Source organism: Cyrtonyx montezumae, unplaced genomic scaffold (assembly GCF_038088225.1).
Source record: "Cyrtonyx montezumae isolate F1298 unplaced genomic scaffold, pur_monq_1.0 scaffold_24, whole genome shotgun sequence".
Classification (NCBI taxonomy): domain Eukaryota; kingdom Metazoa; phylum Chordata; class Aves; order Galliformes; family Odontophoridae; genus Cyrtonyx; species Cyrtonyx montezumae.
The window spans coordinates 381,694-453,782 of record NW_027071981.1 but is presented as its reverse complement, the minus strand read 5'-3'; positions in this window follow the sequence as shown (position 1 = coordinate 453,782).

Here is a 72,089-nt window from a genome sequence, read left to right as displayed (position 1 = left end):
TCTGGGACAGGTCTTGCCCAGATTTATCCTGTGTACTCATTAGATTGCTGTAAGTGTTCTTCTAGAACCCATGGATACTTTTACTGCCCTATTAAATCTGAATTAAATGCTTTTTTAAGTCACTTATACTGCTACCGTTTTCCCCAGCAGGGAATATACAAAGGAACTGTTTTAAAAGAAATCAGGGAACATTTCAACAAAGGCAAGGAAAAGCCAGTACCATGCTGGGCATCACTGCGTGTGTTCCTGGGCTTTGCTATTAGATTTTGGCTTTGCTGATTAAAAAGCCTTGCTAAATTTGGATGGGAGCCACGAGCAGGTCTTTGCAACAGCCCTGGGAAACAGTGCTCATGCTGTGGCTGGCTGGCATGTGCCAGGCATGGGCCACTTTCCACAGGCCTGTCCTTGTTGGGTCCTGGTTTCGCCCCATGCCTCTCCCTCCCACAGGCTTGAGTTGCTTTCCCTGGTGGGACCAGGTGTTAGCTGTTGTGCCAGTTCTTATCTTACATTGGCTTAAGAAAGTACCTAGGTTTCAAGACATGATGCAAAGTTTTGAGCATGTCTCTTGGGATCCCTATTCTGCTGTTTCCCTGTGCTGCTAATACCAGGTGATCTAGTAAGTTCCTTGTTGGGTCTGCTACTGCTATCCACAACAATGAATTTTGGATGCGCTCACCTTTGGGATTATAAGTGTGACATCCATCCCTCTCTTAGAATTACATTCCAAGTTGAAGGTATAGGAAGTTGGCACTGCTGGAAATGTCTTTCTTTTTTACAGCATATTCCTGACTGGAACAGGCTGCCCGGAGAGGTGGTGGAGTCTCCTTCTCTGAAGATGTTTGAGACCCATCTGGACACCTACCTGTGCAACCTGGGCTAGGGAGCTGCTTTGGCAGAGACTTTGGGCTCGGTGATCTCTAGAGGTCCCTTCCAACCCCTACAGTTCTGTGATTCTGTGATTCTGTGATTTTATCCAGAGATAAAGTCTACAGCTGCCCAGAAAGTCTCCTAGGTGCACTCTCCAAGCTGCAGACCAAGTCCTGCCTGTGCTGAAATCACTGAAAGATGCACTGTTGACAACAGCAGGACTTGGATATCACAGGGGCTTTCTGGTGTCTTTGCCTGAATTCTTTCTTTTCTTTTTTTTCCAATAAAACAAAATGCTGCAACACAGAATGTCACAACCTGGTCATTTTATTGCCAGCTGAGGTTGTGTTGGTCTTTGGACGTACTTGCTTTTGCAACACAGGAGGTAGCATGTTGCACCCACCTTCACTACTTCAGTGCTGATGTTTCAATTTAAAAATGCTTCTTTTTGAGTGGATGTGAGCAGTTCTCCCTAATAACAGCATCAGTGTTACTATGGCTACAGCTTTCTATTGTTGGGCTTCACAGTGTGGAAAAGAGAAAAATTTGTCCCACACTGACAGTTAAGTATTATTAATAAAACCAGAAAGCAATGAATATATACATTAGCTAACGTATGTATCTTAGAAGACTGCCTGCAAATTCCTTTAGACTTTTAGTCTTTTGTTCCTCCATTGATATCTAACCTACTTCACACCATCAGGAATCAGAAATGCATGGTGTATTTGACATTTTCTCTCAACTCAGAGCAGAACTATTCTGTTGCTGTCACTAAGATTAATGTGTTAAATTCTTCAGCACCTTTTCACCTTTTCTCTGTCCCTCTTTTGGACTTCATTAGAGACTGGGGTATGAGGAATGCTGAGTGCCTTTGACTTAGACATTTTTAACTCATTTGCTGAATTAAGGGTGATGTGCATTCTTGTGGCCAGAATATAAGGGTTAGGGCTTGAGAGTTTATTTAATCAATATTTATGTAATATTTTGTTTCTGGAAAGAAATGGGTTTTTTATGTTGTTTTTTGTTTGTTTGTTTGTTTGTTTTCAATATGTCTGTTACTGTGCTATTTAATAATGAACACAAAACTGTTAAATGAACATCTTTCACTGATTTCATCCCTGGAGATGCTCAAGAAATATTTAGATGTTGCACTAAGGTATGTGGTTAGTGGGGGAATACTGGTGATAGGTGAAAGGTTGGACTAGATGACCCTGGAGGTCTTTTCCAACCTTGGTGATTCTATGATCCAGTCATACCATGATCCTTCTCGTGAGTTTCACAGTATTTGAAATAACAGCTTAAATTCTTTCTGAAAGTTCAGAGTATATGGATTTTGGCATATGTTAAATATTCTTATTTTGCTGGATGTCTGTGGAGTCAGGTTTTTGTGCAAGTACTGATGATTTCAGGTCTGTGAAGAGCACGCCAACCAGTAAACATAGATGCTGGGATATCCAACACAGCTGCAGCAAAGTGGCCTGAAGTTTGAACAGTGCATTGTTCACAGAGGATTCTGTGCAGAGTTGGCCAAGGTCTCACAGTAGCTATGAATTATTCATTTGATACATAATAAATTACACAGTCTGAACAGGGGAAGTAGAATAATTTGGAAACAGGGGATGTTACTTTTACCATCCTAATTAACAAGGTCTGAAGTCTTATACTTTGAAAGGGTTTTCCAATATTTTCAATATTTAATAGGGGAATCTTTCAAGTTATTTAAGAGCTTAAATCAGTTCTGAATACTTGACCTTTAACACTCAGTTACTAACAAGTTGATTGTTAAATATATTTATTGTCAACTCTGAAAGAATTTAACTTACACTACAATTATTTAATATTCAGAAAATGTTGTAGCATTTGCAGATGTTTGTTGAATTTTTTAGTTCACCCTAAGGAAAAGAATGATTTGCTGAGATTGTGATAGCAGTACATTTAACCCATGAGACCATATGATTCCTTTAAAATCTTCATGACACTGTTTGATCCCAGAAGAAACTCTAAATTCACTCAGAAAGAAAGATCTTATGCACAGCTTCTCTGTAATGCCTGGTAGATGGTGATCAGTGTTCAATGAGACATGGTATCTTGGTTGGGTGATTCAGAGACACGTGCCTACTAAAACATGAATGCTGAAATTCCTAACTGTGTAGACAGCAAATTAATTTAAAGTTTATGCATATTCAAGCACTAGAAGTAAATATAGTTATCCTTAAACAGCATTTGAGAATATCTGATGTCCACTAACTCAACTTTCAGCAAAATTTCAGAAGGAATAACAGTAGTTTTGTTGAATATATTGAAGGGTGCAAGAAGAAACAATACCTGTCATCTGGTTATATTAGACTGTTTTAACCAGTGTCCTTGTCTCTGTACTGGTGCTTTCCTCCTACCAGATCAGGTTGCCCAGGGACCCATCCAACCTGGCCTTGAACACCTCCAGCAATGGGGCACCCGCAGCTCTCTGGGCAGCCTGTGCAAGTGCCTCACCACTATCTGAGTTAAAAAGTTTTCCTAACATCTCTCCAAAATTTCCCCTCTTAGTTTTAAACCATTCCCCCTTGTATAACTATTGAACCATGTAAAAAGTTCTTCTCCCTCTGCCAGTAGCAGGGAACCTGGTAGTCCTTGAGGTCCCTTCCAACCCAAGCTATTCTATGATTCAGAGATCCCCTTGAAGCACTGGAAGGCCACAGTGAGGTCTCTCCAGGGTCTTCTCTTCTCCAAGCTAAAGAAAGCCCCATAAATATGTCACAGAGGGGCAAAGGTGCCTTTAACTAACTAAATCACTAACTACTCAAAAGTGGAGCATTTATCAAAGTTTAAATTGCTGCATTCCTTTGCATAGGTCGAAATAGCTATGTTGTAGATGGTTGCATTTGCCTCTTGAGTGTGTGCAGTAGGAGCTCTGCCTGCTTGTATTGAGGAGCTAGTCCTATTGGTACTGCAGGTGTTACATACTGAATCTGTGCTAATACTATACCAATGATTATCTGAATCCAGAAACAGATTTGAAGAAATATCTTTCCTATATTCTAATCACCTCTGCTTGTTTATGTTGGTGTAAATGGTATTTCAGAGGTCATTATTTACATGTTTACAGAAAAATTGTATTCCTCCCTTTCCCTTCAAACCACTTTGAATAAGTAGAAAAAGTTTAAAAAAAAACAAACAACAACAAACACTTAGTTTTAGTCTTAAAATTCTGATTAGTTTTGTAGGGAACATTTAGGATATATCCACTGTGTCACTGGTATTTATTTTTACTGAAGAGTATCTGAGTAGAATTACACAATTCTGGAGTTAAGAGCTGTATTTGGTACTGGAGTACTTGTACTTAGATTCCTGAGATGCTCTTAAAACCTAATTTTTGAATATACTTCGTTATTTAGTGAAAGAAAATTGAGTATTTATCCACTAGGAAAATTTCTGTCTTGTTTATCAGACCACAGCTTTGAATGTTTTGTTCAGTCAATTGAGAAGAGGATTCCAGTGAACACTCCTAGTGTCTGTGTTGTGCTGAGTTTGAAGTACATGTTGTATTACCTGGGTCATGTTTACCAGAGTGATATGAATACATCTGTGGTATATGAAATTCTGGACTACACAGCCCTGAAGAAGTAAAAGTGGATTCATATACTACAACCATCAGACCAGGGTCATTTATAAGCAGGAGATTTTTCACGTGTACACTTACATTTGTACACTTACCTTTACTGCTTTAAAACTTTGAGCATAACTTTATTGGGAAAATAGCATAAGCAAATGGCTTATGAATTGTCAAACATATGAAAACATGCAAAACATGAAAGATGCAGTGCTAAGTGATTAGAAGCTGAAATTTTAATGACTTTGAGAAAAGGAACCACCTCATCTTTGATTCATAAAGCATTGCATTCAAAATGATCATTTATCTGGCATACATAATAGTAGAAGAAATGGATAACAAAATTATTTTCTTTTCAGTCAGTTTATCATGTTTGCAGATTAATTGAGCCATGTAAGAGTGCGTTTGCTTTATAACAGAAAAGAGAGGACATCTGTTCAGATAGAAACACTTCAATATACTCAGGAGATATTTTATCCACTTAGCTTCCACTCCTTGACTCTCTGGCTAAGGCAGTATTTTGAGCAATGCATTAATAACAAAACCAATTGCTGCAAGTATTTGTTTGTCCTTTAAAATATTTTCAGAGCTTGTCTTGAGGGCTGGAATTTTGCACCTGCTGTAGGGGCTAATTGCATTCTTTCTTTCTTCCTTCCTCCCTCCCTTCCTTCCTAGTTATAAGATGCAGAGATGTACTTTGTTTTGTTCAAACTCCTTGCGGAACCATAAATCTCATATTCCTTCTTCCACATCAGCCCAGCTTCATCGAGGGAGTTGGAGCATTCTTTAACCTATGTGGCAGACCTTGCCTGACTCCTGAGCAGCAGAGATGTGATAGTATGTATTTTACCAAAACTTTGTCCTGACATTTTCATTTTGAAAAGAAATTGCTGCCTTTTTGCACAGATAGCTATACATGTAAAGGACATCTCTTCCATCAGGCTCTGGGAGCCCGAGACAAAGGAACACCCCATTCCTGGATCATCTCCCTGAAAGCAAAGAGTAACTGCTCACAGAGGTCTATAAGCACCAGCAAAAGCAGGAGAAGAGTCCTTGAAAAGGAAGCGTCTCAGAAACAGGCACCAAGCAGCACAAGACTTTTGACGGTCTCATTTTTGTGGGCAGTGCTCCTGTGTTCACACATTCTCATTACGAGTAGCTGTTGAACACCTACCCATCTGCACTTGACTGTGCAGAAGAGAACTGCACTGCATTTTATGATGTTCTTGTATTAAATGCTGTAATCATTTCTGTATTATGATGTATTATTTACATATCCAGACCAGACTGATATTGCTATAAACAGAGAAATCTCATTGCTAAATTTACTATAGCTCGAGTGTCAAATGCTATATGAGAAACATATATGGAAGACTGAAGTAAGAAACGGGATAATTTGATTTTCATTTTGATTTTATTTGTGTGTTTGGCTGAAGCTCTTCATTGTGGCTGATGCCAGAAACTTTTTTGGTTCCCAGGCTTTATTGGCTTTTCCCCCAACCTTTCTACTCCTCTGCTGATTCACTTCTCCATCAGGAGAGCTGATGGGATCTGTCCAGTTCACTGCTGCTGCTCAGCCTGTCAGAGCACAAACAAACTGAAAGCAGTTTCCAGCCTTATTTTGTTTATTAGCTTTGTTATTTGCCTTCATTGCCAAAAATCAGTATTGGTTAAATTCTCCAAAGTCTTCATTCTTGAGAGCGCTTTGCTGAGTTGGACACAGTCTTCTCTCTCTTCTGCTTATCTGTCCCAGCACTTCTGAGTTGCCACTTTCTGCTTTGAAATCTGTGCTCGTCAGCTGTTTGGCCTTGCCATGTTTTCCCAACACTGCCTTGTCAGTGGAGGTAGTGTACAGACAGCCCCACTGGGATCTACAGTTTCTGTAGCACTCCTGGGCTCTCTACTCATTCTACTGTACTGTGCTGATGCTCCATAGCAGCTCACTTAACCACTCTAACATCACCATACAATTGGAATGGGATTAAGAAGCAGCAGAAGGATGAATGGATACCACGGGTATTTCCTCTGGGTGTATTGAAGACGTAGAAGCAGCAGTGTGGGGCATTTAGCTGCAGCTGACACACAACTCTGTGGGTCAAGATTGATTTGAAAAGTTGTGGGGACGGGTCCTCAGGTAGTACACTTGCCACAGCTCTGCCAGTGCTGATTAATTCCTTTATGTTTATGGCAGGGAAAGTCCAAGGAGGAATTGAGGAATCAATTCTGACCTCTCTGTAATTGCCTGAAAAAATGTTTTCTCCGTGCTTACGTTACTTTTCCCTGTGCACTGCAATGTACATTTGCACAAGTTTATATTTTAAAAAGGGCTTGAAAGTTTGCATTGTTGGGTTGCTTGTTTGGTTTTTTTACATAAAGCCTCTGAGACGCTGATAGAAAATTCTTATGCACAGTGTTTATAGGACATTTTGCAAAGGAAATCCCAAACATTTTTTGTTCTGATAGGATTATAGTAGTTGATTGTACTCTCTCTTAGAAGTTTGACAATAGGATATACATAGAGCTAGCGGGCATTAGTTGGCAAAGTGTATAATTACAAACTGAAAAGCTAAAGTAAAAATAACAGAAGAAAGCCACTGAACAATTCCATCGTATCTCACATCTTAGAAATAACTCTTGGGATTTAATTGTCGAAATAATTTCAGAACACCAGTGGAACACAAAGAATTTAGAATATTCTTCGTGCTGATTAAACAACCATAACAATTCCTGAAATTTAACCCTGGGAAATATTAATATTAAAGTGCTTAAATGGATGAAGTTGTTAGCAGAAGTCAAATAACTGTAAATGTGCTTCGAATATCACTTAATCGTTTATACTTGAAAGACACCAAGGAATTTGGCAGCTGGAACCCAAATCAAGCAGAGGACAAAGTAAAGGGTAACGCCTGATAAAAATGGGTATGAATAATGAATGCTCACTCAAAAGTTGGCTTGGCCAACTGCCAAGCAAGGCAGCCTCGAGCACAGCTCTCCCCGGCGCTGCTCAGCACGTGCGAGAAGCTTCCACCATCAGCTCCCTGCAGCACTGCATCTGCACCCCAGGGACACCGCAGCCACTTCCACAATTTGCATTCTAGCTCTTCAGTTGCATTAGGTGCTTTTCATAATGGGGTGTGACAAATGTGCTTTGTGTCTTGCTTCCAAAAGGGAAGGGGACATCAAACACGTGGCGCTCCCTCATACATTCACCAAAGCTATGAACCTCACCCTTCATCCCTGTGGTACAGTGAGGGAGACTGTAAACTCTTTATAGTTATTCTCCCATATTTACTTCTCCTACACCCCACACTTAATCTTATTTTCTTAATGAAAAAAAAAAAGATTACCTACTGTACAGGTACAGTTCTTTTGACATGAGTAAGGGTAGAAATAAGACTTGAATAGACAAGGTGTGATAGATGTTAGGCTAACCTATGAGCAGACAACAGACATGATGTGGATTAGTGGATGATAGCTATCAAGGGTCATGAATCATTTTATCTTTTGAGTTCTGAAATTCCTGATTTCCAACAGTAAGCTCAGAGCAGTGACTGAAGATAAGCAAATTGCTAAAATGAGATGTCGAATCATGGCACAGTTTAGACCTGGGGGATAGGAGCTGAATAAATGAGTGGACACAGCCTTTGCTTACCTTTCCTTACTTAAAGAAACTTCTTACTCAGCTAACAGTGGTGGTTTCGTGCATTTCTTTGATTGGAAATAGAAAATGCAAATTTGAAATGTTGAGCTTTCCAAAGTTTTGACAAATGAGAGGAGATAAAATCTTGCTACAGGCTATTGTTCTCTCATTTCTTAGTGCAATATGGAATTGAGGAACAAAGAAAATGGTGTCTTTCTTCTGGTATGGACTTTTCCTTTTTTTCTTTGGCTGTAATCACAAATCACAATGTTAGAGGTTATGCTGATAAAGTTCAATGTGCAAAGGGAGAAGCAGATGAAAAAAAAGAAAACAGGCATTTACCTAATCTTAATGAATTCTAACCTTAGTTTATTTTTTGGCTTCTTGATGCGTGGACATCCACACCAAGAGAGGATTTCCTACTTGCACAACACCCCAGCAAGCCCATGAAAAACAGCATGCATGCCAAGACTTGCTTGGGCACTGCTCTGGGCTCCTGGGGGAAGCCAGTGCCCGAGATGCAGGGAAAATCTTGCTGGTTTGCTGAACTTCTGAGGAGCACTGGACCCAAGGATGCCTTCTGTCCTTTTTTAATTAAAAAATAATAATAATAATTTCAAAAAACAACAACAAGGAAAATAACAACCAGCAACTCCTCAAGTGTAAAAGATGAATTTCTTTCACCTAATTCTCGTGATGCTCAGACAGGAATAGGAAAAACAGCATATGGCTGTAAAGCACCAGTAATCTGGGAGCTTCTGCAGGTTTGTACTCATCTTCATTGCTCTTTTCCATGTTTTATGATAAAGTCACAATGTGTGTTTATAACACGCAGTCCAATAAGCATTAATCCCAAAATCCTCTTTAGGAATTCCATATTTAGATGTGTTTAAACTTGCACAGAGATGCCTTCCTGGACTGAAGCTTTAAGATACCAAAACGAGCTGCCATCACATGTCCTGGTGTTTAAATTTTAGAAGAGATTCATGGGAAAAGAAATAGTGAAAGTGCTCCTGGTTCATTCCAGGGAGATCTTCTCAGCAACATTCTCTAGAAACTGATGGATTCTGAATTTATCCTTGTGGATTTATTCAAGTCTGGTTTTGTCTCATCCATGCTACACTGTGAGAATCAGGACTGGGCGCTCTGCTAGACTCTGTGTGATAAAATCAGTTTACCTGAGGTGACAAGTACCTAGCAAAAGCCAGTGCTAATCTCTTCTTCCATATTTTCAGCACCTCTGTGAAAATATTTCAGCCACTCAAAAGTGAGAGATTTATTTTACACGGGGCAATTATTAGAGATATCTGAAAGAGCATTTGAGATGAAAATCTATCACCATTGCCATTTAAGCAGAACATGCCCTTTTAAGGTACTGGCTAATTTCTTTTTATTGTTTTTAATTTGGCAGCCAGGCTAATGCTACTCACACTAAGTCAGGCTTTCCTGCACCAGATGCTGTTCTCCCATAATTCACTGTTCAGAACATCATTAATGCTGTTTATGGGTACTGACCTCAGAATGCCTCAGCCTTTTCATACCCATCTTGTTCTGAGTATTTTCAAATGGTAGCTTAATTTTCCTTTGGTCTTGAACACCCAAGTCGAGGCTTTAATGGGTGCACGGTGTGCTGCTGGTCACACAGTTAGCAGATGGGCACAAGATGGTGTGGATACTTGTCACTCAAGGGAGAGCAGAAGACAGAATATGGGCTGACACACGGATCAGAAACACGCTGGCACATGCTGTGTTGGTGGCAATGGTTGACATGTCAAATCCCGAATGCCTCTTTTCTGTGATCCTTCCCAGTCCTGATTTTTTGCCTGCTTCTTCAGCCACTAAAAGCTGAAGACTCAACAGGGAAAAGCCAGCACATCTTTCCTTTGTGTAAATAAAACAGAAAAGGATGAGTTTTCAATGAAGGGCATTAAAAAAAAGAAAAAGAAAAACTTGAGAGTTTAGCTTCTTAATGACTCACAAATATAACCTCAGTAAGTTTGCAGATGACACCCACTGCCTGAGGGTAGGAAGGTGCTACAGAGTGACCTGGACAGGCTGGACTGCTGGGCTGTAGCCAATGGGATGGAGTTCAACAAGATCAATTGCCGAGTGTTGCATTTTTGCCACAACAGCCCCACACAACAAGCTTGACTCTTGGTGGTGCACAAATCTCTCATTCATGCACTTCTCTGAAGAAAAGCAGTGTTACATAAAGAAATTGCTTTTCTAAATCTTAAGACATTTGCCTTTCATAGCAACAATTGGAGATGTTAGTAGGCTGAATTGAGCCAAGTGGCCTGAGACCATGGACCAACAGAAACTCTGCTGATTCTTCATCTTTTTATTTCCCTGGAGGCAGTCAGCTTCATGATGTCAGTCTAGTTGATAGTCAATATGACAACATAAGGCAAGGAAGAAGATCAGCAGATGTTTTGAAAAGTTTTTAGGGTGATATTGTTTTGCTTTATTTTCCCCTAGGATTCCTCTTGAGCAAATCACAAAGTAGAAAGTGGCTTTGAAGGAAAAAGCAACCATCTATGCTGCATTTCCCTTTTCCCAGTTATATGAATATCTAGTTTATCCAGTTTCTACTAAGTGAGCTATGATTTCTCAAGGCATTACAGATACTATGAAAACCAGTAATAAATTTTGCTTAAATATGTATATACATCATATACATATGTGCACGTATTTTTATATGTATGACTTTAATTATAGCTATCTTGTGTCTGTGTTATTATTGGTTTTTCCTATTCAAAACCTCTTTTTTTTTTTTTTATTCAGGCTACATCTGTGATCCTGAAGTCCAGACCAGGCTGCAGGCATTCATAGTAAAATGGGGAGGCAAAAAAACACTTCTACAGTGCTCTGTGGCACAAAATCCTCAGCAGATGCCTCAGGCCTCCTTTTTTCTGTCATCAGTCCAGCTGCTGTAAGGAGTGCCTTGGAGAGGCCCAGTGTGAAGAGCTCTTGCCTCGTAAGAATAACAAATTTGGAAGTAGAAACTCCCCTCCCTGCTTCCCCTGCAATATTTTTCCTGCAAAATCTTTGTATGAAAAAGCTTTCTGAGGTGTTCTTCCAAGGATTTTTCTTTGTGCTTGTGTAGTTTTTTTTCATTTTACATATAATTGCTGGGATGACGTTTTGTATGCTACGCTAAATCATTTCAGGTTTTGGAAAGTTGATTTTGGCACCACGATCTGTGTAGCAAGAGATGAGGAGGGTTAGGATGAAGGGACAGAAAGCAAAAATAGAGAGGCACTGTGAGGTCTTGGAGAATTTCTCTAGCGAGAACAACTGTCCCAAATACTGCTGTTAACAAGTAGTAAGGCAAGAAAATAGATATGAGAATCAAAGATCAAAAAACTGAACTGTTGAAGATCAAAAGACTGTAACTGCACCTGAGCTGTGCACAGCCATCATCCCACTTGTATTTCCATCTAACCAGAGGACAAAAAGGAAATTTCAAAATATTTATTCCACCAGTGACTATCAAAATGGAGGATTTAACAGCAGTATGCTTCTAAGTGCAAAAACGAAGTAAAACAAAAACAAAACAAAACAACTAGAGACAAAGGAGCTCTCAAATATCATTGCTAGAATTCCTATTAAATGTCAATTTACACACATTTCTTATTTATAGGAAATGACCTATTGGGTAAGTGGTCTTGATGTGCAGTGCTCACAGTTGATTCTGCTCTGATGAATGATATTTTAAAAATATATATATTCTATTCCCATTATTTCTTCCTATCAATGAATATAAATACTTGATGTTGCTCTTGTATAACAGCCTACGTAGAAGGGCAGGTAGAGATCTGCCTTTAGATTTGAGCTTCACATATTTCAGGATACTCGAGGAAGTCCTACTGCTTTCTTAGAACCGACCTCACCACAGGTTTGATCAAGACCATGGCCAAAAGACAAGCATGCACCAGTAGCTTGCTTCCATTTGTTCTGGACTTCAGGGCTGCATTATCACTGCCATTTTTCACAGAGTTGGAGTTGCACTGGGGCTCCCATGGGCTTCTGAGCAACTTGCTTTCATGTCCAAGTGGGCAAGAACAGTATTACAATGGGGATGTTTAGACCTTCACCGTGTTGGTGAAGAATGAGTGGGAATGACTACCCTCCATAAGAGTAGAACTCTGCAGTTACATATTGTCCCCCATCCACTTTTCCCTGTCTGTATTTTTTCCCTCGCCAAATGAATGGAAAGATGATACAATGACATATGAATGTCATCAAAGCAAGGCATGGGTTTCAGCATCTAAATGATTTTCATGACTGATTTACACTGATATTCAACATGTTCTCCTCATCCCCTTCTCTGTGTGACTCCTAGTCAAGTGCACTTTCTCTAAATGATATTGGAATTGGTTTTGTTCTCTTGTTTAAAAGCTTAGTTTGGATTATAATGCTACTAAGCTAGTGCAATTGCAAGCACAATTCAGTGAAAAGATGTGTAATAAAATATAGCCATTCATTACCTATATAGTTAATTAGTATAACGATGTCTCATCAAATAATTAGTAAATGTGCAATTCAATTCTCTTACGTATGAAATGTGCGCATGTTTATTGCATACAGTGGTGTATTTATAATGTGTAATGATGTGATTAAGTTGTTGTGCACACGGAGTTAAAAATAAGTAGGTGCTGATATCCTAGGTGTATCTATATTTAAGTTTAATATATTGACAGCTTTGAGTTAAAATGCCTGAACATAAGTAATGCTTAAATTTGTGCATTAGTAAACACCACTACTAACTGGCAGCACTAAGATCACATACTGCCTTCAGAGTGATCCATCATCATCATCATAATTATTTGGATATAGTCATCTTTATCTCCGTAAACTAGGAATAAAATGTCATCACTCTGTTACGATAGAGGTTTAAATTAGTCACTGCTTTTTAGTGTATGTATTCTGGGACAATTATTCTATTGCTAATAATGCTGGTTGTCTTTGTGCCCCCTGGAGCAGCCAGGGAGGCTGTGTGTGAAGCGATTGTCAGTGAGTCTGAGTGATGCCAGACTGTCTAGAAATAAGAGAAATGCTGTGTGATTCGAAATATATAATATATTTCTCATTCTTAAAGCTGCCAAAAATATTAGAAATCCATCTTTTTGGCTCAAATCATATTCATTTACCTATCTATATGAAGCATGAATTTCCATAGCAGTGGAGATCTTTAAATTATGCAGTTGTTTTATCCTCACTGATTTTTCACTTTTCTCTCACTATAATATACATTTATTTCATGAACCTAATTTTCTATGAAGTTTAAGACAAATACTCCTTCATGAGAACACACGAAGAAACCATTAGTCTGAAGGCTTAAAGAGTCATCAGTTAGAGTACACAGAACTGCACTAATAAATAGATACTAGATCAATCTTGTGTAAACCACAACATTCATACTCTAGGCTCAGTTTCAAAATTAATTGGTCTTGCATAGCTTTGTAAAAATGCAATTAATGAGCTAACTTTGATGAGCTTGCTGTAGATGTAAAATGAACTAGCGTTGAAATGGTGAGAGCAATGAAATCAGAACTTCTGCTGGTAAGCTTTAAATTTTTTAGGGGTGTAAAACGACTCAAATTTGAAATTATGGTTGCATTGAACTTACTGGCTGAACTTACTTGGCTATCCACAGAGCAGAGTTTAAAGATCTTTTATTGCCATTCCATAAAGCTGGGTTATGAAGATTATTATATGATGACCTTCTTCAATTAAATCAAACACAGAAGAACTGGAGAGACATAAATTAGTATAGAAGATTTTTTTTTGTAATGTGTCTCCTATTTAACTCAACATGGAAGAAGGCATTTAATTTTTCATCCTAAGTTCTGTGCAATTTCAAATGCTGGTGCTTTCCTAACCTTATCTAAACCCTTTGGGCTCACTAATCTGGACTAGAAATCTTAGCAGACAGCCTGTTTCTATGGCATTTCCATTCCTTGTGTTTTGGCACAGGCCATAGAGATTTGAGCTAACAGCTGAGCTGATTGTTTACAGTCTCTAGAACAGGAACCATAAAGTCCTGAGCACAGTTTGGCCCCTTGAAGCCATGTAAAAGCAAGCAGAAGAGAGCAAGGAATGAAGCTCATGTCATTTATCTTTATTCTGGGAGACTGAATTATCTCAAAAGACATGCCAGGCATGCTTAATTAATTAATATTTTCTCTCCATCACTCTCTGTAAAACCAAAAGGTATCTCTCTGAGGACAAACACACAGCTCTTTCTTGGGAAAAGATACCCATAAACAGATTTAGCCATTCCTTCAGAACCACTTGCAGGGAGCAAACCAGCTGGACTCTTGATTGACAGTGGTCAGTGTGCTCTCATCCTGATGAGGGTGTCAGTGAGTAGCCTGCCCATCAGGTTGAGTCTGCATTAAGGGCAAAAACCGATGAAAGATATGCTAGAAAAAGAATTCTTTACCAGCTGTGTGCAGTCATTTTAAGCACCCTGGGTTGATTGTTATCAGTTATTTGATGGTAACAGAAAGCTGTAGACTGCAGGGCTGGGAAACCTGAGGTTCAGATTCACTGTAGTGGTAAAACACTGAAATTGTAGTGACCAGGAGGAGTGGTCTCGCTGTTATTTTTAATGCTTTGCTTTGTTTTATTTCATTTCATTTTTGGTCAGACTGAATTAGAGACTGAATCATCTGTTTGTCCTTTCCTGTTATCACCTTTTGAAATCCTCTTTGAAATTAATTCCACACCCTTAATGCAGCATCTCCTTAATAGCAGGAACTACGAGCTGATGTATTAAATCAGTTCTTAGTAATATGGTTTCCTTTCATTCACCCTTCACTTTTCTGAACTATTTTGATACCACAAACAGACATGATAAATGAATACCTTTAATGCGCTTCAGGATATATTTCTTAGACCATTACAGCCCTTCTTGCGACGCACAGTTAAGGGATTCTTACTCCAACTCTAATTAACTATCCATCATACCTCTTTTTGTTTAAACATTTGGCTCCATTCCAATAACCCTTGTGAATCCTAATGCCTGTGAAGCATAAAGCAGCCTCATGCAGAAACGGTTCGTTAAGTCTTGGTTTATCTTTTCTTTGCCAGATTCACTGAGGAGGGCCTGGCCTGGCACAGCAGAGTTTGCTTTGAAAATGAGCATTGACATCAGAAGCTTTTAAAATAGAGAGATGACTGTACAGTTTCATTTCTTTCTTACCTCTAGTCTTAGATTTCTGCTAGAGGCTTCACAACAGACCGGTAGCAGCACCCAGCACAAACCACCATCCCTGATGGCATTCACAGAATAAGCCAAAGATGTAGGGGATTACAGGGCTCTTTGAAGACAAAACGCACTGCAACCTTGACAAACAATGTGATTTTTGAGAAAACAGAACTACTTTACTTTCATCCTTCTTAAATGATGTGGCTCTTTCTCGAAGAATTCCAGAAATCTCTCAAGAAGCCTTAGATTTTATTTATTTACTTATTTATTTAGGGAAATTTGCAGATCCCTTTTTTGATCCCTTAACTTTCCCAGCTTCCTGCCTTTTAGGGATAAGTGGGACGTTTTGTGTAGCTATTGTTAAAAAAAAAGTCTGTCTAGTCATATAACTTAAGATTACCTGAGATTTGTTATAAATAAAGGCTAGCACTAAAGCTGCAAGAAGACAAGTCACTGGAACAAAGCTGAAAGAGCTCCTCGCTTTTAGTGGTGGGGGATATTTTCTTTGTCTTCTGAGGGAGTAGCTGGAATATATTAGCAACCAGGAGTACATGAGAAACACTCAGGCAAAACACACTTTTGATAACTGTTATGCTCTTAAGAAATACATTTTCAAACTAACCTATGCAGAATAAGGGCAGGGGTGGGAACAATGGGGACGAGAAAAGAACTGGGCAGCCTGTTCCTGTCACTGGCACGGGCTGCCCAGGGGGGTTGTGGGGTCTCCTTCTCTGGAGATATTCAAGACCCACCTGGACGCCTACCTGTGCGACCTGGTGTAGGGAACTGCTTTGGCAGGGGGTTGGACTCGATGATCTCTTGAGGTCCCTTCCAACCCCTATGATTCTATGAAGTGTTGAGATAAAGTTAAAATATAGTGCATGAAATGAAGAACTTTGTAGAGGGGCATTGTGTTTTGACAGAGAAAAATGAGTAGTGAATATCTGCATATTATTTGCATGGGTATATGACTTTGTTTGAACTAAGCTGATCTGTGTTGATTTCACACATTTCTCACATGCCACATGAGTGAGAAATGCAGTAAAGTAAGCAGCAGCAGCAAAGTCAGTTTAGCCTTATACAGAGGGAAAATGCTACATCCAGATCACTGTGAAATACTCAGAAGTAAAATGTTTCTGCTTTTTATGCCCCCAGTGTGTATACTCACTCCACGTCCCTAATGATATCTCACTGAATATTGATAACACAGGATGACTGGCATGGGATGTCAGAAGCACCACCATGAGTCTGGGGGAGTGTGGACAGGTTGCATTCTGCTGGTTTTTTTTCCTTTCTGCAAAAACTAGAGTAGTCCACAGCTGAGCACCAGTTAGTGAGCCTGAACTGACTCAGAGCTGCTCATTCCTAGGAGAATTCTTTCCTTTCTCAGGAAATACCCAAAACATGCAGCTTCAACCTAGTATTTCTTTTCTTTCCCTGAGACAGGAGAATTCAAGGATCTGTAGTACAAAGGAAAAAATAATAAAAAAAATTCTTTATATGAGTACGTTTACCTTTGGGTCTGGCTTTCTGTATGGTTTTGTTTAGATAGAGAAAAATAGATGAGTGGATTGATGAATTGGGATGCTTTATTACCTGCCCGCAACTCTGGTTTTAATCCTCTTATCTAAGAGCTGGCGCTGACTGGCCCCTGCCCAGCATTGACAAAGGTCAGACACTCTTCAGGACTGCAGTTTTCCTATCCTTTTGTTTCAGATCTGGCTGAATGTCATGTCTCAGCTTGCTGCTGAGATTAATTTCCTGGTTAAATTACATACAATTACTACAGAATTTGGTTTGATGGTCCTATCTTTCCGTTTCTCTCCTTTTTGTTACATGTTAGACGCAGATAACAAGAAGATCTTAAGGTCTGCCTTCAGCATTGTATTGCTGTTATTTTATATACTCAAACCATGTCTCCCCCAGCTTGCTTTTTCTCTAGAATGAGCAATCTCTTAACTTCTCTGCCCAGGAAAAGTGTTTCTGAATAGCCTTTTGTCAAACGCACCTAGTTTTTTATGTTCTTTTGGCAATGGAGACTACAACTCTTATTTGATTAATTAGCTCAGTATTCCCATTTTCATCTCTTTGCTTTTTCTGATCCAGACTCCTTAGGTCCACTCTTGCTCAACATCTTCATCAACCTGGATGAAGTGTCCACCCATGAAGTGTCCACTCAGCAAAGTGCTGAGAGGTAGCAGTTCCAAGCAGTTGCTTGCAAAGAGATTTTTAATCTTCAATTTGCTAAACCGAAGATGTGCAAATGGGCTCTAGAAGAAATCTTCGCTGGTTTCTGTAAATTTAGAGATGCTTAATCTGGAATTTATCTGAAATTTTGTCTGCAACCAATGCAAACAAAAATTTTTTAATAATGCAAGTACACTTAATGGATTTGTTTTGGTTTTCTTCTTACTACTTTTGTCTCTTGCATGCTCCCCATGTCCCTGCAGGTCCTGGTAGACCTAGCAGGGAGGAGCCATGCTTACAATTCATAGTGGAAAGCGTCAGGTCATTTTCTACAGCTCCTGAAACTCAGAAGTATTGCTTCCCTTAGTTTTGAAAGTACTTAATACCACAGCTTTACCTTTAGATATGAACATTTTAACAAGATAGGAAAATGAGGCACTTGGATGCTTTGTCTGACCATAATCCACGTAACTGTCACCTTGCATGATAAAGTGCTCTCTTGAGCAGCCAAAAGAGACCTTTGGACTGCCCATTATTTTACTCAGGTGAGTTGTTTCTCAGTTAACTGACTATGAAAGAAAACTGAAGGGCTTTAATTACCATTTGGTTATCTTTGTACAATTCAAGTTGTGTAGTTGTTACTGAACATTTTTCCCATGAAAACAGAAGTACAATCTACCATCATAGTTCTTGTTGAACAGACAGCACCAGAAAAAAGACACATGTATGACCTCCTTTAACTGCTTGTATCCACTGCTTCAATGTCAGTCTGCTTTAACTTTGTTTCCTGGCTTCAGCTGAGATAGTTGTATAGTTAGCTGGGTGTTGGTCAGCAGGTAGCATGGAATTCCATTGAGGATATATGTATATATATATATATAGTTATCATCACACTTTTCTTTTTACCTTCTCTGTCTTATTAAATAGTTTTTATCTCATTTCACAAATACAATTTTGCTTCCTTTTCTCTTTCTCACCCCACTGGGGTGGAGTGAACAGACACTTGCATGGTGCTGCTGGGTTCAACTGCAACACATTAACATCACGGCAGAATTTTAGTAGTAATGGATGCGTTACCCATGAGTAACCTGTAGACTCAAATTCACTTTCAAAAAGTAAATTTAAGGTAGTACCAAAGGATGCTTCTGAAATTTATAATCTCCAATGCACGTGCGTAAGAAAACTTGGAATATGTCCCAAGCTATGAACTTTGAATACTGTATTTTGTAGCTGGCTATAAAATCAGGATAAGCAAAGTTAGAAGCTGAACAATTGCAGTGTAGGAGTTTCTGCGATGGCTCTGAAAGAAATGAGCTAATTCTGAAGTAAGACCAGTTATTTCCTCACACATCAGCATGTATACATTCATTATGACTACTGGCCTGAGTGCATATACTTTTTATATATGTTCTTTACTCGGGAACATGCTTGATTATTTTGAATGATTATCTTTCAAGCATTTTTTGTCATCAGTTTAGAATTGTAATTTCAGATAATCACAGAATTCAGTAAGCAGTTCCAACTGCAAGGTGGAAGTGCACCAAGTCACTGTCTTGCTATCAGCCCCACTCTGCTCTAAGGAACTGAAAAAGTGTAAAAAATGGAATTAGGCTTCTCTTGCATATTAGGTCAGAAATCAAAATAAAGGAAAAACTTCAAACCTTTCTGAATCTATCTCCTGCACCTTTCTCTTGAGATGATTTCCAAGCTTTGCCTGAACATGTGCAACACACCTCAGTGCACTCACTATACTGAGAATCACAAAAACAGATCAGTCTCTTACTTTCCTACAAAAGTTTGGTTTTACTGTGCAAAGAAACAAACCACACTGTAAAAGAAAACATATCCTTAAGAGTCTGCATATGTTTTGTAATCTCTTTCTTTCTTTCTCTCTTGAAGAGCTTAATTTTATTTCAGGATAGTTGTTTTTACAGTAACAGGTTCATTTAAAGGCCTTGGACTCTTTTGATGACTTTTTCCCCTAGGTGATACTTTCGATTTTGCCACGTCATTTACTCCTTCAAAATGATCCAAAGTAGAGATGATGCTTGGCTCTCTCATTCTGAGGCACAGCCAGATACTAGATTTTTCTATGTTGCTTTTTGCTCACAGCAGGGAAATTGGGGAAATCTTGCAAAGTTTTGAAGATATTCTTGGTAACAGCTTAGAGTCTTAGTTAAATCAATTTTTCTTTATGCAAATGTGGGCATGTTGTTTGTGACCTTCATACTAGATGAAAACAGCCATTATTTGTAGTTCTAGTTTTGCATCTCTGTGGGCAGAGTTATCCCTGAGGACCTGCAGAGGAAACTTAGAGCACGATTTTGATGGTTGCTGATTTCAGCTGCAGGGCAGAATTCTGTATTGGTGCTTCTGGTGATGGCTCATGACCTTTGTGTACATTTACCAGCTTCTTCACCTAGGAGGAAAGGCTGAAAGACTCAGAGGGGATCTGATCTATGTCTATAAATATCTAAGGAGTGGGAGGCAAAGGGACAAGGCTGAACTCTTCTCAGCAGTGTGTGGTGATAGGACGAGGGGAAATGGCCACAAACTGAAGCATAGAAAGTTCTGCACAAATGTGCGTGGGAACTTCTTCACAGTGCAGTGATGGAGCACTGGAGCTGCACACAGAGGTGGTGGAGTCTCCTTCTCCGGAGACGTTCAAGACTTCAAGGCCTGGACGCCTACCTGTGTAGCCTGGGCTGGGAGCTGCTTTGGCAGGGGGATGGACTCAAAGTCCTCTAGAGGTCCCTTCCAACCCCTACAATTCTGTGATCCTGTGATCATTAAATGTCCAAAGTGTTTTGAACTTTTTTGGCTGCTACATAAGAAATACAACTCAGGAGGCTAAAAAATAAGTAGGAGCAATCACTTTCTTCAGAGAAGCAGATAGTCCATCATGTTCTCAGGATTTAGTTGTGAGAAGAGTATCTTTTTCCTGCAGACTATAGCTACCTGCAAATCCAGCTGCCTTCTGTCACATCAAGGTAACAGGATGCTGGGTGTATTGTAAGCACTTTGACCCCTCACCCTTTGTTTTCAGAATTGTGTAAGCAGTTTAGGAGAGAAAAGTCATTCCCAAGCGAGGAATTTGATAATGCCTGAGACGATATCCCCCTCACAGGCTTGTGTGATAGAGGTCAGCCTGCAGCAGCCTCAGGCAGGTACAGCCTGACGCACAGTTGCACCTTTTGCTACTAGGGCTGGGCTTTCTGCTTTCAACAGGGGCTGGCTGCTGGCACAGGTCATCCTCAAGTGTCCTGGAGCTCTTATTCATATCATGTCCTGCATGAGAAGAATTGAAGGTACATCTTTTATTTCTTTTTCTGTTGAAGTGCACCTTGCTGAGAGGCCAATAAGGAAAATAGTGCAGCGATACAAATACGCCTGATACCAATGGCTGTGCTGTCAAACTGGTTAGCAAAATCCAGACGTGTTCCTTTTCCCTGCATGTTGTCTCTACACGCCATCCTTTCCTCACTCACATACAGGAATTATACAGATATAGCTGTCCCTAAGAAATACAGCAATGCCTACTGAGCTTAAGGGGGGAGTGGGAGAATTTTATCCCTTCTTAGGGTTGAGTCCATGTAAGAACTGCTTTGTTATACACCTCCCATCTTAGCTTGTTATTTCTAATGAGAGAGTATATATGCTGTTGTCTATCAAACTCTGACGTCAGCCACACTTCAGTCTCTTGTCTTATTTATTGACACCTAAAACACACAAGGAATGAGACCAGAGAACACTGAGAAACTCTACAGGCGACAGCCTTTTTTCACTGACTGAAAAAAAGAGTGTAGTTCACCTGTCATTGAAGATAACAGGACATGTATTCTTGTTCCTAGTGAGTGTGACCAGACAGGATATGTGAGGACAGAAGCATTAAAATAAGGCTGAAGTAAGACGTATTGACTTTACGTGGATGAAGGTTGTTTTCATACTCTTCCTCTGCTATGCTCTTTTTGTATGGATGTGTACTGAAACCCAAAGAGAGGTTTGTGACCAGTTTCATTATTTTCAATAGATAGATTTCTGTGAGGAAAGTTGAGCACATATATTTTGGTAGAGTCAGAGCCTTGTTTAGAATTCAGTTTGAAAGACAAACAAGCAAGTGACAAACTATCATTAAATCAACTGGTGCAGTACTTCTAGCAAAATTTATTTGGATACAGGTAAGTAAATATTTTGTTCACAACACCATCCAGGCTCAGACGTGCAAACAGCCATCTTGCTGAGCTATGCTTTCAGAGGTGTACACATAAATTATAGCAACCCAGCAAAGCTTTCAAAGCTCTTTAGAAAAACAGGAAAATATTATCTTCACTTAGGAACAGGAAGAACCTTAGATGAGGCGCTTGAGGTCACAACATAACTGTATTAGATTTGAAACCTGAGCTTACTGTTAACCCAAAACAAAATGTAATCGTTTCTGTTCAATTGTAACTTGATTTTCATCTCCAGATTAATGATCAGATTTAATGGGTAAGAAGGGCGAATTGGAAAAATGTAATCAAATTCACTTTCTTTATCTAGACATTCATTTTTGATCACTTAAGATCTATAGCTTCACTAATTGACCATTTGTGCCTCTTTCTTGTTGAAGTAACTTTTTTTAAATAGATTTTTGGTGCTCACAGTTTTTAGCTCTGCTGCTGTTAATTGATGTACTGGCAATATTTGGACGGTAGCAATGGTGTGACAGCCTCCTTTCCTCTGCTAGGAAGTTTCTAAGACCTCTGAGGGGATGTTTCTGGGCTTTGGTGGCCTAAACCACAGTGCTTTATAATGCAGTGTGATACTTCATAATGCTACTTCAAGTATCATTTTTAAATTGTCACTTTTTGCTCCCTTACCACCTCTAATGTCCTTGGAGCACCATTTAGAACAATAGCAAACACGACATTGACTCCAAACCAAATTTGAGCCTGGAAGGGAAATAATTTCATCTGATTACATTAATATTTTATTGGAAGCAGTATGACAAATTGGAGTCTGATTGCAAACAGCAGACAATCACTGACTATGGAGAACCCTGCCACTCCACTGGCACTTTAGATCTTTTAAGGAGCCATTCCAAATTAGCAGGAAAATAGTTCAAACATTTTAATTTTGTGATTTAAATTGCAAGGCTCACTCAACCAGCTATTTAGGTGATTGTAATTATGAAAATATTGTGATGTACTTAGTAAAGGCTTAGAAGACCTATGACAGTGTATTTTATTAATGGACTTGCATGTTTTCATTATAGTATTCACTATTAGCAATTTGTATCAAACCAGTGCGAGTACAACAGTACTTCCCAAATACAAGAAAATGTTATCTTGTCCCGGTTGTGTTCTTCTCCCAGGATTGTGCATGATAGAGTTTATTCATCACTTTTTCTTTATTCATGCATTCATATGAATTTGTTACCTTAATTGTGGCATCTTGATTTAATAAATGCAAATGTGTTTTGTAACAAAAACCTTCACTATTTATAGAATGACTTTGACTGTTTTCTGAGATGCTGCAGTCATTTCTTATTAGCAAAATAAAATCTAATGCTCCAAGCATCTACTGGCAGCTCTTTCCTGATTTAGCAACTGAAAGATGCTGGCAAATCAGGATCCTGCAAACACTTAAAATTATTTGAAAGGGTTATTTTGGATCAGTGCTACACTTCTGAACTTTTCAGGTGAACTGGAAATCCTATTGAAATGTAAATGATGCAGTCAGAGCCTTCCGTTGCCTTAGCAATGACTTGAAATACGATCTGGATCAGAGGGAGAACTTTGTTTCACTGTGCTGTGGTAATTCAGTTTTATGTGCAAGCAAAATCAACCAATGAATCAAAAATAGCCAAACTAAGGTTCCTGCATACATTGAGGGTCATTTCTGTCAACCAGAGTCTATAAGCTGTAGGTATATTTTTCAGCTCTAATAAGCACAAACGTCCAAATGGTTTTTGCTTGGAGTGGTGATGAGTATATGACATCCCCAAACTAGAGGAGTGCAGCCCAGAGCTTATGCAATACAACAGTCCTGTTCTGTCTTTTCCTAGAGATATATAAGAGATCAAAGAAAAATGCCTCAAGATTATGTCAGAAACTGTGTGCCAAAAGAATATCTGAGCAGAGATTTACAGTCCTAAAAATAAATTATTTTGACTTTCATAAGTGAATACTTAAATAAGTGTTCTCCTTAAGTCCCCAAATATTCTTAAAGCCAATTTTATAATAGAGCTGAACAGTAAGTGCTAGTGTAATGCATGGTCATTCATTATTCTTACATGAACTGCTGTGACTTCTTTTCTATGTGAGTATTTAGTCTCATACAGTGAGAGACAAAAGGACAGCACTTGCACACTGAGGCAAACGATCACACATGGGGAATATACATAGTTTGCTCAGAAAGTAACGCCTCCTATTTATTTCCATGGGAACTACAACAATTACAAAAAGCACAATAGCACTATTTGATAGAGCAAATTCTCAGCTAGAAAACATTATATTTCAACATTAACACCACTATAAAATGTAACAGAATTTTTGGAGGGAGGGTTCAGCCTCTACATGACGTCATGGGGCAACATCATAAAATAGGATGCATTACTTTTGGAGCAAGCCTCATAATTCAGTATTTCTACTGACAGCAAGAGCTCTGAGGAACAAAGCTGAGATGAATGACAGTGTAAGAGGGACAACTTTAATCACTAGACGGGTGAGATTAATTTACCTGCTTAGCATATTAGAGACATTAAAATAACGATTCTAGCTCTTCAAAGATAGCTTCACAAATGCAGGCACTGCCTAAACTTCACAACTACTTGTTATTTCTCATTTACTGAATATTTACAGAGAACAGAGGCCCACGGGGATCACAGACTATCAGTTACAAGACTGCACACAGTTCTGTACAAGGCTCCTTTATAATTTGGTTGACTTTGTAGTATGAATCATCCTTGCACAGAATAGAGCAGAAGACAATGCTAGATACAGTTGTCACACTCCAATATAAAGGCGTGAGATGAGGTTCTTTGATTATGTGTAAACCCGGCGTGAGATTAAGACACAACGGTCAAACGTTAGCCCAACCATTTTATTACAAATCCTAGTTGCTTAGGGATATTGGGAAGGGAAGGTGGGTGATAGAAAAGAGAAGAAAAAGCAAGGAGATTTGGCAGAAAGCAAGAGAGATATAATCACCACTGTGGATCCAGTAGGTCTGTTGATCTCAGGAACTGGTCGGGTCACCAGGTGGTCAACAGAGGTTGACAGCACTCAGTGAAAACTCTGAGGTCAACAGAACAAAGATGGGCTTGGGGGTGTTGTTGTCATAGGAGATTGCAGGGAAATACATCTGGATTGTCCTGTAGTTACTGTTGTGAATTCCCTGCCTGAAATCTTCTCGAGCCCTTTTAGGGATATGTGCATTGGTTGCTTCCCTAAAGTGCCTGTTTACTGATGTGCACAGCATGGGAAATAAACAGGAAGAGCTAGATGTCTGCATGCATCTGCAAGGCCACAATCCCATAGTGATCATGGAGATGTGGTGGAACTACTCATGACTGGAATACTGTTATGGATGGCTACGTGCTCTTTAGGAAAGACAGGATGGCGGGGCATGTTGGTGGAGTTGCTCTTTATGTGAGTCAGCAGCTAGAAGGTATTGAATTTCACCTTGGGGAAGGTGATGTACAAGTGGAGAGCTTGTGGATGAATTAAGGGGCAGGCTAGCATCACAGACACTGTTGTGGGGGTTTATTGTAGGCCTCCTGATCAGGAGGAGGAAGTTGGCGATGTAGTCTACCTTGATTTCAGCAAGGCATTTGACACTGTCTCCCACAGCATCCTTATAACAAAGTTGAGGAAGTGTGGAAAAGATGAGTTGATGGTGAGGTGAGCCCAGTTGGAGGCCTGCACTTAGCAGTGTTCCTCAGGGGTTGGTGCTGGGTCAGGTCCTGTTCAGCATCTTCATCAATGACCTTGATGAGGGGATAGAGTCCACCTTCAGCAAGTTTGCTGATGATATGAAGCTGGGAGGAATGGCTGACACTCCATAAGGCTGCCCAGAGAGGTGGAGGAGTCTCCTTCTCTGGAGACATTCAAGACCCACCTGGATACCTACCTGTGCAACCTAGGCTAGGGAGCTGCTTTGTCAGGACTGGACTCAGTGTTCTCTGGAGGTCCCTTCCAACCCCCACAATTCTGTGATTCTGTGTAAACAAAACAAAGCCAATAAAGACATTTCAGGGTGAAATAAGGTTAGACTGACAACTGCAGCTCTTAGCTGTGAGTTACTTTCAGAAGCAATGGCTAATCAAGCTCAGAAATGAGGAACCTGCAAAAGAACCCACAGGGAACTGTTTTCATGGAAACTCAGTTTAATATCCCCTCAGTTTTGTTTATTATTTTAATAGCATAGAACTTATTCAGTAGATATGAACCTCACATTATATTTGCAATTTTAGTGTTATTTCAAAGTGGTGCTCCAAAAAGTTGCCTTTTGGGAAGCTATCATAAGTTGCTCCCACTGCCCCTTGGCAGAAAGGAAAAGCTGCTGCTACATCCTAGTGGCTCCCACTTCCAACGGGGTTCTTGGTCTTGCTCTTCCATCTAATCTGCCCTGTGAAATAGGGCGACGTATCCGCTGGCTACTGTGGTTACTACAGGTTATGCTGTGTCAACCTGAAAACCCAATGGGTGAGCAGTTAATAGAGAGAAGTAGAGGTATGCATTCATTGCTCAGTGTCCCCTTTTATTTATCCTGAGAGAATGTTCAGTTATTATGTGAAGTTTCAGTTGTTATTTAAGTAAAGCAGAAGCTACGTCATGCTTCAGAGCTCTATACTGTGCCAGTAATTTTGTATTATTTAAATGGAGTTATCTCAAAAGCTGCATCATTCTCTTGCTCTGCTGCTGTACAGATGTAAAATCCTGTTTGCAGCAAGAGTATGTGAATACATAAGCAAATATGCAGTGAAAAAAGGATTCTCATTGTGACAATGGTCACTGGTTTTGCCAAAGTGATTTTGGCACATTTCTTGTGCCCATGGTGGGTTTTTTGTTAAATTGTTGGGTTTTTTTTTTCTTTTCTTTTTTCTGGATGTCTTCACTTGGGAAATAGAGCTCTTAGCATATAATTTATGCAACTGTTTACACTGTGATACAGCAGTAGCAGTGCATAATTTGAAAGCAATCTATAGTTAGAAATGACTTCGGTCAAATAAGTAGGATTTGTTCAAATCAGCTCATGAAGAATTAACAAAGACAAACAAAGAGGCTAAATAAATCCATTAAACTCATCATTGCAAGCTGTTCTCGCTACTCTAGTATTTATGATTTCAGTGCTGTATTTTTGTTAACCTATCAGAGTAAAAGCCATAATACTTTTTGTGAAATCCATGGTCTTATTGCTGGGAAACTAATCTGCACAACCAGGCACATGGATGTCTGAACTTATATGACCGTATTCCTCAGTACAAGGACTTCTGTCTTTTTTCTAGGGAGTGGGTAAGATAGGCAATGCTGGGATCACAACCTGCTTTCAACACTGTTTCTTTTCCTATATGGTTGATAAAAATTATTTGTTATGATATATTAATGCAACACGATTGCATCATAGAATGCTGCACTTCTCCATCTTCTTTATTAAGGCACACCAAATTGGATAACGTGAAAACATTTCATCCCAGTGGAAATCTTATCATGTTACCTAATGCTATGCAGGCTAGGCTAGGCTGATTCTAGTGATTCAGTTATTCTTCCCAATAGTGGCCTCATTTTACAATGCTTTTTTCCTATCAACATATGCTTTCTTGCATGTCACTGTGCTCCTTCCCATGGCTCCCAAAGAAAGGGCTGTTTTCTTTGAGATGAAGTTTGGTGATTTGGTTAAGCTCATGTATATGCTTCTTTATATTTTCTCTTTGATTAACTGAAGTCATTTCCATCAATTATTTTCTGTATAGACACGGTAATATCTAAATGTGGGGAAGAACTGGAATTGAACGCTCTTTAGGATAAGACTCGTGTTTTGTCATGTGGTTGTACAGTATCCCAAGCCCATGATGGAGGGTCTGGGGTGTCCTTGCAATCAACATACCTTTGCTCATCACTTGTAACACATTTAGGCCAGATAGGGACAGGATAGAGGCTGATGGAATGAACAATTCATGCATAGAGACTCCTTGAAAGCAAGTAAACTGTTCATTACAGGGAAATGATGACTTAGAGAGTCAAGCCAATTTCAGGAAGCACTGAATGGGACCTGAGCAGCAGTTATTTGTCAAGTTTAAGTCACAAGTCACATCTGTAAAGTGCTGGGGGCACGGAGAGCAGAGAAGATGCTGCAACAGGTATTAATCTGAGAACAGCCTGTGGAGAGACACTGTTTCCACTGCCGCACCAAGGGAAGTAAATTTGGCAGCAGCTTTATTGTATAGTTCCTTTCTGTGGTCCTGCACATTTAATAGTGACCAGAAAATGCACCAGTTTGGGTTCAATGCTTATTGATACCCTTCAATGTATTAACTTGGTAATGCTCAACATCAAGGACATCTGTGACAAAAATGTACTTAAATCTTAATGCAAAATCTCACAGTAGTGCCAAATTCTCAAATGCAGCAGTTAGAACTGTTTTGCTTGTTTTCTTCTTGCAGGCATTTCAATATTACTTTTTGTTTTCTCCTCAGTATGGATATCTGATTGTTACCACAGGGATTAACACGTGTGTTTCATCATAAGCCAGCATTATAGAAGCTGATACTGGGATCACTAACACAGTACAAGGGATAATGCACAGATTTTTTTTGGTTACCTTGGAATTTGTGAGAAAATAGTTTTCTCCCTAGAAGCAAAAGATTGCTTTCTGCAGTACCATAAGCACTATTCAATCAGATGTAAGTGTATGTAAAATCAAAGTGTTAATCACAGAGTCGGTACTTCAGAAGCAAAAGGTGCCTAAAACACACTGAGCATGGAAGATCTGAAATAGAAGGAAAAGGCTGCTCTACATATTCATGAGCTTTTACAGAAATGAGTAGAGAGATGGAAAGTATGTTTGAGTGTAAAATACTCATTGACAGTGACCTCTTTTCAAAAATTCACGGGGCAGCACATCAGCATATCACCTTGCTGGGGGCACAGTTACAGGGAGATGATGCTCTCTGCCCTATTGGTGGGTGAAAGATATTTGGAGCTCTACCATATCCATGATACCTAGGAAAAGTGGGTAGTTTCTGTCTTCTCCCTCCCCCCCTCACTCCCCCACCTCTATCACAGAGATATATGCTGTTTTATTTATTGATTAAAAATTTTCCCATCCAGTCTATCTACACTACAAAGAATTGAACTTTGCTGTAGGCTTTTGGCCAGCTTGTAGGTTCCAGGACTGCAAGAGCACCTGGGTAAAAAACAAAAATAAACAGGGAAAGTAAAAGCAATTCCCAGCAATCTACTGAAATTTATTAGAGTTCTTGTGATAACAAGGCCGTTGGCTGCTGCTCTGGGTGCCATGGAAACAGGCATTGCTGCAAACAAGGGAGGCTGCTTTTAACTCATTCGTATTTCAGAAAATAAATAAAATAAAATAAAATAAAATGAAATAAAAATAAAATAAAATAAAATGAAATAAAAATAAAATAAAATAAAATAAAATATAAAATAAAATAAAATAAAATAAAATAAAATAAAATAAAATAAAATAAAATAAAATAAAATAAAATAAAATAAAATAAAATAAAATATAGGCTTTTGTGGGGTTATTTGTTTAAAGAGTTTTGCCCCCATCTTTTGGCAGTGCTGGTGGCTGTCACAATCACATGACATAAGGACTGAGTGGGGCCACAGGGCTGACTGGGGTCTTCAAGAGACAGAAGTCTGGCAGTACTCTTTTAACTGTTGTGAGAGTTAAGTATAAAGCAGAAGAGGGCATTTCTAAACAAAGTGTTGAACTTGTTAGAGAACGCTTTGTGGTTTAAGCACTGCAGTGGAGTTCTGGAAATCCGACTTAAATGCCTCATTTGGCAGAATTACTCATGCCAATGGTGCTCTGCCCGATTTTTGCTCTGCTCCAGCTTCCCCACACTCCGGCTGCCATGAGCACATCTGCAGCTCACAGGGCACATCACTTGGCATTGTTCAACCTGCTCAGACCCTTCAGACTTTCTACGTAGCTGCTCCAGAGTTCCTTTCAGTTCCTTCCTTTTCCTAGCAGGGATATTTAAAATACTCTTCAAAGTGATAGTGTAAATATGGATGGACACCTCTAAAAAGCTTTCAGACTCGTGAAAGAAAAATATAACAGCTATCCAATGGCACCATTCTTGCTAATCATAAATAACTGGACAAATATGAAATCAGAAATGCTTAGAGGGAGGTTTCACACCTATTTGTGCCTCTCTACTGGTGGCAGACATTTGTGTATTCTCTTCCCACTAGCACTGTATGAACAAAGAAAGGTTAATGCATCTTGTGATGGATTTGGCCCTATTTCGTAGCCTATTTGACAACATTGGACAATAGAAAACTGTACCTATTAGTGGCAGGGAACAATGCAGACATTGTGAGTGCTATATACGTCCTTCAACTTCTCCACTGAAACTTTCAGCAGTGTTAGCCCTTGTTAAATGATGATGTGGTCTGTGCAGCTGTATGGGAACTGCTGAATCACAACCTGAACCACTGATCGGTCCCCTGAGGTGAGCACCGAGTCAGCCATGGGGGCACAGGTGGAGGTGATACACCTGTGTGATTGGAAGGGGTGGAGCCTGGCTGCACCTCTCCCAAACCCCATTTAAGGGCTGACCACCATCAGGGAAGGTTCTCTTCTTGGAGATCCCTCTCACGTGGAGTCCCCTGTGAGCCTTGACATCCTGAAGGTGAGCCATCTTCTCTTTTGTATTATTTGTATCCTATCTATATAGAACTGCTCAAAATATACCATCATCTATACTATTTCTTTGTGAAGTACCATCCTTGGGAGTTATTTACCCCACAGCAGCCCAGCTAGTGGGGAGTCTTCTAGTCCCCTAGTCTACCTTGGTGACATCTCCAGAATGGAAGCTTCAGATGCTTCCTAGAGCTACATATGTATCTTAGTCCCAATTTGCCAGTGTTTAATAATCATCAGGAGATGAAAAAGAGGCAGGAAAGCATTTCAGAAAGCTTTCCTTAGTTGCACTCCTACAGAAGTGATCATTTTAACAATGTTAAACTGTAACAACCCCAAGTGTGGGATCACTAGAATGCTGGCATATCTGAATGTAAGTTGCTAGCTGTAGTGTTTGTTTATTAGTAGTTCAAATGCTTTGAGAAACATCCAGCAAATGAGTTCTTCTGAGTCTCAGTTGTTTTTCCTCCAGCTCATTTCTTGGCTGTTGTAGCTGGGCTTATCCAGAAGGCCAGGAAGGGTTGTGCCCCTGATCCATGCTCTCACTGCTACCACTTGTCAAAATTACCCATTTAGGACCTCCTCTCTTCAGTGAGTGTCACCCAAAAAGTTTTTTTAACACTAATATATACACCTCTGCATAAAATACAATCCGTGGTTGTCAAAAAACCAAACTGTATCGATATTCTATCAAATAATACTATTTAATATTCCTACTTAAACTTCATTCCATTTGTTAATCTCTTTACTGAGTGGAACATTTTAGCATTTTTTTCTCCATCTGATCTAATTCAACAGCTCTGTGCATGAATGATCAAGGTATCTGGTGCAGAAATGGATGTGGCATGTTTCTTTTTCATGTTGGTATTTGCTACCAATCTCTGGAGTTTGGAATAAAAAAATCAACATTCAAATTGCTCCTCTGTGTTGATGAAATCTCAGATGTGAAAACACTATGATCTTTGGGGCAAGACTGACTTTAGCAAAAGTACTCTGAACTTTGTTTTTCAGGTTGCAAAATAAGAATGTGCACACTGATAATGATTCTTGCCATCAACTGAAGATGATGAAGTGCCCCCATTAATGTTGTCACTATGACATCTGATAAAAAATATAACATTGATCAAATATGATCTAAAACTAATCTTTCCAGTGAAGAACTTTTCACTAGAGAATACTTACTTGATAACCTCCTTTCCACCATTTAAACTTAGGGATGTAAGAAACCTCTGATAATATAAGAGTGCCCAGAATGAGCAAGGAACCAGAGGACATGAGTACTTACAGCAAAGAGAAATTCTAATGAAATTATATTGCCTCATAATAAAAAGACATTAGAAGAGAAATCCCTTTTCAAAGAGAAATTTGGTGAGAGGTGAGATGGATGTGGGCACAGCATGACCTAGCTTCTCTTCTATCCACACACCTTCAGAAAAAGTAATTTTTTACTGTTATAGTTTCCTTCCTCGGTCTCTTTAGTACTAGGTTGAATCCTAAGAAGATCCTTCAAAACTCTTTAAGATTGAACAAATCCTTGAAATACTTCCATCTCACCTCTATCTGAAGCTATATGCCCAGGAAAAGGGGGGCTTTGGAGGCAGACATGTACGTTGCTGGGAGGATCAGCTCTAGCTGCAGGCTGGTCCTGCAGCCTTCCTGGTTGGACAGCAGTTGGGATGGAAAGGTATGCCCACAGGTATTTGGGCTTTTCTTCTCTGCTGACTGGTTAATGCGAAATGTCTAACAACGCTCTGCATCTAACAAGTATTTTAAAATAAAATAGTAATTAAAAGGTGGGGGCATAAGAAACCTTTGACATGTTATCTTTCTTTACTGCTGGGAGACAATTAGTAAAATTGAATGAGAGCTGTGGGAAGCCAGCTGGCTGTCTTTCAAAATGGCAATCATGGTCACACTTTGCAGACACCATTTCTTTCTTCAGTTGGGGTGTTTCATATATTTCAATTAACAGTTGCCATTTAGCTGCAGAAGTATTTGCTTGTTTCCTTGTTTATGCATTTCTAGTGTACTTTTAGCTTCAGACACCTGTCTCATCATTAATTTTTCTTACCACAAAGTGTCTTTTATGACAAAGGTCACTCCTTGTCGGTTCACATGGATAGCCATGCATCATCTCCCTTTCTAGTGCACTGTGAGGATCTCTGTTGTACCTGTCTGTCTCACCCATTTGACTTGCCATCTGTCTTATTCCCATGTGTAACATTTAATTAACAGCTGTGGTAATTAAAAATGCTGTGGGATCTCTTCTATTATCTATCATTTGTTTCAGTAGGGATAAATCAACACATTGAATACTGAAAGGATTGTAATATCTAACAATGAAGAGCATAAAAAATACACTTAAAGTTTTTAAATATTCATAAACTAGAAGGCAGGAGCCATTATTTTTAATAGAAAATTTTACATGGTGAATAAAACTGATATTTTACTGCTTCTTCACAGCATACTATCAGCACACTGTGTAGCTGGGAGCCACCACATGTACAGGATAGATTTAGGTGAGCAGGTCATGGTCACTGCACTCAGGAAACAGTTGAATTGAGAATATAGTTTTTTGGATTTTAATAGACTGCAGCTCTTGATAGTGGTGCCTGGCCTGTTGAAACTACTGAATGAATTGGTCTGTACAAAACTGCAGATTAAGGCAATTATTTCTATGGATTATCTCCATTAAAGGAAACCTTTGGGTCATTTAAGTCACGTGGCATTTCATATAGCATAGTTTCTGCAAAGAACTCTTTGGATGATCATAAATGGAAGTAAATCTAGTTTAGAAATCAGATTGTCTGCTTTTTTCTAAAATAGTTTGTGTTGAAAATTAAACATGACTTTGTTTTTAAGCCTGAAAGATGAACAAAAAAGTAATAGTCCTACAATGGCACCAAAATCTATGCCTGTGTACATAACAGTCACAGAATTTGGACCATCAGTAGTGCCCTACTAAGAGAATTGGTAAAGAAAGATTCCCATTTTATGACAGGAAATTCTTCTCAACGGGTGTTCCTCTGTTATCAGTGACACTCAAAGACATGTTGTTTATTTTGTTAAAGCACATAAGTCAGTCGCCTGCATTCTGTTGTTTCATCTAGGATGCCTTCATTAAACTTGCAGACAGCCTTGCCCTTCACTAGACTGCTTAAATTTTGCATGAGAATACCACAGGAAGATTCCTAAGTTTTAGTCTTCAAGAAGCTGAAAATGAAGTACTGATTTAATTCCTAGACTGCTCTCATATTCATGAAGGAATGGATTTCCTATTGCAGTGAGGTATTTCCCTTCAGTTTAGGTCATTTTTTTTACCGAGGAAAAAAAAAGGGGAGGGGGATGTGTAGCTGGGAGCTGTTTTATATATGAAAAATGCATTTTATTCTATCAAATTTTCCAGCTCTTTTGTGAAAGATGAATTAAATCTGAATCCATCTCAATTACTCAGGGACTGTATTTCATTTTAACCGATCACACTGCATTACAGTTTTGTAGATTAAACATAGGGACTGGAAGTATTACTTCTGACTTCACTGGCTGTTGCACCTGCAGCTAAGAGTTGCTAAAATAAAATTGTCCTGTGAGGGGGAAAAAAAAAGATTTTCCTTTCCTGCCCTGTGTTACTCTGCTTGTAAAATCTTGACAAATCAAGTGATAATGCACATAAATGGATTTTTTCAGGGTATTCAAATTAAGAGATTTTTATTCTTCACTTTGGGCAGCCTGTTCCAGTGTTTGCTCATTCTCAGAGATGCAGATATTCAAAACCCAACTGGAAATGGTCCTGAGCAGCCTGCTTTGGCTGACCCTGAATTGACCAGGCAGTTTGGATCACCTCCAGAGTTGTCTTCACACTTTTGTCTGTCATGAGTCTATGAAAACACTATCAGGAAAAGGATGTGGAGAATGTGATTGTCCAGTCTGTGCATTACCTATATCCTTGCTTGATGAGTTAAAAAATGATGGAAAGCTTGGGAAGAATTTGAGAAAATGCTCCCAAAGTTCTGGTATGCTTTCTGCCATAACGGAGTTTGGTATTACTTAAGTGTCACCAGAGGAGTTAAGAATATTGTAAATATGAGAGATGCCTATTTTTATGAACTTACATATGTAAAAGAAAACACTACTGTCCTTCCTTTTTTTAAATAAGATTTGCAAGAACTTCATTGCTGTTCCTCGGACTCTGCAATAAAGTGCTGGAAAAATTGACATTCCAAAAAGAAGGCGGCTGGCACGTGGCCTGACATTCATCTTTCAAATTCATTTCTGACTGTTACGGTTTTATTTCATCCTCCTTTGCTGTGGTTTAATGTTTGATATCAATGCAGCTGTTGCTGCTTCCCAATAACATTTCAATCCTAAATGTCAGTATTCCATACACTCACTCTCTCCATCTTTTCCAAACCCTGTTGAAGTCTTACAATGCAGGCAGAGATAAAGTCGTGTTACTTCCCTCTACCTGAGAAAATCAGTCCTAGGCAAGAAGCAGGTTGCTGCTCAGGTTGAAAAGACCTGTATGTAATAAGTTAAGGTCTAGGGAACATATTTTTCACTCATTTGTTTTTTATGGCATATTTTTTGGTTTCCTTTTGTTCTTTGCCAAATCATGTGTTCAAATCTTTGCACAGACATCTTTCATGTTCAGACTACTATCCTTACTTATAGGTGTGGCACTGAATGGACTTTTCTCCCCGAAGACAGAATTTTAGAACACAGAAAAGGCAGCAATTATGCTTGACATTTGCACTTCCAAAATCCCACACCATTTTTATTTTCACTGAGCAATATCATCATGAAGATTTCTGCCTAAATCACTGAGAGTGCATCAGCAATAATGCTGCTCATGAGTAAGGGCAGAACAAATTCACCTGAGATGGCTCAGAGGAAGCAGGTTTACTTTTCTGAGCTGCACTGAAAGACTATAAAACCTCCTGAGAACTTAATGAGTGTAGAACAAGGTCTGAGTTCTGTGTCATTTCTGCAGCTGGTCAGTGAAATATCTTCAATACTAAGTGTATACTGGATGAGCCCTCAGTATTGAAAGATGAAAGGGAAAAAATGCCATATGCAGAAAACAGCTTTGAAACAATAAAAAAAGCTTTGCTTTCTATCAGAAATTACAAAAATTGCAGAGAAGGCATGGAAAAAAGATCCAAATAATGAATTACATTGTTTTATTTTTATTTTGCACTTGTCTCCTTGTGAATTAAAAAGAAAAAAATTATGCTTAGCTGTCTCACTTTGCCTTAGTCCTGTCTAGTCCATTTTGGATGTAGGAGTGAAGGTTTCCATAAACTGTTGTCATGCTTCATTGATATTATTCAATTTCTGTGTAACTACTTCTGTTAATGTAAGTGGTACCAATCCTTAGATACAGATAATTGAATACTACTCACCACTGGTCACTGGAAGAGCCTTTAAATTTCTGATGAATCTTGTACGTATGGCTAAGCATGTAGACCAGTGTTTGGAGCATCTTCTTTTTCCCGGATTCTTTGCTTCCTGCAGGTACCAGCATCAGCCTGCATTCATCTCCAGACAAGGGATTTTGTCCTATATTTGCTGGTCAGTTGGTAAATCTTGGGAACGATGGGAAAGTCAAATAACACTTTAAAAGTCTCTACTAAGTTGAAAAGGAGGCTGTAGTTACTGCATGGGGAGAACCAGATTTAGTAAAGGCCAAATCAAATTGAAATGGAAATTGAGAATAAAGCAATCCTTCATTTCTACTTACTAATACCATTTGCTTTCTCTGACGTTTGGTACAAAGATTATATAGTAGAAAACAAAGCATTAACTCCATCAAATGTGCATGAAATATTCAGCATTACAGACTTCATCACACAGTCTGGACTTGACCACACAAATGGAAAGTGGTATCAAGACTTCATCACAGTGAGGGCTGAGACCAAGTGATCCAGAGAGCGAGAGGATGGGTGGGGCTGGGCTCCTCTGCTCGGGTCACTCAGATGCTCATTCACTGCTTCAGGCTGTGACCAGGTAATCCCACTACAACAGTGTTGTCAGGGCATGAACACTGAGCATCCATTACTGCTTGTGTGCTGTGTTTCACAAAACTACAGCCAGCTGCAATTCTAGATTGCAATTTCTAGAGAATCTCTTTAATTGGTCCAAAAATTAATAACAGCTTTAGTGAAGCTGTTTGAATGAACAAAATAAATGTCTAATGGCTCATGAGAGGTCGAATAAGAACAGGTTAAAAGCTTTTGTACAGAACCTAATATGCTGATACAGGTTTCTATTAAGCTTAATTAAGATATAATCTGGAAATTATATAAAAGGGAATGGTAAGGTGCATGACTAGGGAACACATGCGTTTTAAACTTCAGTAGTTAATCTATCAAATGTTTTCATTATAAACTGAGGTTTCTTTATAAGAAGGATGTGATCAAGAATATTTTTATTACGAGGGCTCTTCCCCTTCCTGCTATGCTCCAGCAATCATAAATCTAAGCTACCTCTGTTTTTAAAAATAATCTGCAAAAAGAAACAAAGGTCAGACTTGCAAATATAAATTATGCTACTTCAAGATCTGCGACCATCTATCCTATTATTACTTTTCTTTTCAAAACTGTTGTAGAGCTTCACTGTCATTTTTCTTAACATAAATTTCTATCACCATTTTTTTTTCTCTGAGGGAAAATCCAGAAGTCAAACTGATACAGAATCACAAATAAGCTCAGCAGTATCCCATTAAAACTGTGTTTCATAAAAGAAATATTTAAAAATCCCAAAGCTCTCACAACTAATGATGTGTTATGCCTGCTAATTGAAATTGCAAATAACAGGATATGAGCTGTTACACGTACTTGTTTAGGATATCATCTCATGTAGTCAAGTATCAGATATGTGTTTAACTCTGGCCACAGCAATTCAGTTCTTCGGTGGTCAGCTGCTTATGTTCAAGTCTTATGATGCTTTGAGAAAGCATTTTTAACAAGTCTTTGATGGATAAGTGCCCCATACCAAAGTATTGATTCCTTAACTCTTCCTCCTGGCACCTAGAGAAATAGGATAGAAGGAAAAATCAATGTGTAAACATAGTGAGGCCTCTCTGTTCACACCTTGTGAAGGCTTCAGGACATCTCCAGTCTGTGAGGCCGGTCCTCCCTACAACAGCACTAGGAGGCACTTGGTGAGGGGAGCCTACCTGCATGCAGGGCCAGTGCTTACTCGAGAGACAGGCTGGGTCACTTATTTTGGGCCTAAAAATCACAGGTAACTATAAAGATGACTTATATGTCATCGATAAGAAAGAGAGATAATTGCATGTTGTTCCCTTGCTTTTGTATAATTGCTAACAAGAACGGTTTCCTCTTCGGATCACCTCTTACAACAGCCTCACAGGGTTAACTTGCAAGATCTCATCAGTGTGTAGACACCACTAAAGGAGGGTAAAAGAACCTTGCAATGGATGGTGGGAATCGTTGAAAGGATAGGGCGTGGTTGCTGATGGAAAGTTTCAGAGTTTATTCTGCTTGGCAGGAGGCAAGAAGCAGTTAGTGAAAATGGACAGCGCAAAACAACGAAGGTCAGGGGAGAGCATTTTGCTATATCAGCACCCTCTGATGCTTTAATGAGCTTTCCTTGACTATTCATCCAAATTATATAATACCTTAAACTGATTTTACTTGTAAATGTTGTACCAGTTTCCAAGTCAAATGTGCCAGAGGGCTCTGCAGTTCCTTTCCACAATAATTCATGACTTACTAAACTCAGTGTCCTTTACTTCCACAATAAATCCTATGTATCTCTTATATACTTACAAATGTAGAAGACATAATTTTTTAATATTGAGATGATAACGTAGATATATTCTTTTAATTCCTCAAGAACTTATGCAAGTGGTAAGTAGTGATTTTCAGTGACTATCAAGTTAAATACTTGATCTGTGTTGGATCAGAACATGGTTTTAGGTCCGAGATCAAGTTTTCTTCAGTACCCCCAGACACTGTTGCTAACATAGCATTGGCTTCAAGATGACATGGAGAAAATGAAATCCTCTGATGCTAAGTAGACAAGATGTGTACTTGAAATCATCAGAGCTAGGACAAAAGATAAAGAACTATCCATGCTTTTGAACTGCTTGCTTGAAGAAGACTGGATCTTTGTAATATTAACCTGAGGACTGTTTTCAGGATACAAGTGTGTTAAATTGTGGTTATGGAGATCAAGCAGTTGGTACGTGGTTTCAAATAATTCACTTCAAAATCATACATGAGTGTTTGCAGAGTTTCCTGAATGTCCTTTGTCGTATTTGGAGTTACATATTACCAGAAGAGTTGCAGTACTCATTTTATGTAGAATTAAACTGTATCCACTTTGCTGGTGAAAACTACCAGCCATAAGAGCTACCTCTTACATTCAGCTGATATTAAAAACTTTCTTTGATATCATGGGGATTATGCAAATAGCAATTTCTATAAAAACTTGAAAGTAGGTAAGATGTTCTGCTGCTGTGGCTGAGGAAAGTATATTATTTAAAAAAGAAAAACTATATCTGGCACCACTAAGAGGGTTGGTTGGCTTAAATTCATTTGAGTTTTCTAGCATGACAGTTTGTGCTACTAATGAGGCAGTATTGGGAGAGAAAGCAATTTTTGAGACTTGCTTCATCAGCTGTTTTGCACAGTAATGAATCCCCTTAAAGCTTGGGGCCACAGGATTTGCCTTTTCCTCTCTTTGATTGAATGAAACACCTAACTCCAGTAAGAGAGAAGCTGCAATTAAAGAACTTCACTTGAAGGAGCTCTACAGCACTGTATGATGGGGGTGGGGGGGGGGGGAGGGAAGAGATTCACTTTTGGGAAGAAAATGTGCACTCATTCATTATAAAGATATTCAAAAGATAATTTCTTCAACCAAATAAAGCAAATTCAGGAGAACATACTGCACGTAGAATGTCATATATATGTTATATAGTATTGTCCACACCTGTCATGGTTTTATGATTTCTGTTATTTTGGTATTCCACATCGTAACATCATGTAAGGCACCGGGAGTCAAAGAGTTAAAGATCCAATTCCATGGAATGATGAATTTCTGGGGACCTCATTCTCTGAAGAGAAGAACTACATATCCCAGAGGACTTTGCATTCTCATTTTCCACTCAGATGGAAAGATTAAACTACACACAATCCTGAGACCTCCCTCTTTTGCTGGTCATCTCAGTAGTGGAGGTTCCCTAGCTGTTCTGCCTTCAGCTTTAGTGTAAGGTGTTGTGTTTCAGACACTCTCTTTCACACTTTATTTGTTTTATTAGCTTTAATTCCAATTATATTTTATTATGTTGTGTTCTTTTGCATTCCAATATCTTATTTAGTAACTTAGTTTTCCTCCTCAGATGGTTGCTGCTGTTTTATTTTTGGGCCCATCTCCCTGCCCTTTTCCTTTTTCCCCTTCCCCTTTCCTGAGGTGTGGGTCCCCTGCCTCATTAGTCATGGCACCAGGCCAAACCAGCCCATAAAACGTTGACAACACCATGCTATTTTTTTTCTTTTTTTCTTTTTTTTTTCACCTAAACCCATATTTCTCTTATTTTTTCCTCACACAGATTCTGAAGTGGCACATCCAGCATATATCACAGAGTCATAGACTCCATAGAATTGGTAGGGACCTCTGAAGGCCATCTAGTCCAACTCCCCTGCGATGAACAGGGACATCACAGCTAGAACAGATTGCCTAGGTGAGCCTCACGAGATTCAACAAATCCAAATGCAAGATCTTTTATCTGGGTTGAGGGAGCTCCCACTACCAGTGCAAACTGGGAGATGAAAGTATTGAGCGCAACCCTACCTAAAAAGACCTTAGGACTACTGGTGGGTGGGAAGCTGGACATGAGCTGGTGATGTGCTCTTGCAGCCCAGAAAACCAACTGCATACTGGGCTGCATCAAAAGAGGTATGAACAACACATAGGTGGGTTCATGTCCCAAAGAGCTAAGCATATTTTCTCTTTGGGTGGAGCCTTTTTTTCTGAGCTATTTCCCTGATGAGAATTGCACTGCGCAGTGTGGCAGAACAAAGAACAAGCACCAACCTGCCAACAGGCCTCTCCCTCCTGGGGCAGCAGTGTTTCCCACAGATAAAATAGGACCGCTTGGCACCTGGTCAGGAAGGCCACCTGCCCATCCCACCAGCACCCCTCAGAAAGCAGGTAGATTTGCTTTCAGTTAAGGGTAGAAGCTTTTCTATAAATTTAAATATCTTTCTTAGGCAGTTATCTCATTGTCTATGTAGAACAAAGTTTGTTAAAGAATGCTTTGCTTTCAGCAGGGAGATGTTCTTGGAAGACAAGTGCCACTCATAAAAATCCATTAATGGAACTTAATGGATGAATGCATAGGGGAAGAAAAATCAATCAGCCACGTACAGTAAATGATACGGAGTGACATACCAGGAACTCACGACAGCTGCCAACCCTAATGGTTTGGCAATGCCATAAATTAGCCCTCAGATCTCTGCATGTGTTGGTAGAGAAAAAAAAAATAGAATTGTGAAAGACAGACTGTTTTTGCTTCTGTTGTCTCAAAGCTTAAAAACTGAAATAAGAGTAAATAAAAAAACCTTCAGAAGCTATCGAGTCCCAGAGAATTCCCATCTTCACCTTGACCTCACAATTAGAATTGTGTATGATATTTCTGTCTGTGGCACAAGAACAGTGAAGCAGCAAGTAATCAAATATCCTGAAGTCAACACTGATCTTCTTCTCTGTTCTGCAATTAGTAATATTATAAACTTTCCCTAGTCCTTCTTGCCCCAGGCTGCTTGTCTTAGTGGAGATGCTTTTTTATGGAGGAAGGGTTGGTGTTGTCTCAGAAACAGCATGATAAGTGAGAAGGCACATTTCCTTCACTACTCTTGGAAGGACATAATGGTTGAAGGGTTCAGCCTTAAAGCTTAAGAATTCTTGGACCCTCAGTCGTGGACAGACTGAGGACTTACAGTTTAACTCGCAGTAATTGTAAATAATCCTTAGCTTTTGAATCTGCAATAAAAATATAAGCTTGACTCTTCTCCAAACACAAGGTCTTACACCTGGGTCAAGGAAAGAGGAGACACTCTAGCAGAGTCTGTGATAGAATGGGAGGAAATGGTTTCAGGCATAACGATGGAAGCTTTAGGTTAGGTCTTTTACAATGAGAGTGGTTAGACACTGGAAGAGTCTGCCTAGAGAAGTGGTTGATGCCCTGTCCGTAAGACTTTCAAGGCAAGGCTGGATAAAGCTCTGGACAACCTGATCTAACTGTGAACATGCCTGATCATAGCAGTGCAGCTGGGCTAGATTATCTTGAAAAGTCCCCTCCAACTCTTAAGAATTCTGCGATTCTGTAATGATCCCGTGGCTTTATAAAACAAGGGAATTGCAGTAGAAGGGAGAAATTGTACATAGGTAATGAATGTGGAGTGAGTTTGGGGTTTCTGGGAAAGTGTACTCCTGAATACAAAGCCCTTTCCGAATTATTGAGCCGTCCTTAGAAGTGGTAATGTAAGTGTTGGGTAGATTGTTGTAATTTCAGCGACTATCATTAAAGGCACCGTCAGAATTGTTTATTTTTGCCTAAATCTTCAAAAGATTCTGATACTTGTTTCTCATAGGGCAATCCTGACTTGGATTTTATTATTAGTTCATATTTTTAAAAAATCACCAAGAGGAAAGCTAGAAGATTCCCTTGTCCCCCATATGAAATACCTGTGATGGTTATTTTTCCATAGCAAAATATTTCTAATGAAAGATTATTTTGAAAGGAGGATAAAACTGAGGAAACTCAGGAGTCTTCTCCCATGGAGATGGATTGAATTTTCTGTTGACATTTCCAATACTATGATCAAAGTAATGAAACTCATACTTTGAAGTTAATAAGTTGTTTTTTTTGTTTGCTAAATCAAATAAAAATAAAAAAAGCTAATATTAGGATGGGTTTTTTTCAAGGTTATAGTATCCTGAATATCCACCAATCCTCGATGCTAAATTTGAAGACTTTTCAGAGTTCAGAGAAAATTTTGAAGACTATTTTGAAAGAGAAACTGGGAGCAAGGTTTGGAACCAGCTCATAGTCACTGAGACACACTGGCAACAGCTGCTTCCCTCTTGCCTATGTATTTCTAACTGATTGAACTTGAGGTAGAAACTTCACATGAGAATTTTCAGCTGAAATAGCTTAAATCAGAAGAACAACAAACATAGACAAATCTAATACAGCACTTTATCATGCCTGACAGCATTAATAACTGGCAGAGATATACAGGCAGAGTTCTGCCTAAATATAGCAGCTACTGAATGCATAGTATTCAGGTTTTCCATGTCAGGAGAAAGGTGTGCAAAAACAGCTTGCAAAAGAAATCAGTTCAACTTCAAAATACTGGTTTTCTACCTTGTACTAATTCACATGGCCATATTTGTGCTGTCTTCGGGTGGAGTCTGAAGCATTTATTGTTGCTTTCTCTCAAGCAAAAAGGAGAGCATGCTTCCAAGGGCTATACTTTTAAGGTTTTCATTTTCAAAATGTAATTACCAGCATCTTCATCTTTATGTTTAGGAGAGACCACCGTCAAACTGAGCTTGAGCATAGACCTTCCAGATGTGCCAAACAAATCACTAGGTCTGATATTTTCCACAGTTATTTCATAGTAAGCAATGCTTAAAAACTACCAATAGCTGTGTCTGTGATGTGTAGAGTGGCTTTAAGTATGATGTGATCTCTTCTGCTTATGCAATGGTGCTGTTACCATTGATTCAGTTGGCACTGACAAGAAAGCCACTCTTGAAATAAAAGAAGACTTCAGTTTTTTGTAAGCAAAAGGAGCTCTCTCTTGGTAGCTCTGTTGCATTCTCTGTACATTCTTCCTAAACATCTTGAAAGTCTGACTGCCTTTTAGTGCTATTTGAATCTGGCTAACACTGAAGTACTCACACTAGTTCTTGCAATGAGGCAGGCTGAAAATACCTGTATTGCAGTTTAGAAGCAATCCAAACCTCTTCACCCAGGTACCACAACTGCAGGGTAGAGATGGCAGAACGCACTTTGCTCTTTGACCAGCAACACAATGCTTCCCCGATCCTCTTCTTTTCTTATAACCCTGAAAATACAAGGATGTGCTTTCTCCTCCTGACTTCCCCCCTATCCTCTGTTATTCTATCTCATATGAGCAGGTGAGAAGGGGGATTTAAGTTTCATAAAATCATAGAATTGCTTGTGTTGGAAGGAATCTTCAAGATCATCTAGTTCCAACATCTCGTAAGCAGTACCTGACAATGTTTTGGATATCACTAGACTTGGCTTTTATATCACACTATTTAAAACATGAGAAATTCAGTAAAGAAAATCTCAGAACATAGATTACTTATTTTTGTAATTGAATTGCAAGAAACTAAACAAAACCTGGCTTGCTGCCACTCCTATGAGAAGAAAATGGCACAAGGCAGCTAGTGTATCTGTTTGCAAGATACGAGCCACAGAGTTAGATTAGCTGATCTGGAAGCCTGAGACACACAAGTGATGGATGACTTTTATCTCTGATGCTTTGGTTCAGCAAAGCATCTACACTTGTACCTAATCTTAAAAACCTTGGACAAAATCATTACTCCACAGAAGTCAATATAATTGAGCTCTGGCTTCTTCAGTGTAAGTACTATATCATCCACTGCATCCATGGCATTCCTTGCCAAACAGCAAGCTAAATACATATAACAAGAAGGGAGCTTTGTGGTGTCAGTTGACCTACACATGGTGAGATTTATCTATGCTTTAAAATACTTGGACTGAAAAAATATTTTGTAGTCCATGCTATCTAACAAGACTATGAATCTTTATACAGCAAACAGTAGTTAAGAAGAGCCTTTGGTGTTGTAAATGAGCTTTTTTTCACTGACTTCAGCATGTTCGTGCTGCCTGGGGAGAACATTTACTCTTTCACGTTTTCCCCTGCTTCCAATTGTTTCATAAAGCTCCTCTCAGTAGGAATAGCAGAGGCTGAGTAATGACCCTGTAAGCAAGAGAAGATATCACAGCCCACAGCCTTGGGGCTTGGTAAGAATATGATGATGTGGTTCCAGAAACAAGTAGGTTCTTGGGAGATCACAGAATCACAGAATGGCTATAGTTGTGAGAGACCTTGAAGATGATCTAGTTCCAGTCCCCTGCTATACAGTGGCTACCCAATGCCACTGAGTCCTTGGCATTGTAGTTGGCATCTATGTCCCCTGACTTGGAAAAGTTGGATTTGGCAGCATAAACAATGCCAAAAAAAATGCTTGTAAGTATGTGAGAAGTCTATAGGCATAAGGATTCCTACACATGCAGAATGATCCAAATACCAAAACTTGTTCTTTAGACAAAAGAAAATACTTCAGAAAGAAGACATGAAGTCTTGCCTCTCTTTTCCAGGTAGAAGTACTTACTGCAGAAGTACTGCAGCTTGACTTAAGTTCGTCAGAGAGCTACACATGGACAGGAACTTAGCTTTCAATTCTAATGATGAACGTATTTTCCAGGAGGGAAGCTATCCTAGGTTCTGGATTCGTAACAACTGGCACTGGGATACATGCACTTAGAGAAGTCTGTTTTAAAACCAGAATAACAGAGGTGGAGTTAAAGTTTTGTTGATTCTCACAACTCTGGAAAACCTATACAAAAAACACATTTGCGTTGCATACAGAATATGGATATATTATGAGACAGTGACTTAGATAAGTAAGTAATTCTTTTGGCTAGAATGTACTGATACATGATTGGCTGTATCTATACTTCCCTGAATAGAGCTCCAGATGGAATAATTTGCTATTGATGAGTACTGTAGTTGAAGTAAATTAATTTAGTTAAGCTGACAGTTTGATCTTTTTGGTCACCATTTATGAAGAGTTGGTGTTGTCTGGGCACACCAATCATAAGCCTCTCTCCAACAGCCATTATTTAATTTCTGTGAAGATAATTTAAGATAGGTGTATGTGTATTTGCTGGATTTTTCCAAGAAGAAAGCAATTCAGACACTTCAATTAAATTAAGGGTAACTTTTTCCAAATAATTAAACTTCTTTGAAAATTATTAACACATTATCATGGAAGTCACAGAGATAACTCAACTGCAACAGAGGGAATAAACCTTTGAGTAAAACACCAGAGCAGGTGTTTTACAACTTCAAAGTATACCTGTGTTCTGTCTTAACCTATCAAAACTATAGGACAAAGTTAATATGTCTAAGAGAAACAGTACTGGTGAATTACAAATTTCCAAGGCTATAAAAACTTCCTGGTATGAAGAGGGTTGTATGAAGTTCAACAAGGTGCCTGTGGGAAGAGAGGGACCCAGCAAAGAAAGGAAGTGACTGATGCTTCACTGAGCACCTCTTCCTATGGTACTCTCAGCCCTAGGCATCAGGATGTTGCATTCCCATTGCTAATTTCTACTGAATGATGCCTATGGATTGATCTTCCTCCTACAGCTCATTTTGATATGACAAAATATATGCCCTTCTGCTGGGATGGCAAAACAAAGTATATAGGAAGGGCAATCTCTGAATAGAGCTCAAGAAATTGTGTTCACCTTCTGTTTACATCCTAGAACTACACAGTTCTTGCTCTCAAAAAAAGCAGCCTCTTACCTTACTTCTACCCTGAAATGCCATCTGGTTAAACAATTGTGTGATTATACTGACAAAATAGATCCGTACTTTAGCTATAGATATCTCAATTATTGTTATGCTTTATTCACAGAATCGTAGAAATCAGTGTAATAGAATGGCTTGGGTTGGAAGGGACCTCAAGGATCATGTAGTTCCATCCCCACTACCATGGGCAAGATAAATTGTTCTATTACTTGTTGTTATTCCTGAGAGGGATTAAAATTAGCCAAGTATTGAATTGAACCTCTATCTATAAATATGGAGGTGTTTTTCTATACTAAATAAATGCTGCTTTGCCTAAATGATAAATCAGTCAGTACATTCAGCCCAGATGTGTGAGTGGTTAATGCCAAGAACCTAACACTCATGATAGTAATTGCTCCCTAACCTTAGTGACTTCCTGATTTGACAATCACTAATCATAAAGAGTTTAACTTTCATGTTATTTATTTGGGCTGACTGGGAAAGTAGATGTAAAGCAGATGTTTTCCTTTGTGTTGAGTTTTCATCAGAAAAATCCAATGACCACAATGTAGATTGTACAGAGCAGTGTAGGAAATGCTCTTGTTAATTACTGTGTATTTGGGAAGCTTCCAGAACCATTCATTGCCTCTGGAGTTATTGGAAAGGCCAGTCCGTGTTCTGCATAAGTCTTGTCCATGTACATATTCTGTACTTCTAAGCATTCTTAGTGTGCTGTATGGATTCTGATTTTTATGACCTGATATCTGTAATATTTTTTTTCAGGTTTTTTTAGTGAAGTGATTAATCCAGGTAGCATGACCATACTTAATAAAGGTTGAAAACTTTTCTGAAAGCCAGTTCTGTAATAAGAATGATGTGACTGCAATTATCTCTTAATTAAATATGAAATATGTTTGATAAGCACTTATGTAGCTAAAGCATTTAACATGTAGCTAAGAATAATTACAGTATGTGGTGTAATTCCAATGTAGTCAAGATGCATGAGCTTCTAATATGAAAAGTTCTTGCTATGTCAAGTGGTAATAGTGGATGAATCAGTCATATTAACTTTCCAGTTTTATTACTCATTCTGTTTCAAGCCCTGGAGCTTCCAACATTGTCACTGTTCATTGCCTAACACTCTCTGCATGCTCACCTGATTAAACACAAAAGTTGCAGTGTTTTTTTTTAAACCACAGAAATACACAAACACAAATTCTGTAAAATCAAATATACAGGCATACACTACAGTGATGTTCATATATTCAAAGTATTGAAATAGCAATAAGTTATATATAAGCCTAGAAGTGGAAATGTGGGGGAAAAGCCAATCTGCTCTCTGAATTCTTCAGCAGTGATGTATTTGTGTACATGACAAAACTTCTACCTAAAGATTTTATGAATCTATTGAGGAATAGTTTCCATCCTAGGTGGATCTGAAGTGTTCTGTAAGATAACTTCCTCAGCTAGCAATTAAAAAAAAATCCTAGCCTTCCTTTGCACAATTCTGCAAGCAGAGTTACAACCTGGTCCTTTTTGTGGTGGAGGATCCCTTCTCCCAGCTATCCATGCAGGCTGCTAATACTGAGTATGGATGTGGCCAAAAAGGCAATTCAATCAATCTGAACCTACAGAACAATAGAATTATTAAGTTTGGAAGAGACCTCTAAGATCAGGACCACTCTTTTATAAACAGGGTTTGAATTTGTGTCAAGTTTTAAGTTTCCTCCCAGAAGATGGAGATTCAGTCATGTGTGAATTTAGGTAGAGATGCGGGGGGGGGGGGGGGGGGGGGGGATGGATGAAGGAACATGTGAATTTGTTGCTTCCCCTGAATTTTAACTATCTAGGAAAATACTTGCAGCAATGTGGAAGTACCCTCTTACTATTCTTTATTCAGTGTTTTGGAGGCATTTGATAAGCAAGCAAATGATATCTGCTTCGCTGCCAGCAGCTATCTTTGGAGTGATGCAAAAATAATCAATTTATGCTAGGTTGAATTTGAACATGATGAATTCAGAGTGGAAATGCTCTGAATGATCAAGCCAATTAGAACAAAGACTGATTAGAAAACAGAAGTGCAATCAGCTCCAAATGCTGTCTTCCTGATGGGCTGATCAGATTGACATTGTGCTTCAGAAAAGGAGGAGTTAAAATAACAAAGGAAGAGTTGCCTTAATAATCTCCCTCCAACTTTTCTCAGCATTTCTAATGACTAGTGACAGCTTTGGGCTCCCAAAATCAAGCACGAGTGTGCAAGAAGCAGGCCCACAGGTCCCCATGCAGAAGGGCAGTTCCCTGAGCATGGTTTTAAGTTGCATTCAAACAGGGTCCCAGGAGCCCTGTATTGTAGGGAAATCCTGGATCACCAGGGTAAGCTACTGTTTATCTAGAAAAATGGCATGAAGTGCTCTCAGCTCTCACATTCATCTTTGAAGGTACAAAAGTAGCAATCTTAATCTGCCCTGGAGACTTTTCTGAAGCTAATTTAGTGTTGGCTTTCTGGACAATAACACTGCATTTCTTCAATGTCTGAGCTACGTAGACCTTCAAGGGCTATTAGTGGAGCACTTCACTAATTCAATAGTGGTTGAAAGGAAAAAAATGAGCGAAAATATTGTAACCCTAATATAGATTCCACTCCCTTGAAATCCTTGTGAATTTCTTAATTTGTTCGGGGCCAGTGGTGACCCCATACATCACAACAGTTTACCTTTATATGCAAAATAAGCACTTCAGTTATTTTCCCCTTATTTTTCATGGTGTGATGCCATTTCTTTTACAAAGTCCTTTTAAACTAATGTATTTGTAAACATAAGAGCTGCCCTTGAGGCAAGAAAATATTTTAGAGCACAGCCTTTTATTTAGAGATAGGAGTTGAGGTGAGAGGTCAGATTAATCTAGTCAGCATTCCTGAATAGATTTCAAGAGTTTATCTTGCATGTGTTATTTTACAAATAAAATATTGGGGATGGCTAACATATACTTTGGATTCCTTTTAATCCAAAAACTTACTTTTCTTAATGAAAGCATATTGCTATGGCTTTTCTCCTTTGCAACTGTGTTCCCAGGCAAATGTTTACGACAACAGAAAAAAACCTCCCTTGTCTTTAGTGGTGTTGTGTGGCACCTTGTAGGAGTTTTTGCAGCCATCCTTCTAAGGGTCCTTTGACCATGAAGCCATAACTTTGTCAGGCTGACACATGGCAAGTGTAGTACTGGAACTCCTGGTTTGACTGGCTTGATTTCATATTGATGTCATCTTGTCTGGTTGTCTGTTTACCAGATCAACCTATGCTTTTCTTAAAGAGCCTGATTTTTACAGTCTGATCATCAAAATGGAGGTAGCATTTTTTTAGGATAGCCATAGTATTATAGAATATTGTAATTTGTGTTTTGTCTTCAGCTTGAAAGAGAAAACGAGGCCATCTGCTTCTACCTCTTTAGTAGATACTCATCATTTCATTGGCAGTTATGTTCAAAATGATCACAGTTTATGTTTTTCATCTTGAAAAATGCTGTGAAAAGCACAAAATGGGTTTGTTTTCTTTTCTCAGAAACAGCAACGAAAAGCACAACATAGCAAAGTAAGTAAGTTTAAGGCAATTAAGTGAGATTAAAAAGAAAAACAAGATTAAGAACAAACTGGATGGATGTAAACAAATTAATATGGTAACATGAAAAAGTATAACTGTGCAATTCAGAATTTTATGTGGTCTGGGTTAAGAAATTTGAAAATAAACATTCATTAAGTGCAAGAATTTGTGCTTCCTCCCTTTGCAAATCTGCTTGAAGCTACGAAAGGAACTTTCTGCTCTGCATATTTTGCTATCAGATCTTAACTATTCTAAGTGTCAATGTTTTCCCAGATTTTTAATAGCACTTTAAAATAGAAAGAAATGTTTCCCAGTAATATTTCAGCAGTTCAGTTTTGGACAAGATAGCCAGATGCTGACTTAGATGAAGTCTAATGCACTTCAAAACCAACTAAACAAACAAAAAAACTACAAAGCCCTCACTGAATCTTCATGAAGAAAAGACACATTGATTTCCATAATGCTCACCACTCTGTTTCAGTGCCACATGATCCACAATAATGCACAGAGGCTTAGGCTGCTTCTGTCCTCCATGCTGACACTGGGCTGATATGAAGACCTCTCTGCATCACGAGGGTAAACCCATGGACTCTTCCATCCTCAGTATAAGAACGTGACTGTATGGCTGTGCCTATGCAGAGATTCACTTAACAACTTCAAATCTATCCCTGAAGAATATAATAGCTCTGCAGTTGACAAAGTGGGAGAGAATTAATTTTCCTGTCCTGTGAGAAATTGTGGTTGTTGATCTTTTTTTTTTTCCTGGTTCCCTTCTTATGAACCTGTTTTCTTCTGTCCTGAATTTCAGCATAAAATTAGAGCATCTCCAATATTGTCATACATTGAAAAAAAAAAAAAGAAAGAAAGAAAATTGAAGAAAACACAATTTATTTACTTATTTATTTATAATTTTTTGCATCTCTACATTTCTAGAATTGTGTTTAATGGAACATTTCTAAAAAAAATTATTTTAAGTTATCAAAATAAAAAATTCCAGTTTCAGAGCTTTTTGAGAAACAAGATTGGAATTTTCCTCTTTCATCTTTTCCTGGAAAAGTTTTCTACGTGAATGAGCAAAGATAATGACCTCACACCACAAGCAAACCTGGAGACATTTCTGGCCAGTTTGAATTGTGTATTTTTCACTCACACACTCACATACACAAAACCAGGCATGGGAGCGACATGAATGCACTGTTATGAACTGGCATATTGCATTCAGTATAAATCTGTACATGCTTGCATTCTTTGTCTTCTAACAGCCTGTTTCTGACACTTTAATATGTATAAAGAGTAAATATTGGGATCTGACCACGTGGTTGCTGGTGACAGTGAGATATCTTGACTGTCTTTTCCGGTATTTTAAGCCAAAACATGATGGTAGGAATCCTGAGAGCTGTGGGCTGCCTCCTCCATATCTGCCCTTGCTCTGCTGCTCCTAAATAGTAAGGCTCCACACTATTTGCTTTCAAAATTTATCCTGCTCTCTGCAAAAGTAGGGAGTTTGCTACTGGATTTTTTTTTTCCTTGAGATGAATTACTTTCTACTGTACTCCTTGTCTGTAAATTCACAGTTCTTAATTTCCCATGGAAAGGCAGTTTTGTGTGTGCAATAAGTGTGGCAGAACGAAGAAGGTTTCAGGGTATTTCTGCACTTCGGACTTGATCATATACCAATCTGGTGTTTTAACAGCAAGGAAGAATGATGCAATACTGCATATTCTGTGTTGAGAGTTGCTCCAGTGTATTTCAGCAAATGTTGGTTTGTTGTGTTGTGGGTTTGGGGGATGTTTTTGTTTGTTTTTGTTTTGTTAAATTTCCAATGGAATGGCTTTTTTAATAATTGGTGTGATACTAACTGTAGCTGGTTCACACTGGACATGGTAACCTGCACGTGAGGCAGCAATGTGCGCTTGCGTACCACAAAGCCAGCCATATCCTGGGCTGCACCAAAAGTGTGGTCAGCAGGTCAGGGAGGTGATCTTGCTCCTATTCTCTACGCTGGTGAGGCCTCACCTGCAGCTAGGGAGTGCTCAGTACAGGAGAGACATGGAGCTGTTGGAGTGCGTCCAGAGGAGGGCCATGGAAATGACCTCTTCTGTGAGGGTGGTCAGTGAGGTTGGGTTGTGCTGCCTCAAGAAGAGAAGGCTCCAGGAAAACCTAAGAGCAGCCTTTCAGTATCTAAAGTAAGAAAAAAGGATCAATATCCTTTTCACTTCAGAAGGGTCTGCTGTGAGAGAACAAGGGGAAATGGTTTCGAGCTAGGAGAAGGGAGATTAAGAATATAAGGAATACGTTTTTTTACCCTAAAAGCAGTGAGTCACTGGCACAGGATGCCCAGAGATGTGGTGGTGCCCCATCCCTGGAGACACCCAGGGTCAGGCTGAATGGGGCTCTGAGTACCTCATGGATCTCTAGGTGTCTCTTGTTCATTGCAGGGGAGCTGAACTAGATGGCCTTTAAGGGTCCCTTCAACTCAGACAATTCTATGATTCAACACCTTTGTTATTGAAAAGCTGACTTATAGATTTTTTTTTTATCAGATTTGTTCTACTTTTTGTTAAGAAGACCTGTAGCATGAGTAGAAAAAAGGAAAAAATGTTAAAAGGACCCACTGAATTAGGGAAACAGTAAACTCAAAATTCTCAGTTGTTGATGTCCCTTGAATAGAAAGCTTGAGACAGTCACATCCTTATAGAACAAGCTTTTCTTATAGGTTGCCTTTTTTGCTTTTTTTACTTAGTTTTCCATGCAGATATTTTATTGTGTAACTGCTGTCAGTAAAAGTGATTTTGTGTGTGTGTGTAATAGCCATTTCTACATGTTTCATGCCATTCTCTTCCACTTAAAACACCTCCTTGCATTTCAGCACCTATATTTATAGGTAGACTTGGTGTGTAATGTTTCCTTTACTCCATAATCTTCACAATAAATAGTGCCCTAAAATTTAAATCTAATTACTTAATTCGGTGTTGGCATCATCTTGGGAGTGTCTCCAAAACACATAAAGGTGATTAAAGCTCCACTACTCTATCTAATGCACAGAGAAAACAAAAAGTGGGGTGCAGGTTTTTTGAGAGTCCCTATAGCTACGTACAGGAAGGCTGAATAGTGATAATGGTATGTACTGCAGGTCTCTTGCATCAATTATTTCTGGCAAAAGCTTTCTCTGGCTTTTACAGTGGCCCAAAATAACATTTTGTGGCTGTTTTTTGTCTTCACAGTCCTTGCTTTTTTCTGCTTTTTACTCTGGGCTTCCCCTGATCTGGAAGGCTATGGGTTTTTCTGCTACGCAACACACGGGGAAGCTCATCAGTTGGGAAGAGTACCAATTTGGCAGCAATTCGGAGGCTGGTGTCTTTCTTTGTGTTCTTTCCGCTATTAAATAGCATCATCTGACTCTCAAAGTCAGCAAATGCTTGGGTGTTAGCTCTGACACATTGCCAGCAACTACACAGTGAGCTAGGAGAGCATCTGGGAGTACAACATGAAAAGCTGTCTTGCATAATCCAGTACAATTGCTTTTATGGTCATTGCTCATGTCATTTCCAGCACCTGTGTAAGGTGTAAATGTAATTTACCTGAGGGCAGTTACCTATATTTTGGTCAGTACTACTCCAGCAGGTCTCATAAGCAACTCATTCCTTTTAAGACACTAATTCTTGTCAATAGTATCAGCTATAGTTAATGCATTTTATTATTTTCTTGTTTGAGAACAATTATCCACTTTCTAATAATCTTTTTCATGATTTTTTTTATTAATCTCTATTTTACATCAGTGCACAATTTACCTTACTGAATTTCCAGTCCGTTAATAAAGAAATATCAGTCAACATGAGAATGGGTACTGCTGCAACTATTTTTCAAGATAGAATTTCTATATATGTTTTTAGTAGCTGCTTAAATTCTTGAATTTAAGTACAGATGAAGTAAGGTGGAGGAAAAAAACAAAAATTTGTATCGTTGCCACAGCTGCTTCTGTTTGAATATGTATTTACTCAGGATTAAGCACTGTAGAATGCTTCCATAACTATCTACTTGGATTGATTTATTTCTACAAAATCATTCAGCTTTCTTCCAGGTACTCACAAAAGGGACTCTGGATGGAGCACAGCTTCACAGAAGACATGTTAGAGGTGGAAGTATCCATGGAAACAAACTTTACTGCAGACCAGATATTCTTTGGTGAGCCCGACCAGAGAGAGAAAGCAGTACTGTCTAGCCTGTATTTGAAGATTCACAGCTAAAGACCACAGCTTTGGCTCTGTTAAATTCCAGCCCAAGGGGTAACTACTGGTACATCCAACAGGTTGTTCTGGACAAGCATTGTTCAATAACTGTGGTAAATTAATAGATTTTGTACTGTCTTTTGTCTTTAGAAAAAAAAAAAAGACAAAACTTTTCTGAAAGGTTTTGTTGTCTCAAGCTCTGTCTTCAGCTCAATTTCTTCCTGTTTCATGCTCTTTTGAAAGCAGCCATGTTAAATCCTTTTGCTAACCTTTCTGCTCTCAAATCTGTATTAATCCATAGAAGAGACTGCAGCCAAACATTTCCTGCCTGATTCAGTCATGTAGTTCCACTTCACAGCAGCACACAATTAGGGATATTACAGATGGGATTAGATGGACAAATATATGAGAAGGAAGCAGGATTCAGCTACTCATCACATTTCTCATAATCCAGCCCCCAAGTAATTCTTCCTGAATTTAAAAACAAACATGCACCACCAGAAGATCATTGTGTCTTATTTTTTCCCATAGCTTTATTCAGACATCTACATCAATTTGTAAAGGTCTAAGTGCTTACCAGCATACTCTCCTGCTGTGAGTTTGCCAGCACACAGACAATTTAAAGCTCAATTTAAATCTTATCATCAAAAATAATGCTATGTCCTGCAATGGTTTTGTCATGGACACATGCTCAACTGCAAATGCCGTGTCTTGCATTGCACCTGCCTCAATATGAGCAAATACCTGTGCAGTCACTGCTTGCACGCTGCGTGGTCAGGTTTTTAATCATTATTTCACCATTTTCACTCACATGACCGTGTTGCTCCCTAGTGAAACTAACATGGTGACCTCCCACTCCAACAGCCAGGCGGAGACAGCGACACACACAGGGGCCACAACCTACCTGTGCTGACATGTGCACACAGATGGAGCTCCCAAGGAGTGAAAGAGCTACCCGCTCCTCTGGCTGGGGAGTGCTCCGTAATGTAGGTGTCACCCCAAGGGTTTGAGGTGACTGGGGAGTGTCATGGGTGCAAGTGCATCCAGCTCCATGATATTTTTGAGCAGCTGATCAGGCTGCCGGAGTTTATTGTCAGGCTGAGATGTATCCAGCAGTGAGAGAGAGAGGTCGACACCTCATATTGTGCAGCAGCACAGGCAGATCAAAAGTCCTATCTTAGGTCCCAGTTAGGGGAAGAAAATCAGAAAGCTTCCACCCTGACTGAGGGCAAACGTGCAGGATAAGGGAGACTGGAAACTTGTTTCTGCTTAAGGCAAATGGAGGAGCCCTCCTCTTGCCCCTGAAGTCATAAAATCATTCAGGTTGTAAAAATCTATCACAAGGTCATCAAGTTCAACCTCAGCCTTACCTTACTATGCCAACTCTTATCAGCCTACTGCTAAATCATGTCCCTGAGTGCCACATCCAAATGGTTTTTAAACATATTCAGAGATGGTGACTCAACCACCTCCCTGGGGAACGGATTCCACTGCTTAACAACCCTTTCTGTGAAGAAGTTTTTCCTGATATCCAATCTAAATCTCCCCTGGTGCAACTCGAGGCCATCGGTGCAACTTGAGGCCATGCCAAGTCCTCCACAGCCAAAAGTTATGAAGCCCTGGGGATGGAAGGAGAAGAAGGTAGTGATTCAGAACTGGAAAGGGATGATCATAGTGAAAAGGTCCAACCAAGAGTCACGGCCAGTGCCACTGAAAAAAAGTGAAGGGTCTTACTAATTGGAGATTCTGTGCTGAGAGGCACTGAGGCATCCATCTGTTGCCCAGATTACCTCTCTAGGGAGGTTTGCTGCCTGCTGGAGGCCTGCATTTGGGACATCAGGAAGAGGCTACCAAGTATGATAAACCCAGATGACCACTGTCTCCTCCTGGTCTTTCAAGCTGAGTTGGACAAGGCTGTGACCACAAAATAAAAATATATCAAAATCCTTTACATCTCTTGGGAATATGCTGAAGGGATTGGGAGTGCAGGTAGTGTTCTCTCCAGTTCTCCCAGCTGGAAACTGGGACCCAGGCAGAAGGAGAATAGAGAGGTTAGTTGAATTAATGGCCATATGGGTGGTGTTAAGCCCAGGGCTCTGGCACCTATGATCTAGAACATACCTTTGATAAACCAGGAAGGTTGATGTGGGATAGGAAGCAACTGACCAGGAGCTGCAAGAATATATGAGGCAGCAAGCTAACTGGGCTCATCACCAGAGCTTTAAACTCGATCTGATGGAGAAAGGGGATGTACAGCTGAGAGACAGAGAAGAACCACGGACCACTGTCATGTTAGGAAGCAGTGGTGGAAAACCTTGGATTTATCTTAGAAGTTTGTGGGAGGGCTCCTCCAAGAAGGTAGCACAGCTGAAAGCACAGCTGAAGTGGCTCTATACCAATGCACACTGTGTGGGAAATAAAGCAGGAGGAACTGAAAACCATAGTTGAACTGGAAAACTATTTTATTGGTGATATAGACAGTTTAGGGATTGAGTGTACTTTCAACCAGGTTTAACAAGGCCAAATGCAAGGGCAAGCCCAGGTATGAGTACAGACTGGGAAAAGAAGACATTGAGAACAGCCCTGCAGAGAAGGATGTGGGGGTTCTGATGGACCAGAAGCAAGACACGAAACAGCAGTGAGTGCTTGCAGACCAAAAAGCCAACAGTGTCCTGGGCTGCATCAACAGAGGGGTGGCAGCAGAGTGAGGGAGGTTGTCCCCCTCTGCTATCCAGGCCTGGGGGGAGCTTATAAGCATGAAGGGGACTGACCTTTCACCTAACAGCAAAAGAGCAAGGGGGAATGGCTTTAAACTAGAAGAGGGGAGTCAGGTTAAATGTTAGGATGAAAGGGTGGGAAGGCAGTGGAACAGGTTGCCTGGTAAGCTGTGGGTGCCCTATTCCTGAAGGCACTCAAAGCCAAGTTTGGTAGGGGCAGCCTGATCTGGTGGGTAGCAACCCTTCCTGTGGCAGGTGGATTGGAAATAGACGGTCCCCTCCAACCTAAGCCATTCTATGTTATGATTTCAACTCTTATTTTTAATATTCATACTACCAAAAGAGAGGCTCTTGCTAGTGAATGTATGTCAAATATACAACGATATACAAAATGACTTTATGAAGAGCTACACTGTGCAGCAAGTAGGAGGATGCTGACTTTTGAATCATTTATCAGAGCTTTAATAAACCATGCAATAGATTCCTATTGCAAGCTCAGCCCTTGTCATCCTGAAATATTGAAACTTAGGTGATTTAAATACTCTGCAAGTATATGCTTGGTCAAGGGGAAAAAAATGAACAATGTCAACTGGTGATTAATGACAAGGAAGGTGTTTTAACAGCTCACAGCCAAGTGTCTGGTGTTCTTATCCTCTATTTTCTGCGTTTTGGCTCTGTTGTGCTTCCTGGGACTGAGCTGAAAGCCATTAGCAATATGCTGCATTTGAGCGACTTAGTGGTTCATCACATTCAATTTCCTCCTACTGCAACTAGTATCCCATGTAAATGGACTGCTTTTTATAAGGAGTTCATGGCAGGGAGTACTCGGGTTTGAAGTTGGGTTTAGGTTCTGTCAGACTGCCTTTGGAGCCACTCCTGGGAAGTTTTGTAGCTATTACAGTACAGCTTATGGAGTTGTTTTCACCCCTTGGGGGCTTACCTCAGTGGCACTTACACAGTGATCCCATTTGCTTTTTATTTTAGCTAATCAAGGCAAACTCTCTCAGTTCCCAGTTTCCTTCTGTTCCCCAGTTTTGGTGGTAGTCCTTTTCAAGCGAGTTTTAGTTTCTGACTTTTATACAGTTCTTATATCCTTTGAGTCTTTCAAATAAGGTAATCAGGCCCTTTTTAGAGCAGCACCCCATTTTCCACTGTGAAGAGGAGAAAGAATTCCTAGATGTTAACTATATAGCCCTCTTTCTAGAGTGATTTATGAATAATCACACTTTGTCCTCCAGCCTGCAAAACAACTGTGTTTTGAAAAATGGAAAATTCCCTTGTTTATTACTTACATACAGTTATTTACACCTAGAAAAAATTCCTCAAGGCTTTCTATTTGCTCAAACAGGCTTAAAAAAAACGTATGAAGTTATTCTGTGTGAGATTGCTTAAGATGTGTAATACAAAAGGAGGGGAGAATTGATGATGTGGCTTGGTTTTTGTTTTGTGGGATTTTTTGGGTTCTAGGTTTTTTGGTGTGCTTTGTGTGTGTGTTTTTTTTTTTCTTTTGGCTTGCTTAAAATAAAGCTCAAATGTTCTCCACATTTGAGCACTCTGGATGAGTTATTAGACGTTATCCATACTGCTAACTCCTAAAATCTATTTGAAGAACATTTCAGTGATAACCCTGCATTCTACAACTACACTTAATCTGGAACTTCACAAACTCCTAAAATCTTTGGATATTTTCACGTTTCAGTTTCGGCTTCACCACCTTCTGGCACTTAATCTGAGCTCCTGGTGGAATTTACTTTGAGAGAGAATTCTTCCAAAAAATGTAATCTGTAGGATGAAATCCAAGATATGGTTGTTAATGCTGCAACTCAGACAAGTTCCCAAAAGAGGAACATTCAAACTCAGATTCTGCTGAGGAAACATCTGATACTTCTACTGTGGCATACACCAGGAAAAATATGCTGCTGTTTTTAATAAAGTCTCTTTTTAGCTTTTTTTTTTTAAGTGAATGATATCCCGGAGTGATTTCATGTAAGGAAGATACGAGCTATTGAACAAAATCCTCATATTTATAAGCTAGCTAAGAATGAACAATGCACATGTAGTGATATATCCGCTGAGATATCAATTCTTTAGCCAAATAAAATTAATATTGGAAGAAATAAATTATTTTTCTCACAAAAAAAAAAAAATAGGAAGAGCTGAACTTGTGCATCTCCCATCCAGCATGCTGTAGACAAAATAGCAGCAAACCATATACTCCTGTTTTTTCCAATGTCCAGTACAGATGTTGCAGCTGATAACTTCAAATTTCATTTCCAGATGTGCTGTAGAGCCAACAGAAGGCAGAAGAGCTAACAAGAACTTTGCACTTAAGCAAAATCTTTAATATGGAGGATAAATTTTCTTTCTAGGTTCTGGGTTGTTATAAATAGACGTTGACTTCTGCAGGCTATTCTTATCTGAATAGCTGAGAGCCTGTCTTAAAGATTTTTCTCTTGAACTTTACTATAGTCACAGTCGCTTTCTAATTGCAAGTGTGGCTCTATTACAAACTAATAAAAAAATAGTCTAGTCCAGGGAAGTTTCTGTTGTGCTGGACAGGAAGAGAAAAACAGCAAGCAAGCCCTTTGTTTTCCAAAACTCATCTACTTTGAAATTAGAAGTAACTTTATTTATTTATTTATTTATTTGCATCTGATGACCCTGCAAATTCTTATTGCTTAGCTGGTCACAAATTAGATGTATCTGGATCATGAAGCCCAGTATACTTTAGGCTCTGTCATTATCACAAGAGGTTATTAATTTCAAAAGACTTAGACTAGTCTCCCAGTGAACGCTCAGCTGTTTTAATTGCAATAAGGCTTTTGGTTGAGGAATGCCTCTTTGTATTCACAAACACTTCTCTAAGCTGTAGCTTTCTAAACAAACAAACAAACAAAACTAATAATAAAATAAAAAACAGAATTAGGAGTCAAGTCCTGGGTTTGGAAATAGGCATTTTATAGTAAGTTTTGCAAACCAGATTATTTTTGGTTGATATTAATGGCCAGAGACATTTCCTGATGTGTGAAAAGTCTGTTTTAAAGAGGTCCACAGAATGCTAGAATTTCTGTGTGATGACAAATTAATATCTTAGTAATAACAGTTAATCTCAAAGCATAATTTAGGTTCATTAATACAACAGAATTGTCATGTATGTATCCCACTTTCATCGAGCCTAAGCATGTAAATGGTGCCCTTGATATTCCATAACAGCTGCTTGCTTCCTGGCAAAGGAAAATACATTGCATTAACGTGAAGAAATGGATCCTTTCTATTTAGATACTTTCACTATATCCAACACAGGCGGGATAATTAACATGCTGGTGCAGTCTAGATGACCAATTAACCTCCTGTAAATGTGTTCTGGTAATTACTCCCTATACAGTAATGCAAATATTAGATTAACTTTTAGGAGCAAATTTTATGAATCTTTGATTGAGTAATTCAAGGTTTCATAAGTTGACTGAGCCCAACTGGTGGTACTTTATAAAACTCTATCCCATTGCCCTCCTTTCTGCCCAAGCATTGCAGTGCACATATCAGTGCTCCCTTTACACCATCAATTCCCCAACAGTACCCATTGCTATGGAAATCCATGGAAACTGGAACAAGTGTTCAGATAGATCTGTGTGCCTTTCTGAAGCTTAATTTGTTGTATTTTCATGTTGCTTATATATCCTGACAATACTTCTGAAAATTACCCAAGGCCATTGAATTAATACCAGAATCAAACAACCTTTAAATTAATAGCAAGTAATTGGATGCGTCTGAGTTACTAATTAAATCATTAAACAAAGCTGCACACACTTGCCTTCTGGTATCTGTCACCCTGAGAAGGCTTCCTGTATCTGTTTGGCATACTTGCTGACAGGACCATCCCCAAGACTGAAATCTTGTATAAGCCATCATCATTTTTCCAGATGTTCTCCCGAATTCTCATGGACTTTTTCATCTTGAGAGTCACCTTTGTGCATGCAAACAAGCCAATAAGTTAGACTGCAACATTTCTCTTCATGCACTATCAGTTTATAAACAAAAAGTTGATAAATTTTGTGATCCAGTACAAGGAGGAATATTACTAACATGTAAAGCTATTTTGAGTGTGCAAAGCTCTCAACAGCCATGCCCTGTGTAAGGGTCAGCTCTGTGGCTCAGGAAATATATAACCACTCCTCAGCTAATCAGGTTAAAGCAAGAGAAGAATGAGCAGTTAATTTTACCCTTGTAGACAAGATCAGGTTCCCAAACTGCCATATTGACAGGCTGTACCACTGTGAGAAAGAGAGAGAGAGCAATCTGGGGATCCTATTTAACTCAGCTCCTGATTTAAATAGTTGAGCAAGGTCTTTAAATCTCTAAGAAATCCCTCTTCAGCTCTATATTTAATAATTCAGTTGCTTAGTGGCACACGGTTATTTCTGTGTGCACTTACATTAACTTTTGTACATATGGAAACTTAATTTAGGGAGCCACGTGGAGTGGAGGTCCTGATCTCTGCCTGTGAGAAGGTAAGCCCCTCAGGGAAAGCAGTGACTAAACATTGACTGAGTGTAACACAGTTGTTCATAGCAACTGATTCTAGACATGGGCTTCCAGATTACTAGGTACTTAATCTAAATTACATACATTTATTTCTATATCAGTTCTATTTCATCTAGCTTACTGATCTGGAATCCAAAGCAACTACTCTGAAATCCTATAACTATTATAGTATTTAAAAGATTTTATTTTCAACTGAGTCTTACCACAACTTGGAGGAGAGGAAGTAATTGAGACAACTGTGGAGTAGCATTTTTCTTTCTAATATTTCACAAAGGATATTTGTCATACATGAGGGTATGAGAGATGGGTTGCTGTAATGAATGTCATCTTCCTGTGACTTACCTATTGCATTTTAGTCCCTTACTGCTTAATTACAACCAGAAAAGTCTGTTTCAGACAGCAAGCAGGAAAATGAAGGAGTATCTAGGTAAAAAAAGGCTTTGGGGAAAATGCATAAATGACCCTTCAGGAAGCAGCAAGATGCTTAGGAAATGTTTTTCTGCCTGGTTCCAGCGAGGTTAACAGCCTGTTTTTGTTTGCTTTATGTTCCCTGGGCTGGACCCAGTGCTGTGCTGAGCATCCTGCCTGCACCAAGGCAGCAGCTCAACAGTAGCAAGGCCTTGGAGATAGGCTTCCATAGGGGGATGCCATTCAAAGCCACATTATAAAACTTTTTGGGGCTCCAGGCTTCTATTGCTTTGCAGTATATGTTTAGATGACAACACAAGCTGTCATTTTGGAAAGCACCATTTTGAATCACTTGAATACTAAGCAAAAAAAAAAAAAAAAGAAGAAAAAAAAACCCAGTCCTGCATGAGCTCTTGGTTCAGTTTGCCAATAGTATGGAAACAAGTGCATGAATATTAATTGCATGAGGAGCCCACAGATTTGGCAGAAGAGCTGGGGTAATTTCTTGTGTTTTGATAGTTTTCTGCCTCCCATCTAATTCCTGCTGATCTCAGTAATGTTTGTGTGTAAACAGTTTCAGTTTTTTGTCTTTATGAGTACAAGTCCAGAGAAGCAAATCCCAGGAAGTAAAATAGATGTGCTTTAGAGGTATGAGTGAACTCCAATGGCCAGACCCAAGAGGGTTACAGCTGCCATCTCACAGACAGGTCAGGCTCTGGTACTCTATGTCAGAAAACAGCAATAAATCTTACCAGGACAAGTGGTAAAAGTTCTGCTTTGGATACTTTAAACTCAGCCCATGCCTGCTTTGGGGTAGCAATAGCACAAATACAGAATTTGGCTTTGATGGACTGGTCTTTGAAGTGTGTCATGAATGAAAACTTTAAATATGTTGAGTGCTAAGATCTTTATTTATTAGTTCAGGCAATGAAGTGCTAAGGCATGAACAATAGGAGTGGAATAGAGTGGAACCAAAGTAGACCTCTAGATGAACCTTACAAACATGCATTATGTAACATTAATATCTGATAATTTGTGAAATCCGCATTATTATTAGCTATATATGTAGCTTAGATAAAATTCTCATAAGCAAGAGATAGATAAAGCATTATGAGAATGTAACCTTTCCTTGTTTAGAAGCATAGTATCAAGGCCTAGTATACAAGATTTCTTGGTTCCTCTCTGAGCCCTGACCAGGCTTGAGGCGGAATACATAAAGAAGAATGAAACCAGAAGTTTCTGCCCTTGAAGTTATGTAAGCTTTTTAATTCAATAATATAAAAGGTGGACCCTCTTGCAGAGGGTTGGAGAGTTCAGCTACAGATGGACTCACTATGTAGGAGTTCCCAGTTGCCAGGAAATGTTCTCCAAGGCCTCGCTGTAACGAGGGCTCCTCAGCAATTGTTGATCTGGATGACAGTAATGTGTTAGGGCAATTGGTGATGCAGCTTTCTTAATCACTATAGCTAATCTTATGTACCATTGGTTGAGTGCATTACTTAGTTCTGTTGTATTCTGGCTGTATCATTTTACGTTTTGTTTCCTTCTTGATGCATTAATTCACTCCTTACACTATTGCTTTAAATGTAAGTAAAGATGAACTTCTCTAACTTGGTGTCTTGGTCTTTTGTGCTAACCCCATTCATGGAAAACAGATCCTCATCTACAGTGATTCAAGTCCGAAATGCTGTCCCAGAACAAAGGTGATAACAGGATATCTGGAAGCAGAACCTGGCCCTGTATTTATAGGAAACACACTTGCAGACCATGTGCAAACATCCTCTATTTGCAGAAAGCTCTAAAACCTGCTGCTCTGGGCAATTTCCTTGAATTGCAATGGGTTCTAGAGGAGATCCAGTCAAAGATGGTCTGAATTTCTGTGGCATTCACTTAACTCAGTGCATCGTCATCAAATAATCTGGATATTTGCATGGAAAATAAGTGTTCTGAAGCATTTCAAAAGGATCTACATCAGATCAGAAAACCTATTTCAAAGAGAACTGAAACAGTAAAATTTTATTTAGCTGAAGCATCTGACTACCAGGTGGTGAGAAATAAATTGAAGAATGTTAAAGGCATGTGGTTGTATCAGGGGAGCTAGTTACCAGCAGGTGAAGTGTGGGAATTCTGCAGCAGAAGCAATAATACAGTCCCTAAAATAGCCATGGCTGCAGCACTGCCAGGAACATGAGTGTAGTTAGCATTATTTAGCCCTGGGAGCACTTGGGGCCTTGAATAGCTCCAGTTCAGGCTCACAGGGCTGTGCTAGGAAATAAGTTGGGTTTTTCTTTTAATGCTCCTAATATATACAGGATGTCAAGAAAGGAAGGCAAGAGACTAGCATGATTGAACTAGGACTTGCTGCTTAAATAGGTGAACAAGAAGGAATTGCAGTCAGTGAAAGCAGGGATAGGTACCCTCAGAGGAGTATTGGGATCCTGCTGGAACCATACTTGGCAAAAGGTGAAGAGAAAACAGGTTTACTGCAGGTACATCAACCAGAAAGGGAAAGTCCAGGAGGATGTACCTCCCACTGTGAGCAATACAGGCAAGCTGATAACATGGACAAGGAGAAAGCTGAGGTGTTCAACAGCATTTTTGACTCAGTCTTTACTAGAGACTGTTCTTCACACACCCCTCAAGTGGATAGTTCAAAATATAGGGATTGGTGGAAGAGTGTTCCTACATTTGTCAGCAAAGATCTGGTTTGTAATAACCTGAGTAATGTGAACATCCACGTGTATGTGGGTCCTACTGAGGTTTGTCTCAGTGTCCTGAGAAAATTGGCTGATGCTGTGGCCAAGCCACTCTTAAAGATATTTTAAAAGTCCCGCTGGTCAGGTGAAGACCCTTGTGACAGGAATAAAGGTAACACACCCATTTGTAAGAAGAGTAGAAAGGACGACCCTAGGAACAATCAATCACCCCTTCGCTGGGGATCATAAAGCAGATCCTTCTGGAAACTAAGCAAAGAAACATGGAAAAGAGATGATATAGGATAACCAGCATAGCTATATGGGTATACTAATCAGTGGATAAGGATCATATCCAGAGTGGTGGTTGATGGCTCAAGGTCCAGATGGAAATCAGTGATGAGTGGCATCCCTAAGGCTTCAGTACTGGGACCAGTTAACATCTTCATCAGTGACATCAAATGTGGAATTGAGAGCAAACTCAACAAGTTTGAGGATGACAACAAACTCTGTGGTTCAGTCGCCATACCTGAGGGACTGAGTGCCATCCAGAGTGACCTAGGTGAGTTCATGAGCTTCAGCAAATCCAAGTGCAAGGTTAATCGCCTGTGTTGTGGCAACCTCTACTATCAATACAAGCTGGAAGATGAAAGGATAAAGCACAGCCTGACCAAAAAGGGCTTTGGAGTACTGGTGGATGGCAACTGGGCATGAGCCAGCAATGTGCCCTTACAGCACAGAGAGCCAACCGTACCCTGGGCTTCGTCAAAAGATGCATGACCAGCAAGGTGAGGGATGTGCTCCTGTCTCTGCTCTGTGCTGGTGTGGCCTCACCTGGAGCACTGTGTAGGTGTGGAGCCCTCAATATAGGACAGACATGGACCTGCTAGAGAGGAGGGATGCAAATATGACTTGAGGGATGGAACATCTCCCCACGAGAACAGTCTGAGAGAGCCCAGTGAATATGATGGACTGGGAAAAATTCATTCTTTTGATCCTTAGAGATCCTTCACAGAATTTTTGGGCATAGAACAGCAGTAGTGCTAACAACTTCTTGGCAAGAATATATACTTTTTAACTTGATAAATCCACTTTTCATATCTTTGTTTATCCTGAAGGAGATGGAACACAGAGAAATCTGCTGGCTTTAGGTCTCATCTCTTTAAAGGAATTTGAGGGAATGAGAACAAAGAGAGGCTGTAATGCTCAATTTGTGAGCATTACCCTCTAACTCTGCTTTTATGGATAACTCACAAACAGTGCTTCCAAGACTATTAAGAACTAGAAGAAAATTGCATGTGCACAAAGCTGACAGCCCTGCTTGCTGAGACAGGAGGTTATGTAACTGGGCTGAAGATGAGACAAGAAGAAGCTGTTAAAATTAAATTTGCCTGTTCATAGGAATTGCATTTTACAGTTAAATGTGTAAGAAGATGCCTCCCAACTACGGATGAAGGCAAAGGACTACATCGTGCCTAAAGCAGCTTTCTCAGGAGTTCTGTATGCCTCTGCTTTATAGATTCTCCTGTTCCTGATTTGCAGGTGAGCAACCTGTTGAGGCATTCCTCACTACTGCAGGAGCACGATATAATGCTTGAATTCTGTGGTAGCCACAGCTCAGAGCACTTGGGGTGCTGGGATTACCAGAGCTGTTCATCCTGAGAGTTAACTGTGGGATTTGGGTGACTTTAATTTCCATTAGGATAAGTTAAGCTTAACTGTGCTGTAATCAGTGCTTGACCATCTGTGTAATATCACTGTGGTGATATTTGACATTTGTCTCAAACATGATCTGCTCAGCTCATAAGAGGAGAGGGGCAACTCTTCATATCAGTAACCAAAGTTCATTTTTTTCTCCTCGATTTTCTTCTAATCCTTCCCACAGATATAACCACAAGTTCCAGTTCTCAGTAAGACTGCAGAACAAAGGATACACTTGGGCAACATTCATGTGAACCTGGCACACTTAATCACACAGTGCTCATGGTCACACAGCAGTCAAAGCCCTCCCCCTTCAGCTTTCTGCACGTGTTGCAGGGATGTGAGAACTGCTGGACAAGGAAATATCCACTGTGCTGTTAGGGGAAATGACAACAGCTGGAAAACTTGTGAGAATTGGAATAGGAGAATAGCAGGAAGTGGGGATTGTGGCCAGGCTCAGAAAAAAGCTTTCCTCTTGTGCTTTGAAGTATGCGTGTTAAAAACTATGTCCTTAGTTGCACTGGTTTGCATGATATGTTATCACATAGTTGAAGCTTTTATAGAGAGTTTGTTCATTGAAGTCCTTCTTGTATCAGGATTTTTGTGTTACTTTCAGCACTGCAGCCTGTTATTGTTTCATCTATCCTAAGGATTTTTACTTACACCCATGATATTTTGCATGGATTTCACTGAAGTCAATCAAATGAATCTGGATTTACACCTACAGTGAGAGACTGTAGAATGAGACATGGTACATGTTATGTCTAAGGCAAAGGAACATGAAAGCTGTGTAAAACATCAAAAACAGAAAATGCTTCATTATAGGGTTTAGCAGGTTCACGTAGTCCTGATAGAAGCTTCCCATCAACAGCAGCAAGCCTATAACACATTGAACACTGCTGGCAGATGCTCCTTGTCGAAATTCTCCTCATTATGCACAGACAGCCATCTGAGAAGCATATCCTTCTCTTCTTTTTCTGCTTTTATAGTCACCTTGTGACAAATTATGGCAACCACACTGGCTGTCCTCATATTACCCAAAACACCCATGAAAATCCAAAGCTCTTCCTTTTAAGTCAGACTCAGTAAGTAAATATGCATAGAGGACAACTCCACTTTTCCTATCTGCTCTCCACTACAGTAAGTTGTTTATCAGTGGCTAACCACTACTATATTTTATTGTTCAGCATTATTCACCAAAGACAGACCAAAAATGATCTAGAAGAGGCATACTGCTCAGAAGAGGTAGTTCGATTTGAACAATCCAGCTGGCTTCTCTCAATAGAAGTTAACCGGGGCTCTTCCACAAACCACATAAACTTCTACATTTCCTGGCTACACTTCTTCTACATGCCCACCCAAAATGTATTTTTTCTCAATCTATTGCAATATCCACTTGCTGACCTTGTGTGCTTGACAATAAAGTTCCTGTGAGAACAAACACAAGAAATGAGTGCAAAACTGAGACGAGAGCTGCAGTGAGGGAATTTTAATAGTCAGAATGAATAGGTTGAGCATCAAAAGCCATTCTGGGTACTTATATGTGACGCTGTGTACATGCTGTTACTGTTCCAATTCTGCAAAGTTCCAGGGATGCTGTATAGTTTATAGAATATGACTCACTGATCTTTTGACAAAAGCTATTTGACACACAAAGATTTTAATATATACTTCCCTAGAGAAACTTATGTATATTGGTTACAGAGAGTGGAAAATGGTCCTCAAATTGCATTACCTTTTAAAAGCAAGAGTAAGGCTCTCCTCCATTTAAAATGCTGAATAGGATTGCAATCATGCTTGTTACAGACAGTGTGCCACTCTACAGTTTGTTTACATCCATCTAGGATGAAGGTACTGAAGGCACTGCTACCATTTACCTTCCCCTTAAGTAATTGAGGCAGACCCCAGATTTGAAAGTGCATTATTTATAGCATTTTATTCCAACACATGGTTCATGATTTTCTTCCTTAGCTTATCAAGCTGATAGCGGGAGGAAGTGAACAAACTTCTATGTTCTTTTTCCTTTTATTTTTTCCTGTGACTTTAGATCTTCTGCCCGGTATCTTTTTAAAAAAATACTTGGGGTGCTTTATTAGTTAATCTCTGCAGCCATATTTTATAAGACGTGATTCTGAAAGCATTGGAGCTTGGCAGGCAAACTCCTTTGAAGATTTACAAAAATATTCTTCAGATGCAAGAAGGCTCAAGGCAGAGGAGAAATTCGTTGAGGGGAGCATACATAGAACCAAACCCTGAGAGCTGCTGCAAGGGAGGAAATTAAGTTATCTTCCCACCTTCCCTCAAAAAGCCATGGAGTGTTCTGCACTTCATTTCAGTGGCACACAAAAACAGGAGTAGAGTTGAGCTGTTCACTGGTTGTATGATGCCCTGCTTTTCCTGTAGGGAACCTAATTCAGCTTGGCATAATTTCATTTATAGCCACTGAGCGCGTGCATTTTCCCCACAACACAATACTTTCTTTCTTAACTGCAGAAAATGGTATTCAAACCTCATGGAGCCCAAGCAGCTCACAGAACTTCAATATAGCCGTAAAGCAGTCATTCAGGAGGAAATCTTTGCTTTCACTATTTTAATACCACATGATTTGTATTATTGTACATCAATAGTCTATTAGAAAGAAATGGGAAGAAAGACAGCTCTGTTCTCTAGGAGGACTTAATAAGCAGCTAGAAGTTTTTCACTTATCTACTGAGGTTTCAGTACTTTGGTATGGGAAAGCATATTATTGTTCAGGCCAGAGTTCATTAAAATTGTCAAACAGATAATTCTAATGAATATGAAGGGATTGCAACAGTCTTCAATATGTGAGTCAGTTGTGCTGACCTGCTAGAAGCTTGCAATAATTAAACTTACCAAAAGGCTGTTTATAAGTTGTAGTCTTTCTCCTTTTTCTGTTGTCATTGTCTCCCTGATTGTGAAGATTCTGTACTACCATTTCTAAGCCTGTATCTCCATAGGATCGATTTAGTGGAGGAGAGGACTATACCATAAAGAGAAAACTTGCTGGGGATTCCTATGGTTGCACAGTAAGGTTGCATTCATACGTGATACTGTGTATAAGGTCTGACCCAGTAGGGTCCATAGCAGAGCCTTCAGAGCCAATAGCAACATTTTTAGCAGCCTCGGTAGCACATAGAATCATTAAATTTGGAAAGACCACTAAGATTCCCCAAGTCCAAAAATCAATACACCCCCACCAACCACATCCGTCATTGCCACATCTCCACAGTTCTTCGGCACCATCGAGGACAGTGACTCCACCACCTCCTTCATCAGACTATTACAGTGCCTCACTACTTTTTTGGAGAGTAAATGTTTCTTAATATCTAACCTGAACCTTTCCTTATTTAACAGGAACCTCAGCCTCCTTCATGTTTTGGGCAGCCCACTGATTTGTTGCCATCCTTGGAGATGTTCACTGGAGTGCCTCATCTTCCCCAGCCTGGCCTTCAGAAGCAGCACCCAACCCTTTGGCTTTCTTGGCTGGGATGCACTGTTGCTGCAGCGTCTGATTTGGGACACACTTGTGTCTATTTTGGTTCCCATTATTAAAATTTATGCTGATCTGAAGGAGATCTGCAAATGATGCTTGGCTTTTGAGATGTAGGGTAGTGGCTTAGTCATGGACCTAATTTTCTAAGATTCCTGAAAAAAAGTGGTCTGCTGCATTTGTGTACATTTCGTGGCCCCAAATTTGGCTAAGTTATCAACAAAGGAATCATATTTTTGAATATGTGGTATGTGTGAATTCTCTAGTGCTTCCTAACAGTCAGAACATGGCCCAGAGCTTCAGACTTTTCTTCCACGTTGTTCAGGTTTCGTTCAGGCAAATCATTCCGTTTGGAGCTATCCTCCCAGGATGTGTCTCACACAGGACGAGGTTTGCTTAGACCCACAGCCAAGCCAAGGTGCTTGGCACAACAATAACAACACCATACTACTATCCTAGCATTTATACAATCCAGGCCTTTGAAGAGCTAGCAATTCCTAGGTAAACATTTGATTTATTTTTTAATGGATCATGTGTTTTCAGCATCTACTGAGTACAAGAGATGTAGGAGCTGAGGAAGGGAAAAAAATCACATCTGATCTTAGCAGAACATCGGCTCAGCTTTACTCATAAGGACTCCAACACATCCAGTGGTGAGCATGTGGGAACTTGTTCCCGCGTGGCACTGGGACCTTGGTTTTGCTGTGCTGCAGGTCACTGGCACCATTGGGCAAACAGACTGCAGAGTGTGTCTGGATTCCAGGTGGAAGATTCCTTTGGGACATCCATGGAGAAGGGAAGGCTTCCTCTCAATTACTGATTTCAAATCTGGCTCTGTGTGTGTTCAGCCCCAGGCTGCACCCCCCTTAAGCTTACCCAAGGCATTGCATGAACCATAAGGAGAAAAAGTTACGTGATACTTCCTCCTGACAGAGGGAAAGAGTTCTGCCTTAAATCCCTAGGAATGGGCTGGTTTGTCATTTTGAAAGCTCTATTTCTCTTTGCTGTTTATGTGGCACAATCTCAGCCATTACACTGGCTGTTAAATTTAGCACATCATCTAAGGAGCTGTATTGTCCAAAGAGCTGTGCTGTAAAAAGGTACAGGCAAACACTGCACCTCAGCTTGTAATGCAGCAATGTAGCTACTCTCGTCACAACAGGAGAATTTTTCCTTTTTCATCTTCATTTGCTTTACCCACATGGATGCTGAGCAGAGAGAAAGCAAGCTGTTGCATACTCATGCATTTATATGATTTGGAGAAAAATGGCAAAAAACTTTCAGTGTTTAGTAGAGTACTAATTCAATACCTGCTAGCGAGTTTTGCAATTTGCATACATGATGTTAGAAAGAGGAATTCCCTGCTGATCTGTGTTACAAAGAACTGATGGCACAAAAGATGAGGATTTAGAATTCCATTTTATTCCCTGGATCAGCAAGTCTTTTAGAATTCATCAACTAAAGCTTGGCAAAAAGTTCTTGGATGGCAAGCTAGTCAATTGCATCCTCTCCTGAACTGTGCAGAGAAGGTAGAAAACAAAACTTCTGTGCGACACAGCACTCAGTTCTGTAACAAAAGATAGTTGGAAGGGCTGCCAGACACTCCATGCCCTTATCTTGCCCTTTGGCTCCAGGTAGAAGCAGCAGCTCCTATGTTCTTCTTGAACTGCAGCTGAAATTTCCTTATGCCTAAGAAAAAGGAAAATAGATGCAGCCTTTGTATAGCACAATATTTGTGACTGATAGGAACTAGAAAGTTGGTGTGTAGATGCTTCCAAGTTAAAAAGAAATGGAAAGATTCCATCTAAAACTGCTGTTTGTAGATGCTGTTAAACTTGATTCATCAAATCACAAGATAACATTTTTCAATATGCAGGAATAGAAGACACTTTCCACACTCTGCTTGTTGAATATCCGTTCTCAGGTATTTACTATGCCATTTTAAACTTGGTAGATGTTTTTATGATTTGTGACATGACTAAATATGATGAATTCAGAGCTGTTTTCAGTAATTACTGCGTAATTCTCACAGTGTGAGCTCTGGAGCTTGCGTGTGACAGGTCACCCTAAAAACAAGGTTTGTGTTTTGTACCATCTTGGTCATAGATGTTACTCAGATACTACAAAACTGAGCTTTGGGTAAAATTCTCCTTTTGTTAAATCTGCTGTTTTTGGAGACTTTATATTCAAAGTGGTTTAGGTGTTAACAGTTTACTCAGGCTGTCGTCTTTGCATTGACAGCGCTGCCCACCAAAAGGCAGCCAATGGACTGATGTCTGAGGTGAACTGCCCTGCACTGCCAAGCATCTCTGATGAAAGCTGAAATTCACAGTGATCCTTGGGAAGAGAGTGTGATCCATCAGCATCTGTCCCCTTCTGACAACTGCAGGGCTGTTTCCCAGAAGATGGTGCTCTTTGCCCAAGCTGACAATGAAGACCTTGCAAGAAGAGTTTCATATGTTCATTTGTTTACAGATGTCAATGAGTATTTTTCTGTGGCTGAGATTAAAGTGCATGAACGTACAAACCATATATACAATTACAAAATAAAACTTCTAATTTCTTATTTATTTTTCCCTCTAGGCAGCCCAGGTAGGAAAGTTTGGGTTTTTTTCTATAACCCCCCCCCCCCCCCCCCCCCCGCCCCCCCGGAAGCAACATGTGACTCTTGGCGGATCAAAGTGTATA